This window comes from Schistocerca serialis, chromosome 2, assembly GCF_023864345.2.
Source record: "Schistocerca serialis cubense isolate TAMUIC-IGC-003099 chromosome 2, iqSchSeri2.2, whole genome shotgun sequence".
Classification (NCBI taxonomy): domain Eukaryota; kingdom Metazoa; phylum Arthropoda; class Insecta; order Orthoptera; family Acrididae; genus Schistocerca; species Schistocerca serialis.
In genome coordinates, this window is record NC_064639.1 from 736,090,802 (window position 1) to 736,162,890 (window position 72,089).

The window sequence follows — 72,089 nt, forward strand, 5'->3', positions numbered from 1 at the left end:
ACACGTCCAGAATTGCTACAGAGTGGCTCCAGGAACACTCTTCTGAGTTTAAACTCATCCGCTGGCCACGAGACGCACCAGACATGAACATTATTGAGCATATCTGAGTAGCCTTGCAACGTGCTATTCATCCCCTCTTACTCTTACGGATTCATGGACAGTTCTGCAGGATTCATGGTGTTATTTTCCCCCAGCACAACCTCAGACATTAGTCGAGACCATGCCACGTCTTGTTACGGTAGTTTGGCGTGCTCGCGGAGGCTCTGAATGATATGAGGCAGGTGTGTTTGTTTCTTTGGCTCTTCAGGGTATAACTCGTGACTATAGTGGCTCACCGGAAACGAGTTAATGTATATCACTAGTTCGAACAACAAACAACCTAAAATTCAGCTGACTGACTTGGGAGGAATGAAAAAGTATTCTGGTAAGGTATAGGATTGGTAAGCAGGGCACATGGGCTACTGGGCTGGAATGCTGACCCCATTTGAGGATACAAAAGTTTATTTTCGCCACTTCAATCGGAACACAGCACTGGTAAAAACACAGTGATTGACTAGTATTTGAAAATTGTGGTGATCTACATCGATTATTCAATTGTGTAAAATTAATGAGAATAATTGAAAAAGTTTAAAAGGATAACAGCATTATAGTCCCAACGTTAAATTAATGAAAATTGCTTTACATAAATTCAACCTTAACATAACTACGGATCTGAGCACACTAGGCTATTATCAGTACCTGCGAATGAGAAAAATAACAATTTGTGTGAGGTATTAGGTTAAAAAACACTCAAATAGCAAGATCCCATAAATAAGTGAATTACTAACATGGAAAACATTCTGCCATATGGTGTTATAATAGCCTGAAAGATCTACACAGCAGTCAGCACGCTCTCGACGTTTGGCGTTCACATCGGCCGCAAGTCAGAAATTCTCTGCTCGAAAGCACAGGTGACAACAACAAGCAGGAAGGCCTGCGCACACCAATAACGGCTTGTAGAACACACAAACCCAGTATTGATACAAAGTTCACGAAAACACTAAAACCAACAGCCAAGCACCGGGTAGCGCCAAATACATGAAGAGATGTTAAACGCTATAGTGTGACAAGCACAGTTACTATTAAAGTAATAGTTTATTACACAATCACCAATGACGTGAAATTTCACTTGATAGATTTATAAACCATAACTATTTCAAGGTGATAATGACCAGACAATTTACACACAGCCTTAAATACCAAAGGACCGTCTGACGGCGCAAAATTGTTACTATTATAGTTGCTAACAGAAAGGTAGTTGACATTCCAATTTAAATTGGTGGATGAAGTTTTATACAGAGAATAAGCTTTGACTCATAAAACTGACCACTTAACATATGTTCTGTATTGGTGCAACGTGCCACAAGAGTGCAACAGCGACCGGACGCTCGCTGCAGGTAAGGATTTTTCTGCCTACCCGTCCACACAATGCACGGACGAACTGGCTGGGACAAGGGGAGAGGGGCCGTGACCGCCAAGCAGCGCGCACGCTTCTGTAACTGTGTTTCTCAATGTAGTCTACAAATACAGTCCACTTTTACCAATCATGTATTTACTTTAATTTCAACCGCCCCTCCTTTGCAATGAGTGATATGCACTCTTTTGGACTGTGGAAAGTGCGAGGCAGTACAGAATTTACCGCGCGTTTTGCACGCTGCCTACAACATATTAAAACAGTAACAAAAAAAGAATGGCCGAATATCGGCCCCGTTTGTAATGCAGCAGAACCAGAGCACAGCACATTTACATGGACTTGCAAATACAAAGTATCCTTTGTCCACCTCCAAGTGGTTTAAGGAATGACAGCGAAAATCAAAGCGGCTACAGGGAGCAATGACATTCAAAAGTTTCACCACAAAATGGCTCACCATTTAAAGTTAGTCCAGGAGCTTGCCGTTAACATGCACGCCACGGTAAACTCCCGCGCTCTCCTCATGATTCGACATAGACAGAGCCTATGATGACTGGTGATTGCTTCCGCAGTCCAGCTCCGCTCGATACCAGACCCAGGCGCCGCAATGTCAACACCGTGCGTCAACACCAAGCGCCGAGTGACTACTCGCAATGTTCCGTGCGCTGTCTTGCCTGTGTCACTGCCGCCAACCGCGCTTCCCTCACTGCCCCGACCGAGTCTCCTTAACCTCGCTAGCCGCGGCCGTCCTAAATAGAGGGCACCAGCCAACCAGGACGCTCCAAGGCACGTAACTTCGACAGAGAAACTATCCTGCCAAGAGCATCGCAGAAATAGAAAAGCAACTGAAATCACTCAACAGAGGAAAGTCCACTGGACCTGATCGGATACCAATTCGATTCTACACAGAGTATGCGAAAGAACTTGCCCCCTTTCTAACAGCCGTGTAGCGCAAGTCTCTAAAGGAACGGAAGGTTCCAAATGATAGGAAAAGAGCACAGGTAGTTCCAGTTTTCAAGAAGGGTCGTCGAGCAGATGCGCAAAACTATAGCCCTATATCTCTGACATCGATCAGTTGTAGAATTTTAGGACATGTTTTTTGCCAGCGTATCATGTCATTTCTGGAAACCCAGAATCTACTCTCTAGGAATCAACATGGATTCCGGAAACAGCGATCGTGTGAGACACAACTCGCTTTATTTGCTCATGAGACCCAGAAAATATTAGATACAGGCTACCAGGTAGATGCCATTTTCCTTGACTTCCGGAAGGCGTTCGGTACAGTTCCACACTGTCGCCTGATAAGCAAAGTAAGAGCCTACGGAATATCAGACGAGCTGTGTGGCTGGATTGAAGAGATTTTAGCAAACAGAACCCAGCATGTTGTTCTCAATGAAGAGACATCTGCAGACGTTAAAGTAACGTCTGGCGTGCCACAGGGGAGTGTTATGGGACCATTGCTTTTCACAATATATATATAAATGACCTAGTAGATAGTGTCGGAAGTTCCATACGGCTTTTCGCGGATGATGCTGTAGTATACAGAGAAGTTGCAGCATTAAAAAATTGCAACGAAATGCAGGAGGACCTGCATCGGATAGGCACTTGGTGCAGGGAGTGGCTACTGACCGACAAATGTAATGTACTGCGAATACAAAGAGAGAAGGATCCTTTATTGTATGATTATATGGTAGCAGAACAGACAGTGGTAGCAGTTACTTCTGTAAAACATCTGGGAGTATGGGTACGGAACGATTTGAAGTGGAATGATAATATAAAATTAATTGTTGGTAAGGCGGGTGCCAGGTTGAGATTCATTGGGAGAGTCCTTAGAAAATGTAGTCCATCAACAAAGGAGGTGGCTTACAAAACACTCGTTCGACCTATACTTGAGTATTGCTCTTCAGTGTGGGATCTGTACTAGGTCGGGTTGACAGAGGAGGTAGAGAAGATCCAAAGAAGAGCACAGGGTTATTTGGTAAGCGTGATAGCGTTACGGAGATGTTTACCAAACTCAAGTGGCAGAATCTGCAAGAAAGGCGCTCGGCATCGCGGTGTAGCTTGCTGTGTAGATTTAGAGAGGGTGCATTTCTGGATGAGGTATCGAATATATTGCTTGCCCTACTTTTACCTCCCGAGGAGATCACGAATGTAAAATTAGAGAGATTCGAGCGCGCACGAAGGTTTTTCGGCAGTCGTTCTTCCAGCGAACCATACGCGACTGGAACAGGAAAGGGAGGTGATGACAGTGGCACGTAAAGTGCCCTCCACGACACACTGTTCAGTGGCTTGCAGAGTATAAATGTAGATGTAGATGTAGAAATCGCGGCTCATATTCTACAACTGGTTCGCCAAAACGTGTAAATGTGCAGCTTAAAGTCAGTCAGTGCACCGCATACCAACGCAGTTGCGCACAGTGAGGTACGCTGGCGTGCATGTTTCCATCCAGTTGGGCTCCCATGTGAGACTCCACCGCCCCTATGTCAAGGCAAAGACAACACCACAGTCTGTACTGCTAAGTTTCCTCACACAGCAGTGCTGCAGGAAGTTCAAGTTGAACGCTATCTTCGCCTTCACGGCATAAATTAAACGGAGCCTTGCCAATCACGACAAAATGACTTACTTGTCTGTTAATTCTTCAAAAAATGACTTTTAAAGGTTTTGTATAAAGTTATTGCGCAAAGTGAACAAGTGAGAGAAATATTGCAATTCTTCCAAAATGGTTGATTTCACCATCCTAAATCTGAAGCTTCTAAAACACAAATATATTGAAGTAAAAAAATAATTGCTGAAAGATAACAATGTATCAATAGCACTCATTTCAGGAAAATAGAAGTAATTTATTGGAACAAAAGAAATTGATGAACACTTAGTGTTTTACAGAGTTTCACACCAACAATGGAAGCACACATCTTCTGAGACCGGAGAGAACGAAAAGAATGAACATTTCAATGAATAACTGGAGTGGTCCACTGATAAAATTTATAGGTAGTGTATCGCGTATTAAACGAGTGACTACGTGTATATACCTGAGTGGTGTTTGCTCTGTCGCACATGTCCGATGGAATGGACATCACCCATGATGAAGCGGGTGATACGTACAAGTAAACATGAAACGTAGGAGTAGGAAGGAAAGGAAAGGATGGGTGGGAAATTGTGACGGCTAGCCGCATAGGGCACTGTGGTGATGCAAAGGCGGAAGTCGGAAATATGTGCCGGATCGGGACTCGAACCAGCATATAGCGGACATGGCATCCCCAGGATTTCTGAGCTGGGGGTGGATAAGAGCATCCAGTCTTCTGTCGTCATAGGCTCTGAGTGTGCTTCAGCGACTACTGTGCAACGCATTAGTGAAGCTTGAGGCCTTGACAACCTGGATCGTTCTTAAGGTGTGCTGCGCGCCAATGAGATGCGTGGCTGTTGAGGCGGAACAGTCGCTAGTGTGCAAATTCTAGGGAACCTCCTGCGCCTCGGTTGTATAAGGCCTACTCAGGCAAGTGGGGCTCTGTCTGGGTCGAATGTTTGTTTCCCAAGCTGCTCGTGAGATCACTATGGCATCCACGACTTTTCATGGGCTGACTACCGACGGATTATGGTACCGTTGGTTAGTACTCACACCTATCTCACACCCATAATTCAAATCAACCAACGGAGGAAAGCCCTCATGAGGAATATTTCTCTGAAGTTCAGGGGTATCGTAAAAGGGCGCACCCATCATGTCAAAATGTGTTTCTTATGACCAGGAAAGAAGATGGTGCATTTGAGAATGTATCGGCCTTCTATATCCAGAAAGGTCTCGATGGTTTGACTGGCACTCTCGAGTCTGTTAAACGGTTGCATAATGGCATGCTGCTGTTTGACACAGCGACACCACAGCAAGTTAACAATCTTTGGATATGTATCCAGCTGCAGTTGTACAGCAGCGTACCCTTAATTACATTGAAGCAGTGGTCACATGGAATGATATCCTTCACCTTGATACTTCAGATCTACAGGAGGAATGGGCAGATTATATTAAAGCTGGATTTTTAAGACTGAAAATCAGACCATACTTTCCAAACCCCATGAGATGTTTCAAGTGCCAGAAATTCGGCACACCACTCTCTGGTGTAATGGGCAAGCTACGTGTGGTAAGTGTGGTATGACCTCCCACCATGATGGAACTACGCGTACTTCGCCAGACCTTTGTGTCAAATTTTCAGGTATACATCTCTGAGTACAGAATGTATGGTGTACCAGGAACGAAAGAAAATCCAGGAGTTCATGGTGACTATGTGCGTATCTTACGCCGAAGTGAAGAAGATCAAATCCCTTCAGTCTCCAACGTCTTCCACCTCATTTGCTGCAGTACTCGAGAAGAAAGCCACGACTGTGAGTGTTGCCACCCAATAAACACCTATGGACCTTGATACCAATAAACGCTCTTGCAAGTGCACCTATAGCAGCGACAGTTCAAATGACACTGTTGCTGCCTCCACGCAGACTCCTGCGGTGACCACTGCTTCCACTCCCACCGTTGCTGTCTCCACGCTGGCTCCAACGGTGACCATTGATTCCTCTCCTGCTACTGATGCTACAGTACTTCGACAGGGCAAGTGCTGTACACTGAGTTGACACAGCCTACGTCGGCGTCGTCGAATATGAAAGAGAAGACTAAACTCAAGTTTACTTTCAAGAACGCAGAATCGAAACAAGTAACGCGTCAGCTCGAGAAACACTCAGATGATGACGACTAAGCCATGAACATAGAAGTCTGCCTCGATGTGCCTTCCAGTTTACTCAGTTCTCCTCCTTCTGAAGTGGATTCTCCTATATGCAGAGAGGCAAGGGGGAAACATAAATCTGTCTGATAAATGGCTCACGGGTTTCAATGGAACATTAACGGGTACAAAGCAGGTGAAGGAACCGAAGCCGTTGCCACAGGAGAGACCTCCGTGCCTTTGTCTATAGGAAACACATTTTAAAGGTAGTGATATCCCCGTGCTCAAGGGATACAGCCCTCATCGGGAATATGACCCTAGTGAGGGAGGACTAAAGATGGATTGAGTATCTTAGTGAACGACACGTACCAATCCACTTCTGCCTCCCTCCAAACAGCTATTCAGGCAGTTGCTTTCAGGGTGCATATTACATTTGCTGTTACCATGTGTATCTGTCGTCCAGCAAAAGTTTGGATAGAGCGGGTCTTTCTGACCTGATTTCACAACGTCCCACCCCCGCTAGAGAAATTTTAATGCACACAATGTGCTATGGTGTGATCCATCAACGTGCCTTAGGGGTCGGGATGTTGAAAGCCTTACTGTGTCAAAGGAGCTATGTCTTCTTATAGCTGGTGGTAAGACCTACTTTAGCACTGCCATGGGGTCATTCTCGGCCACACACGTTGGTCTCTGTTCTCCTGCCCTTGTCGACGCTGCTCACTGGGACGTGGTTGCTGGCTTGCATTCCAGTGACCACTTCCCTATCTGGATTCATCTTTCAGATAGAGCTGTCCCTGAAAGGAAACGGAAATGCTCGATGTTAAGCAGAGTGAAGTGGACACTGTACAGTCAATTAGCTGTTTTTGAACTTTAAGATAATGTCCACGACTGGATCGATCACACCACGAAACGTGATCCAAATTCTTCAGGCCGAGCTCGGAAGCGACATGTCTCGTGGTGGAACGATGAGTGTCACTTCGCTATCAGGGAGAGACGCTCGGCCTTGCGACGGTTTAAATGCCAACCGTCTGCCATGAACCTCGCAGTCTTCCGGATCGCGATGACAAATACACTACAGCCTATCAGTGACAACAAGAATACATCATCGCAAGTGTTTCTGAATTCGACCACTCCTGTTCCTTATTTATATAAATGATATGCCCTCTAGTATTACGGGTAACTTTAAAATATTTCTGTTTGCTGATGACACTAGCTTGGTAGTAAAGAATGTTGCGTGCTACATTGGCTCGGTTTCAAATATTGCAGTTCAGGACATAACTTCATGGCTTGTAGAAAATAAACTAACGCTAAATCACAGTAAGACTCAGCTCTACAATTTCTATCACACAATTCAACAAAACCTTACGTTTAAATTTCCCAGAATGGGCATATGATAAGTGAAACTGAACAGTTCAAATATCTAGGTGTTTATATAGATAGTAAACTGTCGTGGAAAGCCCACGTTCAGGATCTTGTTCAAAGACTTAATGCTGCCATTTTTACTATTCGAAAGGTATCTGAGGTGAGTGATCGTTCGACACGAAAATTAGTCTACTTTCCTTATTTAGATTCGCTTATATCGTATGGTATTATATTTTGAGGTAACTCTTCCCGTTCTAAAAGGATATTTTTGGCTCAGAAACGGGCGGTTCGGGCAGTAAGTAGTGTAAGTTGACCAACCTCTTGTCAATCCCTGTTTACGAGTCTGGGTATTTTGACATTGACCTCACAATATGTATATTCCTTACTGTCATTTATTGTTAACAATATTAGCTTATTACAAAGAATAAGCAACTTTCACTAAGTTAATACTTCGGCAGATATCAAACCTTCATTTGGATCGGACTTCCACAACTCTTGGGCAGAAATGTGTGTAATATACTGCTGCATCCATTTTCAGTAAGTTACCAATCGAATTCAAAAATCTTAGCACTAATCCACGCGCATTCAAATCGAAACTGAAGAGTTTCCCGATGGATCACTCTTTCTATTCTGTCGAGGAGTTCCTTGAAAAATTTAGGTGAATCTTGTTGCATTGTTGATTGCGTTTACTTAACCTTATGGATTGCCTTTTTTAGGGTTTATGAACATTTTATTTTTATCTGTTATCCTTTTATGTTGTAATTTCATGTAGTGGCGCGGTCCATGACCTAGGAGATTTGCTCCTCAATTTGGTCCTACGGAACTTGACGGGAAAATATATAAAAAAAAAAAAAAAAAAAAAAATAGATGGTTGGGATTTCAATTCTACCAACACCGAGGACTACAACTACCCATTTTCCATGCGAGACTTTGATTGTGCCTTGTCTTCGGTCAAGGAGACTGCCCTCGGTTCTCGTGGTCGTGCGGTAGCGTTCTCGCTTCCCACGCCCGGGTTCCCGGGTTCGATTCCCAGCGGGGTCAGGGATTTTCTCTGCCTCGTGATGGCTGGGTGTTGTGTACTGTCCTTAGGTTTGTTAGGTTTAAGTAGTTGTAAGTTCTAGGGGACTGATGACCATAGATGTTAAGTCCCATAGTGCTCAGAGCCATTTGAACCATTTTTTTGAACTGCCCCCGGTAATGATAGAATCCCATACAGGATGTTACGGTACCTTCACCAGGATGCAAACGAAATATTCTTGTCCCTTTTTAATGCAATTTGACTTACTGGGGACTTCCCCGACTCCTGAAGCGAGGCATTTAGTATCCCTTCTGAAATTAGAGAATGACTGCTGTTCCCTAGTAGTTACCGTAGCGTGGACCTCACTAGCTTCACAGGGAAGAAAACTGAAGGCACGGCCAACTGCAGTCTGATATGCGTCCTAGAATCGCGTGACGTACTTAGTCGCTCCCAGTGTTTTCGGAGGTATCGTTCAACTCTTGACAACCTCACCCAGCTGGAGACGGAAATCCAATAATTTCTTCTACGCAGACAGCACCTCGTATGTGTCTTCTTCGATCTTGAGATGGCCTATGATACTACTTGAGGCAACACATCCTGGGACAGTTACACCAATGGGGCATCAGAGCACGATTACCAATTTTCATGCATTCCCTCATTTCCAGATGATTTTTTCGGTATCGAGTTGGTGATTTTCCAGGAAATTCGAGCCGAAAATGTAGTCCCTCAAGGATCTGATTTAAGTGTAACTCTGTTCGCTATTGCCATGAGTGGTATTACGTCCATAGTTAAGCCTCCTGTTCGATGTTTATTGTTTGTGGGCGACTTTGCCGTCTTCTGCTCCTCTTCCAACCTTGCAAAGTGCATTTTCAGATTGGAGGACGGCAGATAGTAAAGGTTGGAAATATTCCTCAGAAAAATATGTTTGTGTTCATTTTAACCGTTCTTCTCACCCTTTTAACCTGTCTCATCTTACAGTGAGAGACGCTGTTCTTCATTTTAAACTTTCTGCGAAACTTCTGGGTCTCACTTTCGAAGAACGCTTCACGGGGTTACCATGTCTAAAGACTATTAAGGCAACATGTTTAAAGACGTTGAATATTTTAAAATGCCTTAGCTACAGGTCACGGGTAGCAGACCGAACGTATCTGCTGCGCATTTACAATCTGTGTGCGATTACCCGCCTTGACTATGGCTGCACAGTTTGCGGCTCAGTACGACCATTTTTCCTTAAGGTAATTGATGCTTTTCGTCATGAGGCTATTCGGTTGGCGACAAGAGCGTAAAGGATGAACTGAACTCCTGGCCTCTGTGTTGAGGCTGGTGACATACACTTCTCATCCTGCGGCGGGTCTTCATCATGCATCATGTATGCAGCCTACTCTCCACGCCACTATTACTGGCATTCCATACTGTTGCACGCCCTCAACTGCACTGATTGTTCAGATATAGGTCAGGAGCAACGAAGCCATTCGGCAATGGCGTGAGGCAGGACTTACGGGATCTTGGTGCAGACGGTATTTCTGTACTTAATCGTGTTTGGCTTCGTCCGTCACCCTGGGTAATACGGGGGCTCGGGATTATTTTTGATCTGTCAGCGTGAAAGACGATTTTTACTCCTGCCTCTGTTTTAAAACCGATGTTTTACAGAATTTTAGCTGAGCAGTGTGAGTGTATGGACTTTTAAACTGGTGGATGTAAACAGGATAATTCCGTCGGCTGTACTGTGTTATTTCCAGACTGTATCGTCTAGATTCACTTACCTGGTTCATTCACAGTGTATGATGCTGAATTATGTGTGATTTTGAGGGCACTGGAAAAGATACGTTGCCTTCTTGGTACCAAATTCCTCATCTAGACTTACTCCCTAGGTGCCCTACAGGCAATCTCTTAGATGTTATCATCCGAAAAGTATCTGTAGCTAATTCAGATACCATTCTCCATCAAGAGAGGTAGGGAAAGAAATTGTCATCCCGCTGGGTACTGCGGCACGTGACGTCCAGGGTAATGAAGCTGCAGATGCAGCAGCTAAGGACGCCTGTTTGGATATTACAATTTCTGAATGTGCTGCCACTGTCCATCCTGTTACCTCGCCATTGAGACATAATATCAGACGCCTGTGGTAGGAGGACTGGTAGGGCTGGAGAACAACAAGCTGAGGCCCTTTGAAACGTCCCCTTGCAAAAATTAATGAATTACTTTGCTGGTAAACCACTTACGTTATTTTATTTTCAAACAGCTGAGCAAAACTGAACGTACTCAGACATTTCTCTCTTTACTTATTCTGATCATCACTAAACTGACACACAATATTTTTAGCGCAACGCAATCTGACTTTCAAAAATCCCTCCAAGAAGAATGGCCCTGACCAACAACAACCTATACCTTCCACGAATCACTTACCTCACAAAAATCTTCGTTACTCAAACTACTGCAATACAGCGTGCGCCAATACTGCCAGCTGAATGAAAGATTCTAACTACAGAAGGCACTAACTACTGATAGGCATAGTTAGCAAATGAAAGATTTTGATAGAGAACAAACAATGTATTTACCTTAATAGTGTTCAAAAGTCATAATATATATATATATATATCAGTTCATGACATCCAGTCTTACAAATTTACTCTCTCTGATGGACACACGTCCAGATCATACGCTCTCAAAACTCTGCCATCTCTCTCCCCACATCCACCACTGCTGGCGGCTCACCTCCAACTGCGCAACGCTACGCGCTGTTAACATCCAACTGCCAAACACTACAATAGCAAATTCCAACAATGCCAACCCAGCCACAGACTGCACACAGCACAGTTAGTGATTTTCATACAGAGCGCTACGTGGCGTTACCAATATAAAAACCTTAACAGCCTACTTACACCGTGAAACCAGCGACACGACGGTGTCGTTCTTCCTTCCGAGCACCATGACGGGAGCAAGTACTTTCAACGCGCCTCCGGATAGGAAACTATCCTCTGACACAAGGGTTCCTCCTTCAGCAGAATGACCCAACACGGTGCAATACTTTTTGTGTATACGTTTATACACGCCACATTTTAACTGTATCCGTTTCACACCAAGCCATGAGAGCCAAAACCCACTTACCAGTTGACCTGCCCTCTGTTTAAGAGATGAATCGAATTTGGTTCGTGTTTTAAGATGCTGTGCATATTTGACCTTCTCAATAGTGTGTTAAGTAGAAGGTTTTAATGTGTTTCTAGGGCGGTTCCTTCATCGTTTATTTTCCATCTGATCGTGTGGGCACAGCTCCTTGTTCCACTAATTTAGATGTTGTGTGATCACATTTCCGTGAGGCATCCGTCTTTCACTGTTCTGTGTGATATTGTGAGTGAGAGAGTCGCAGGATAGCCGTAGATCCCATTTCTTGCATGCTTACAACAGCTCATAACCACACTGGTACTCTTTTGGCTGAATATGGGCGCTGTTGACCTCGCTGTTGAGCGCCCTATACATATCACCACCACCACCACCGCCGCCATGGTCAAAACTCGTACGTGAATCAGGATTTGCGAGTAATGAGTGCAATTGACGAAGGACGCTGCATTGCAGCGGGTGCTAAGTTAGAAATATGAGTTGATCAGAGACCATGTCCCATTGGACGAAGCGGTTAAGGCAACCGCTCATTACAAGCTATAAATCCGAGTTCGAGTGTCGGCCTGGCAAATTTTTTCGACTTTCGCCAACTGTATAACAAAATGTCCTGTGCTCCTAACCGTCACTATTCCCATCCATCCTGTCCGTTTTCTTCTCACTCCTACATTTCATTTTTACATGAAAGAACGAGTAATACAGTAACAGTTGTAGTAGTTGAATAACTCACTGAGAATCATAGCAATAATAACGAAAATGTGCTTAAACACTTTGCTTGCATCAGTCCTTTAAAAAAAATTGTAAACTCTTTCATCACAATAAGAGACTATGGAAATACATAGTGTGCACGTAACAAAGGAGCCGTAATAGATTATATGGCACCAAACTATGACAACTAAGTTCAGATGACACTGACCACTAGATCAAGTGAACAAATTTAATTACTTCAGTGAAAATGAACGCAGTACGGAAAATGACCGATGTACTATCTGTTAAAACAGCTGCTGAATTTTATTTAATCGCTGAGTCACACACTGCTAAATCTGGAATGTAAAGTCACATCTTTGAGAATAAGATCAAAGTAGAAGCAGAATTGATTTGAAATGAGGAAACCGAAAATTCTGTAAAGTGTATACATGTTACACTGCAATAAAAGGTATCAACAAAAAGGCAGGCATGCTACAATAACATTTAGAGACATATAGTAAACAGATTGATATAAATTCATAAGTAGAATAGAAAAAGAGCCTTATCAAAACGTGAAGCTGACGTGACCTAATGAAAGTCCTACCTTTACAGTAGCATAACTTGAAAAAATCTTCTAAAATGGAATTAGAAAAGCCACTGGTACATTGAATGAAAAAAAAAGAATTAGAATACAAGGATTTGCACTAAACAGGAGTTTAAAATGAACTATTCAACGATACAGAATGGTACGAGAAACGCTTGATGCTTAGGAAACAGAAGTAGTATCATTGCTTAACAAAGATAAGCAAACTAATACTCGTACTCTAAATTACAGACATTTATTTCTCAAAAACTCAATATAAAAGAGCTAAAGTAATTTTATTTATTTTTTTAAACAGACATATAACAGACTGGAAGTGTTCTGTTATCAATCTGAAGGTTTATTTTAACAACATAGTGGTTTACTATAAATATGGCGATTTGACTTTGTCTGCCTCCAACATTTGAGCTAATGTACAAAGCCAATTTAGTTTAATATGGTCTCCGAACCACGGTACGATGTAGCGTTATTCCCATTAACGAGACGATCCCAGAAGTGAAACAAGGGATAAGTGACAGAAAAAACCCTTGTGTCCACAGGGAATCAAGCGTCTGGCCGTCGAAGCACCAAACTGCACAAGACACACGCATGCCATAAATAGTCATCAGTGGCCATTTGGCATCAATTTCTATATAAAAACTTGCCTCACAATTTTCTTTAAAGAAGAGTCTACAGTTGTACGCATCCATGTTGCTGTCCCATATTCAATTATGCAATACACCCATTTTCTGTTAGGCCATAGCCTTCTTGCCTCTCAGATTTCGAGAGACGACTTGCGTAACCCACCCGTTCTACTAGCTTCCTGTCCTTTTCGTTTTAGTTTCGTTATGACCATAATTACGCTCACTGAACATTATTTTTTCGGTCTCACCCGATAAACAACCCACGTCTCGTTGGAGGTCTTCTGAGGGGACTTGCCCAATCGTCGCTTGTTGAGTGCCTAAGGGATGCTGTACAACAATTAAAGCAAATAACATTAGTAGTTTTATTTCAATAAAGCAGATTCACAATACTTGTCGTTGAATTTACAGTGGTGTCGCAAGCGATGGGCGACATGCAAACAATCAGAGTACTTTTGCTGTATACAAGGTTCGTGTAAGCAGTTGGTATGGATCACAGGTCACTGTTATCATAGTGCTCTCATAGTAATGTCCGAATACTGTCCGGCCGAGGCCGGCTGGGGCGGCGCTTATATTCTCTTCGCCTAGAGGGCGCTCCTGTCGTGGTGCGGTCCTAGTCAGAGGACTATTGGCTGACGTCGTCTTACAGCCTTCTTTGCTCTTGCGATCTTCACCTTCGTGCCGGCGCTTATCGATAAGCCGAAACATCTTCATTATTTAGATTGTTTTGCACATGGAAATCTCATGTCGTATTTCCATTGTCGAAACTGGTACTAAGCTGTAAGCCTTCTGTTTCACGTGCCTAGGAAGCTTTCCGAAAGAGTAATTAGTTTAGAAGAAACATTCTATAACTTATTTACTTTCTATGTTATTTCTTTTACTATCAGTGCATTAATTCTCATCAACTACACAACATACAAAAATTTCTCTATTATTTCTAAGTCTTCAGTTAATTTATAACGTATTATTTTACATGTAATCATAGAGCGTTATCCTTATAACATTATGACAGTGTCGTTGCTTTACTAACAAGAACCATGTGTTCTACAATTTACGACGATATCAGTACTTCAGTCCGTATCCATGATGTTTCTCCTGACGACTCCACAAAAACAGTATGCACTTCACTGCATCAGTTGAGGTTTTGATGCAATATCATACACTCTAACTTTAAAAGAACGTTCGTCTCCATTAAAATCAAGCTTCTTTCTCCTATATATAAGCAAGGGATAGTGGAGTATTGCACTGATCAGTGTGGGAACATACAGTAGCGTAGCTACTGTCACTGAGGCAAATAATAAACTGCATAGTGAAAGTGTGGAAATTTAGTAATACCCCCTGGTGATTTAAGTGCATATATAAAACGATCTGCAAAATGTCTTGAGTTACATGGAAACGTTAATACATATTAATCAGTAAGGAAAACAATAGAATAGACAGTGGACTTAGCCAGAGTTCAGCAACATCGCTACTATGTTTCACTAGGTGTCAAGTACTTGGGCATAATACTGATAAAATTTACGAGTCGAATCAGAAAGTGGATATACTGCCAATATGAACGTTTCGTATTGAGTGTAATATCGTGACGAATTCATCTCTTAACGTCAGATTAATTCATGCTATGTGCGGTTGTTTTTCCTACAGTGAGTCCTGGTTATTAAAACTCGGAGGTCCGAGCAAACTAATAAACCTCTCAGTGACAGTTTAGACATTAGACCATGTCGACTTCAATGCGAAATCTAGTCGAATTTCGCGATGAGGTAAGTTTAGTCCGTCTTTATTTGAAGCAGCATCGTATGTATATATTGTGAATACAGCTCACATAGCCATCACAAGGAAGGATCCACAGGACTGAAGGCTCACAATGACGTACTCGATATAATATCTTCAGTCCAATATTACGAGCGTATCATTAGTAAGGAATGCTTTCGCATAATCGTTTTGCTTCATCCACATTGAATAACAACGAGCGATGTCTCAACAACTCCACGCAGCTTGCTACATTTGAAGGGGTATTTACACCTTCGAGGGCTCCTGCAGAAACAGTAACATCGCACGTTACATGCAATTCATTAACCTTCTGTTTGAAGAAATAAGGTACGAACTAAACGGCGCTGAATTCGACGTCATCAGAAACGTTGGAATCACATCGACTCAGCTCCCTTACATACAACTGTCCGCACTCGCATTGGGCGACGTATCAGCACAAGAGTATCTGAACATGAAAAACACATCCGGCTAAGTCAACAAGTCAGCAGTGGCAGAAAACATGGATGAGGGCGGCAAGCAGATACAATTTCGAGAAGCTCGCATACCGGCCAAACAGTCCTTTACCTTCAGGAGAAAGAGAGGCGATAGAAATAACTAAGTGACCTCCATCACCCGCACCCCCACCGCACCTTAACATGAATGGAGAGGTCGGGTACAGACTTTTGGCTACTTGGCTGCCAGTAATAACAGAGCCACGGAACGGCAGCTCACGCGGAGCAATACGCACATGCACGCCGCAGGCCACAGCGGCTGCAGGTATATCGAGTACGGGCACCCCTCAGCCGGCACTAGGCAACAATTAAACAGCGCTACGTAAGAACTGCCATCCATTTCCCATTCGCCTATTTCCTCGAGTGACAGTCAGTAAAGCAAACAACGAGCAGGAACGTGTTTCCAACAACGATTAGAAACGATGAAAACATCAATGAAGGACGTCTAACACACCTCCTCCTCATTATCAGTAGCCCGTTAGATATCGATAACAACCTCCTGCACTAGTATGAGAGAACCGAACTTTGTCATTCAGCAGTCAGGAAACATAGTCATATATTATTCTTCATATAGTGAGGAAGTTGACTTCTCTCTAAATTATGAGTAAGGTTATGGAAGTATGTGTGTGTAATTTTCAAAACATGAATTTTCCAGAAAATGTTTAGTTAAAATCTGTTTTAGTTAACCTCTGTTTAAACACTGGATTGGAGTCTATTTTGCTATTCAGATTGCTGACCCTGCCTGTAACATAATGTTTACCTAATTATTTCAAATTGAATTTTGTTTGAACTGACCCTCTGTCTAAACTTCGTACCGAAGTCTGTTCTGATATCCAGATTGCTGATCATGCCTGTAAAATCTTTTTGCTTAATTGTTTCAAGTTAAATTGTGATTTAAATAATACCCTGTTTAAACAATGGATTTGAAAAATTTAGATTGCTGAACTTTCCTGTAACGCAAAATTTTGCTTAAATGTTTCAAGTTAAGTCTTTTCCTTAATATTATTTTTTATGAATCTCGATTGACCTATTCAGATTGCTGAGATTGTCTGTAAAATCATGAGTTGCGTAACTGTTATATGCATGTTACCGGTGTATTATAAACTAGCAAATCAAAGAACAAAAAATATATTTTTACTATATCCTCGAACTGGGATTGGTCCTTCCACTCCATCAGTCCTTGTCCTGCTATCCTGCCATATCATTTTCCCCGCTAGATGTCCATGAAAGTTTGGAAGCTAGTGAAATTTAGACACGTGTTTAAAGGTCAGTATATCTGAAACAGAATCGCTAGGCAACATATGAGAAGCTATTACAATGATTTATTGAAATAACGTACACCAAAATATCCTCTACTTTGGCTTACAGAGAAGACAATGCACTGATTTAGGGTTCTGCACCTCAGCTAATCTAGCACAGAAGATGATTAATAATTAACCTAATGAACTTTGGATGGACTACATCGTAGACAGTTTAAGCTCACTCTCTTAATAAGTAAACACTTTGGCTGTCCCTTTGAAGTATGTTAGACACTAGGCGTAAATATTCTGACGACTCAACTGGTCGTTACTGTAGGTAACTTGTTGGTTGGTGTAGAGCCGAAATACTGGAACTGGGCTCTAACTGCGGAACTGGAAATGACTGTTTTCCTACGTCCATTCTTGTGATCTACAATCTGTGGGATTCAGTTGTTCCCTTACGTAATAAAACGAAACAGCTGCAGCCATCGTTTTGATGTTATTTTATTATATTGTAACCAGTGGTGACTCAATACACGATTTTCAGGCCTTGGCTGTCGCTGAAGGGGTAAACTCCGATAGTATACCCAATGTAATCGGTGACAAGCATCTATGAACTGGCTTACGTAGAACTACGCGAAGCGTTGCTGTCTCTGCATGAATACGAATTGAGTTCTCCCACTCAGCGTCAGCTAAGGCAGGAAGATGGTGCATTGAGTCTCCGAAATTGGTTTCAATGTAATAAAATAACATCCAAACGACGGCTGCACGTGTTTCATTTTATTGAATCGTAATAAAAGGGGCGATAACTGGCCGAGCGTCAGCGTGCGGACGCTTGTATCACTCATCCAGCATATGAACGTCATCCTGTGAGCTACTTAGTGGATGCATCAAACAGTTCCGGTTTTTAGCACTCTCTGTGGTGACAGACCTAACTACTGCCGACAAACGGCCAAACTGAATGTCTCGTGCGAAAGCACAAAGTAGTTCCTGATGCGAGTGTCATCTAGGAGGCGGCAAACCATAGTACTTGTGTCGTAGAGCTGACACTGGCTATTATCTGGCGTTCTCTCATACGGCTGCTGTGCACCTTGGCTGGCGTAGACACAGCGTCCATCACAGAGTCCTCGAGGCACGTGTTCGGAGACAAGCGTTTCTTGAGGATGATGATCATGATGATGTTTGGTTTGTACGGCACCCAACTGCGTGGTCATCAGCGCCCGTACAAATTCCCAACATTTGCTCAGTCCAATCTCGCCACTTTCATGAATGATAATGAAATGATGAGGGCAACACAAACAGCCAGTCATCTCGAGGCAGGTGAAAATCCATGACCCCGCCGGGAATCGAACCCGGGACCCCGTGCTCGAGAAGCGAGGCGTTTCTTGGGGAATACCCACGGGAAGTGTCATAGGACTGCTCTTGTTCTCTGTATTGATAAATAATCTGATGGGAAGGTTGAGCAGCAACCTGCGTCTGTTTGGTGGGAATGCTGTAGCATACGGCACAGTGTAACGTTAAGTGACTCTGGAAGATTGCAGGATGACTTGGAGACAATTTTTATTTGCTGTGATGAAAAGGATAAACAATCCTGTAGCTTTAGAACACAATATTAGTGGTGTGCTGCTTGACAAAGTCAGGTTGATTGAATATCTAATCTGGCAAAGTGATATTAAATGGAAAGAGCACGTGAGGACGGTAGTAGGGATGGCGATTGGTGGACTCCAGTTTATAGAGAGAACTGAAGGAAAGTTTAGCTCATGTATGAAGAAGACGGCGTACAGAACCCTACAACGTAGCGATCTTAAGTACTGCTCGAGTGTTTCACATCTTTTGGATCTTTTCGTGAAACACTATCGAGAATGATACTTCCTGGCAGACTGTGCCGGACCAAGACTCGAACTCGAGACCTTTGCCTTTCGTGGGCAAGTGCTCTACCAACTGAGCTACCCAAGCACGACTCACGACTCGTCCTCAAAGCTTCAATTCTGCCAGTACCTCGTCTCCTACCTTCCGGCACACAGTTTTAATCAGCCAGGAAGTTTCATAACAGCGCACACTCCGCTGCAGAGTGAAAATCTCATTCTGGACTATCGAGAATGTTTAGAGGACTGGAATTTGAGAGCTGACTGTAGGACGATTCTATTACCGACAACATAACTATCACGTAAGAACCGGGAAGACAAGACGGAAATTAGGGTTCGTATGCGGACATATAAACGGCCGCTTTTTTGCGTCGGAACAGGAAAGAGGATAAATTGCAGTGACTCAAGGCACCCTCTGCCATGTATCTGTATCTAAGTAAATGTAGATATCACGTTTCGTTCACGTAAATTGTAGGATTCACTTATAACTGCTTGTTTCAAATGTTCCCCGTGTATTTTATCCAGTTTCCCCAGAGATCACAGATTGCGATACGATTAAACAGTGAAGCATTTAGGAATCTACACGTATTCTTTACAGTACGAGAAGTGGCAACAGATTTCCAGAATAGCCCTACGATGCTAACAAGTGTACCTAATTGGTTCTCAAAGACCTGCCAGTTGATCGGTGAAGTACATCCTATTGTCAATAAATGGCAGTTTGATTTATAGAGGGAACGATAATCTTAAGACATGTAGTAACGAAGAATGACTACTTCGTTTTGATGGAGGGGAAAGTAATTGGGAAGAGTTGAAAAAATCCTTGATAACCATTTAGTTGTTGTAAGCATGGAAAAATCTTACAAAAGTAGTCATAGACAGAACTAGTTTGAATATTGTTGGACAGTATAGCTCAGATAGAGGCAGAGAGGTATGGTATGCCGTATAGGATTAAATTTGCTACAGATAATGAAATTGTTGGGATAGGAATGGTGATTCTCATTCAAAAAGGTGATGTTTGTTACTAATGTTGTTTAACGTTGGAGACAAAGAAAATTCGATGATACTTCAAAATTTGTTTACAACAGGAATAAAAGAGCCAATACAAAGACACCAGAGCCAAGCAGTTTTGTTAAAATAGTGTTATTATTAAAAAAAGGAACGACTATTCGTACAAAAGCTTGATTAAGTGATGAGCTAAATCTTTCGGTGCTCTGTCAAATTGTGAGGAGGAGGTAAAGCGTACAACTATTACTAAAATTCAAGGCAGAATACAGTTCAAGCCGCAAAAGAGCATTTTTAGATACAAAATAAAAACTAATATTTAATAACCAAACGTATATAAAATATGCAGTTATCCCAGAAGCGGTAAATGGTTTTTATCGGGCACCGAATGACACTGCACTTGTCGGCCGGGGGATGGTTATTCTTATGAAATATCTATATTTATTTTTGCCGCTTTAGACCAATGGGGGGGGGGGGGGTGTTTCTTCTGAAAAGGACACGGGTGGAATTCTTCCCCATTCTTTCCCAACCCCACCCTGCTCTCCATCGTTAAACGCCTCGTCGTCTTCTCACTGGATGGATGCGGCTCGCCACGAATTTCTGACCTGTGCCAACCTCTTCATATCCAAGCAGCAGTTGCAACCTAATCCTCAGTTACTTGATGGATGTATTCCAGTCTCTAAAATTTATTCGGCCGGCTGCTGTGGCCGAGCGGTTCTAGGCGCTTCAGTCACGAACCGCGCGATCGCTACGGTCGCAGTTTCGAATCCTGCCTCCGGCATGGATGTGTGTGATGTCCTTATGTCAGTTATGTTTTAGTTCTAAGTTTTAGGGGACTGATGACCTCAGATGTTAAGTTCCAGAATGCTCACAGCCATCTGAACCCATTGAAATTTATTCCTTCTTCAGTTCCCACTAATGCCATGGAAGTTATTCCCTGATGTCTTTACAGATGTCCTATCACCCGCCCCTTCTTCTTGTCTGTGTTCTCCATATAGTCCTTTCCTCGCATATTCTCTGGAGAACCTCCTCATTTCTTACCTCACCAGTTCACCTAATTTTCAACATTCGTTTGTAACACCATATGTCCAAACTTCGATTCTCTTCTGTTCCCTTTTTCACACAACGTACAGTGCTGTGCTACGAACGTACATTCTCAGAAATTTTTTCCGCAAATTAAGGCCTATGTTTGACACCAGTGTATTTCTCTTGGACAGGAATGCAATTTTGGAAATGTTAGTCTGCTTTTAATGTCCCCCTTGTTCAGTCCGTCATACGTTATTTTGCTGCATAGGTAAAAGAATTCCTTAATTTCATTTGCTTCGCCAACATCAGTCCAGATCTTAAGTTTCTTGCTGTTATCGTTTCTGCTACATCTGATTACTTTCGTCATGCTTCGATTTACTCTCAATCCATACTCTGTATTCATTACCGTGTTCATTCCATTCAGCAGATCCTATACTTATTTTTCATTTTCACTGAGGATAGCAATGTCGTCAGCGAATCTTATCATTGATATCCTTTCATCTTGAATTTTAGTACCACTCTTGAAACTTTCTTTTATTTCCGTCATTGCTTCTTCGGTAAATCGATTGAACATTAAGGGATAACGCCAACATCCCTGACTTATTATTCCGTCTCGTCTCTTGTACTTGTTGTATATACCCGCCCTCCCCACAACTAATCCATATTTTACTCATATTAGACACTGTCGAACGCTTTTTCCTGATGGACAAATCCTATAAAGATGTCTTGATTTTTCTTCTGTCTTGCTTCCATTACCAGCCGTATCGTCAGAACTGCCCCTCTGGTGCCCTTACCTTCCTTGAAGCCAAACTGATCGTCATCTAACACGTTAACAATTTTCTTTCCCATTCTTCTGTACACTATTCTAGACAGCAGCTTGGATGCATGAGCTGTTATGCTGACTGTGAGATAATCCTCGCACTTGTCAGCTCTTGCAGTCTTCCGAATTGTGTGTATATATTTCCGAAAAACATGCATGAGACTAATCGCCAGTCTCATGCATTCTACACACCAACGTGAAGAGTAGTTTTGTTGCCACTTCACCTAGTGATGTTAGAAATTCTGATGTAAATTTATCTGTCCCTTCTGTCTTGTTCGATCTTAAGTCTTCCGAAGCTCTTTTAAATTCTAATTGTAATACTGGATCCCCTACCTCGCCTACGTCCATTCCTGATTTCCTGTTCCTTATTCTGCCATCAGACAAGTTTTTCCCCTCACAGAGGCCTATAATGTACTCTTTCCACCTATCCGCTCTCTCCTTTGCATGTAACGGTTGAATTCACATAGCTCTCTGAATGTTACCTCTTTTGGTTTAACTTCCCCGAATGTTGCTGAGTCAGTCCTTCCGACAATCATTCCTGTTTTGATTTCTTCATATTTTCCATGCAGCCATTTCGGCTTAGCTTCTCTGCTTTATTCCTAAGCGACTTGCATTTCTATATTTCTGAACTTCCCAGCAAATATTTGTACTTCCTTCTTTCATCGATCAACCGAAGAATTTTTTCCGCTACCCATGGTTCCTTCGCAGGTACGTTTTTTGTACCTATGCTTTTATTTCCAAATCCTGTGATGGCCTTGTTTAGCGATGTCCATTCCTCTTCAAGTGAACTGCCTACTGAGCTATTCCTTATCGCAATATTTATCACGTCAGACAACTTCAAGCGTATCTCTTCAATTTGGTAGACTTCCGTATACCTCTTCTTGACGTACGGATTCTTCATGACTGGTATCTTACACTCCAGCCTGCTCTTCATCACAATTAAGTTGTGAACTGATTCTATATCAGATTCTTGGTATGCTTTATAATCCTGTATCTGATTTCGGAATCTCTGCCTGGCCATGATGTAATGTAATTGATATCTTCCCATGTCTTCCAGTCTTTTCCAAGTATACATCCTCCTTCTTTAACAGTGTATTTGCTATTACTAGCTGAAATTTATTGCAGAATTGGTCTTTCACCAAGCAAGTATTCTCTAGTAACCTTTTTTTCTACTCCTTCCCCTATAACAACATTCTAGCACCCATCACTATTAGATTTTCATTCCCCTTTACGTACAGAGTACCCGTTCAGTATCCATGTATAATTTCTCTGTCTCTTCACCTTCGCGTGCGACGTGGGCATATACACCTGAACTACCAGTGTCGGTGTTCATTTGTAGGCGATTCAGACGAGGACAACGCTATCACTTAAGTTTTCACAGTAATTCACTCTCTGTCCTTTCTTCCTATTCGTAACTAATCCTACACACATTGCACTGTTTTCTGCTGCTGTTAATATTATCCTATATTCACCTGACTGAAAGCCTTATCTTCTTTCCATTTTACTTCACTGACACCACTATATCTAGATTGTGCCCCAACGTTTCAATTTTGAGAATTTCTAGTTTCTCTACCAAGGTCAAATTTCTGATATACCGTGCCCAGACACTTAGAACGTTATTCTTTCGTTGCTTATTTAATATTTTTCTCATTGTCTGCAGCTCGTGGTCGCGCGGTAGCGTTCTCGCTTCCCGCTCGCGGGTTCCCGGTTTCGATTCCCGGCGGGGTCAGGGATTTTCTCTGCCTCGTGATGAGTGGGTGTTGTGTGCTGTCCATAGGTTATTTAGGTTTAAGTAGTTCTAAGTTCTAGGGGACTGATGACCATAGATGTTAAGTCCCATAGTGCTCAAAGCCATTTGAACCATTTTTTTTCTCATTGTCACCTAGCTCTTGGCAGTCCCATCCTGGAGAATCGAATGGCAGACTATGCTGGAATCTTTTGCCAATGGACAGATCGTCATGACGCTTGTCCGTTACAAGCCACAAGTTCTGTGGATACACATTATGTGTCTTTAATGCAGATGTTTCCGTTGTCTTCTGCATTCTGATGCCCTTGACGATTGGTGATTCTTCTATCCTGAGGGGCAATTTCCCAAAGAGAGGGAAAGAGAGTGTCTTGTGCCTCTGTGCGCTCCTCCTTCCTTTTGGCCAGGCCGTTGTCAGAACGAGGATCACTTCCTATGCCGGAAGTCTGCTAAGAGACATCAAAGCCTAATCATTTCTTCGTTTTCCCTTGACGCAAGAAGGACAAACATTCTATAAGACATCCACGCATAACGTTAATGGAAGATGAATGATGTGCTACTTGGGTCTGTGTGACGTGGAAAATCTGGCTCATGTGTCTAATTATATCTGTCGTTGTTATAGTGTGGAAATTAATTTTCACGCATCCTGGATACCTCACAATTTTTAATTCGTTGCCAAAAATCTGTTTCTCCAGCCCATCTGATTTAAGCTTTTAGTATCGGTAGATACGGCCTGTAATTAGTGTCTTCTGCTGGTGGTGAAAGTTGTTCAGTTCACCGCATTAAGCAACCCACTCACAGGATCTGTACGTTTCCACAACTGTCGTTATCCCCGAGTACGAAACACATCGCGTCATTTACAGGAGATTTAACTAATGCGTCTTACTTCGACCAGCTACCCATCAATAATGTATGACGTGCGAACAATGTGCACAAGGGATTAAAATTTGAGTCACATCTGCAGGGCCTCCAATAATCAATTGTGTGAAACGATGCAATTACCCAGGTTGAAAAATAATGGCCGGGGCTTTCAGAAGAGCAGAGACAATTTATCTCACAAAATCGCATTAAGCTAAAGGATATACACGCTTAGCAGAATGAATCGAAATTATCCTGTTATTAATAGCGTTGCTCAATGTTGCCGCAAATTAAATTCCACCAGTACTTACAGTCCGACCTAGTGATTATATATGAGTGACGAAAACTCATTACTCTCACAAATGAAAGTGGTGTTTAACGAGACTGGAGGGTTTGGGGAAGGAATGCAAGTATTTGTTACCAATTGCTTTTTCTTTCGAAACACTCTATCTTCGTCTGTGACGTTATTGCCAGGTGTTTAATTAACATAACAAGAAACACATAAAGGAACAATACGTTATCTATAAAGGCCACGGAAAAGACCCGATAATGTTTAAAATTGGCACTGATTCAGAGGATGTGAGAGGTTGAAATAAATGAATACTCTTCACTTCAATGGGCATGTTGCATCCAACCAGACAGCATAAACTTTACATACACATTTTAAGTATTAATATATGGGGCGATTATAATAACTATATTAGTTATATTGTATCGAATTATAATGACAATCACATTTATATTAGAAAACACCAAAACTAACGACTGGAAGGAAAGCTGAGAAAGAGCACGAGTAGAAAGAAAAGGAAATAAGAAGAAAGAAGTGGAAGCAAAATATTAAAACGTGTGAAAGGCTCTGGATAGCAATACAGCCGGAACCGTCTAAGGCGTCACCGGAATGTAGATGGAGAGCTGCACTCCTTCCAACACGCTGCATCGCATTTTTGATTACTTTTCAACATGTCGTGGGACAGATTGTCCACTAACCGAAAACACGGATGTGTCTGGCGTTTCTTTTTTGGTCATCAGTCTACTGACTGGTTTGATGCGGCCCGCCACGAATTCCTTTCTTGTGCTAGCCTCTTCATCTCAGAGCACCACTTGCAGCCTACGTCCTCAATTATTTGCTTGACGTATTCCAATCTCTGTCTTCCTCTACAGTTTTTACCCTCTACAGCTCCCTCTAGTACCATGGAAGTCATTCCCTCATGTCTTAGCAGATGTCCTATCATCCTGTCCCTTCTCCTTATCAGTGTTTTCCACATATTCCTTTCCTCTCCGATTCTGCGTAGAACCCCCTCATTCCTTACCTTATCAGTCCATCCAATTTACAACATTCGTCTATAGCATCACATCTCAAATGCTTCGATTCTCTTCTGTTCCGGTTTTCCCACAGTCCATTTTCACTACCATACAATGCTGTACTCCAGACGTACATCCTCAGAAATTTCTTCCTCAGATTAAGGCCGGTATTTGATATTAGTAGACTTCTCTTGAACAGAAATGCCTTTTTTGCCATAGCGAGTCTGCTTTTGATGTCCTCCTGGCTCCGTCCGTCATTGGTTATTTTACTGCCTAGGTAGCAGAATTCCTTAACTTTATTGACTTCGTGACCATCAAACCTGATGTTAAGTTTCTCGCTGTTCTCATTTCTACTACTTCTCATTACCTTCGTCTTTCTCCGATTTACTCTCAAACCATACTGTGTACTCAATAGACTGTTTATTCCGTTCAGCAGATCATTTAATTCTTCTTCACTTTCACTCAGGATAGCAATGTCATCAGCGAATCGTATCATTGATATCCTTTCACCTTGTACATTAATTCCACTCCTGAACCTTTCTTTTGTTTCCATCATTGCTTCCTCCATGTACAGATTGAAGAGTAGGGGCGAAAGGCTACAGCCTTGTTTTACACCTTTCTTAATACGAGCACTTCGTTCTTGATCGTCCACTCTTATTATTCCCCCTTGGTTGTTGTACATATTGTACATGACCCGTCTCTCCCTATAGCTTACCCCTACTTTTTTCAGAATCTCGAACAGCTTGCACCAATTTATATTGTCGAACGCTTTTTCCAGGTCGACAAATCCTATGAAAGTGTCTTGATTTTTCTTTAGCCTTGCTTCCATTATTAGCCATAACGTGAGAATTGCCTCTCTCGTCCCTTTACTTTTCCTAAAGCCAAACTGATCGTCACCTAGCGCATTCTCAATTTTCTTTTCCATTCTTCTGTATATTATTCTTGTAAGCAGCTTCGATGCATGAGCTGTTAAGCTGATTGTGCGATAATTCTCGCACTTGTCAGCTCTTGCCGTCTTCGGAATTGTGTGGATGATGCTTTTCCGAAAGTCAGATGGAATGTCGCTAGACTCATATATTCTACACACCAACGTGAATAGTCGTTTTGTTGCCACTTCCCCCAATGATTTTAGAAATTCTGATGGAATGTTATCGATCCCTTCTGCCTTATTTGACCGTAAGTCCTCCAAAGCTCTTTTAAATTCCGATTCTAATACTGGATCCCCTATCGCTTCTAAATCGACTCCTGTTTCTTCTTCTATCACATCAGACAAATCTTCACCCTCATAGAGACTTTCAATGTATTCTTTCCACCTATCTGATCTCTCCTCTGCATTTAACAGTGGAATTCCCGTTGCACTCTTAATGTTACCACCGTTGCTTTTAATGTCACCAAAGGTTGTTTTGACTTTCCTGTATGCTGAGTCTGTCCTTCCGACAATCATATCTCTTTCGATGTCTTCACATTTTTCCTGTAGCCATTTCGTCTTAGCTTCCCTGCACTTCCTATTTATTTCATTCCTCAGCGACTTGTATTTCTGTATTCCTGATTTTCCTGGAACATGTTTGTACTTCCTCCTTTCATCAATCAACTGAAGTATTTCTTCTGTTACCCATGGTTTCTTCACAGCTCCCTTCTTTGTACCTATGTTTTCCTTCCCAACTTCTGTGATGGCCCTTTTTGGAGATGTCTATTCCTCTTCAACTGTACTGTCTACTGCGCTATTCCTTATTGCTGTATCTACAGCGTTAGAGAACTTCAAACGTATCTCGTCATTCCTTAGTACTTCCGTATCCCACTTCTTTGCGTATTGATTCTTCCTGACTAGTGTCTTGAACTTCAGCCTACTCTTCATCACTACTATATTCTGATCTGAGTCTGTATCTGCTCCTGGGTACGCCTTACAATCCAGTATCTGATTTCGGAATCTCTGTCTGACCATGATGTAATCTAATTGAAATCTTCCCGTATCTCCCGGCCTTTTCCAAGTATACCTCCTCCTCTTGTGATTCTTGAACAGGGTAATCGCTATTACTAGCTGAAACTTGTTACAGAACTCAATTAGTATTTCTCCTCTTTCATTCTTAGTCCCAAGCCCATATTCTCCTGTCTGGCGTAATAGCTTGTAAAATGAGGAGGACGGAAAATAATCCACAAGAAAGCATTCTGACGTCAAGGCAGCGTGAGTGGATACTTTTAGGACTCAGTTGAAGATGTCACAATAATAAAATCTGGACAAAATTTACAGTTAAACCAGTTCTCGGAAGGAAAGCTTTCTGTGTTCTTGGTAAATATGAAGCGATTTGTGCAACTTCCTTCAGCTATGGTGTTAACACGTTGAACCAGGGATCGATAAGAGATTGGTGCACTGCGTCAAGGATTCTCCGAGAGGTGGACTAGTGAGCGGCACATTAACTTTGAAGATCGCTACGGAAGTAGTCCTGTTTGGTAGACACTATCATAACGGACTTCGGGATCTTAGTTAAGTGTTCTTATACTATAAGTTACTTGGTCCGTCTCTCACATTCAGTGGAATATTATCTGTACAGAGATTATAATAGTAGTTCGAGAATGTGGACGATATAACTCTTTGTTATGCCTCAACATTGTGTTTCTTCCATTCTCTTCGCTAATGCAGCAAAGCATTTCTAAGTCATTAAAGGAACCCTCAAGATTCTAAATTTTTATAATTAGAATATCTGAATGCTTAGATCAAGATATAAGCCTAGTATTGATTCTGGTTCCAAGCCATCTATTCCTTTGAGAAGGGCAGTTTTAATTAGGGCCCAGAGACTTACGTATATCCACGAATTCCATAAATATGCGAAAACTTTTAAGGCAGTTTACATAAAATAAATTCACTCAGTTGAGCTGTGTACGCCTATTTAAACCCGTGGTCTTTTAATAGAAATCACAACGTCTGGCTCCCACGTTCGTACCCACACACTGCTTAAATTATGAACAAAATTCATCTTCAATGGCGGCTGCAGACTTTCGATATAAGGAGTTATCCTTGTCCTACCAACGGTCTCGGCAAAGTTGGAGGAGCTGACGGACGTTCGGTGTATTCTTTTTGCCTTGGAGAGGATAACTGGCTCTAGAAAGCGGAAGAATCAGCTAAGATCAACGGCATAACGATACAGCACGTAATAAAACTCACTGCTTTAAAAACGCACGATGTATATCCACAGAACATGAGGTCTGTAATTGAAATAGTCTGTGTGAGTTATGACTTCTTCGTTGGCAAAAGATTCTAGATTAGTACATGGTGGACTTCCATGAAGATATACTCTTGAGGAAAAGACTACATAATCAAAGAAAGGGTAACACTCTTCGTGTTGGAGCATGAAGAGTCAGAAATTTGAACGTGATAGGGAAGCTGGTCAGCCTGGAAAGGAAAATGCCAAGGTTTATTCTACATATTAGGGGAGGAACAGTGAAATGAAACGGAAAGAAAAGGATTTCTGCCAGACAAATATACGGTAATAGTAATAAAATCAGAAAATTGTGTAACGGGAATAGGTATAGTTATCAATACGGAGATCAGCCAGAAAATGAAAAGGCCAGGAGACGTGGAATGTTTCCAGCTGGATTATAACATGGTTCGACAGAGATTATAAGACGTACTCCGGAGCAGATAGAGACTCGGATCCCAATTTAGCTATGCCAAAGTGTAGACTGAGGCTTAAGAAAATCTTCCGAAAGAATCACTCTTTAAAGAAGTGGGATACAGAAATTATGAGCAAGGATGAGATGAATATAGGGAATAGATACTGTGGTAAAGTATCGCAAAGTTGGGATTTCAGTTGAAGAAAATGAACGTTTCTTGAAGAACACTCACAGAAGCTAAAGAGATACACATAGATACAAGAAACGGAACGAAAAGATACCTTTGGTAACAGAAGAAATATTTTAAATTAATCGATAGAAGAAGAAAGCATAAAAATTTTCCGCGAGAGACAGGAATACAGCAGTATACAATCCAAGCTAAAATGGTTAAATGAACAATGTGAGGTAAATGGAAAAAATTGTAGTCGTGAGTAGTAAGTGCACTTAGTGAAGTGCCAACCACACGACCAGCTGGTGTGTACAGTCTATGGGACTGAAGATATACCATCAGAATTCAGCATCAGAGGTTATCCTCACGGTCAAGAAGTTAACAAGGACACCTCCATTCAAGAACTAGCGCAAAATCAGAACAGCTCAGTGCACCTTTGTTGCTGACCAGAATAATATACACAGACGGAAAAAAATCGCAACACGAAGAAAGAGGTTGTGCGACAGAAACGAATGTTGGTAGACGTGTCTCCACATCTAAAAGATGATGTCTATTCAGACGTCAACCCAGTCGCCTAAGAGCAATGCTAGTAGCGCCACTATGAAGCTGAAACTCAGATTTGGTATAAATAACGCTGTAACGGTCTTGAGCGTTAGTTACCTTTTATATTGGATGTTGTGTATTGATGTTAGTCTCGAATGCTTTTAAGGCGACAAAGACGCCATTATCAATATGTCACTGAGTTTGAAAGAAGTCATTTAATAGTGCTACTAGAATCTGGATGATCCTTCTGCGATATTGCAGAAACAATTAGCAGGAATGTAGCTACTGTACATGACTGCTAGCAGCGGTGGTCAAGGAAATGTACTGTCACAAGATGACAGGACTTCTAACGGCCACGTGGTACTACCAGGAGGGAACACCGTCTGGTTTGGCATATGAATGTGGTACACCGTACTGCGTCTGCAGGAGAAGCTTGAGCAGCAGTTAGCAGCACAATGACACTACGGACTATTGAAAATCGGTTACTTCACGGACAAGGACAGCCCGAGTAATACGCCTGGTGGCGTGCATTCCACCGATCCCAAACCCCCTCCATTTGCGACTTCAGTGGCGTCAAGCGAGAGCTTATTGAAGGGCAAAGTGGAAGTGTTGTGTTTTCTGAAGCAAGACGGTTGTGCCTTGGTGCCAGTGAAGGCTTTGTGTTGATTAGAAGGAGTGCCTGCAACCAACCTGTCTGCATACTAGATACATTGGACTTACGCCTGGTGTTAAAGTCTGCAGTGCGATTTCGTTTGAGAGCAGGAGTACTCTCGTGGTTATCCCAAGCACGCCGAGCCGGCCGGAGTGGGCGAGCGGTTCTAGGCGCTACAGTCTTGAACCGCGCGACCGCTACGGTCGCAGGTTCGAATCCTGCCATGGATGTGTGTGATGTCCTTAGGTTAGTTAGGTTTAAGTAGTTCTAAGTACTAGGGGACTGATGACCTCAGACGTTGAGTCCCATAGTGCTCAGAGCCATTTGACCAAGCACGCCGACTGCTAATTTGTACGTCAATCGGGTGATTTGATCTGATATGCTGCCGTTCATGAACAGCTCTCCAGAGGCTGTTTCCCAGCAGGATAACGCTTGCCCACATACACCTGTTGTATCCCAACATTCTCTTAGTCGACATGTTGTCGTGGTCCCCTCATCACCACATCTGTCTCTAATCGAGCACATATGGGACATCATAGGACGACAACTCTAGCGTCTTACACAACCAGCATTAACCACCGTTGAATTGAACGATCAAGTGCAACAGGCGTGGAACTCCATCCCACAAACTGACATCCATCACCAGTACAACACAATGCATGTATGTTCACATGCTTGTATTTCACATTCTGGCGGTTACACTGGTCGTTAGTGTACCAGCATTTGACATTAGCAACGGCTTATCTCACAGTTGCATTAACCTGTGATCTTGCAATGTTAATCATTTAGAAATGTTACCTAGACGAATTAAAGCTAAAGCAATTACAGCCATCGGTCGCAAAAATTAAGTCTTCTGACCTGGTTCCGACACTTCTATCAGCGCCTTCATCATAAATAAAATATTCATTTATATAAAAGTCTAAGTACTGACTAACAGAACAAGAAAGAAGTAGTACTTAATGTCACGTATAAAATAAAGATCAAGCCATATCGTGACTAGATATTCTGTTACAATATCGCTTGATATTTATTTTATACGTGACATGTAAGTACTGTTTCTTTTTTGTACTGTTAATCAGTTTTCAGTCTTCAAACTGTACTTCTAAGCTTTTACATAAACAAAAAGTTACCATGCCTGCTGCTGTCAAATGAAACATTGCTTGTTTGTTCATGTACTAAACAATGTTCATCTTAACATTCGTCTGTCTATATTTTAAATGTTAAGTAGCCTACTTATATTTACGGCTACTAGATGGCACGCTTGGTCTAAAGTTAACCTGCCCGCAGTTGCTAACGCGGGCGCCTCAGTCTGTTGCTACCTGTGGCTTGATATGTATGAGCAGCCCATAGTGACTGGCCTTCCATACATTCTTTTTTAAATTTTTGTCACTTAAGCTTTATCGCTTAGTATTTATCTTATACGTGACACGTAAGTACAGTTTCTTTCTTGTACTGTTAGTCAGTACTTACACTTTTATATAAAAAAAATTCCAAAAATTTTGTACTTACATTATAGGTCAATTTGAATCTTTAATTTATGATGAAGGCACTCACAGAAGTGTCGGAACCAGGTCATAAAACTTAATTTTAGCGACCGAGGGCTGTAATTGCTTTAACTTTAATTTGTAAACGGTCGATGACTACGCAGTCATGTTTAGAACCTAGACGAATGTATTCCCAAAATTTCATTACTCTTCATTAATTATTGGTGTTGCGATTTTTTTACCCGTCAGTGTATTAAGATGAATGGAATCAAAAAACTGTTTGTCAGATTACTATCACTTTGGCTTCAGGAAATTTTAAAGACAGCAGAGAGGCTGTTCTGATGCACTTGATAATGAAAGGAAAACATAAGAAAAATCAAAGTAAGTCGGAATTTTCTGACCTAAATAAAGCGCTCGGCAATATAAAATGTTACAAAATAGGGATACGCTATAGCTTAAGAATGGTACAAGAACTATTAGAGAAGAATGGTAGGAATGGTACAAGAACTATTAGAGAAGACCGAAAACCAAGTGTTCGGCTTATAAGAGTGTAAGACAGAGATGCAGTATTTTGCCCCTACTAATCGATCCTCGAAGAAGCAATGGCAAGAGGGAAGTTTCAAGACTTTCGGGATGAAGGGATATCAATAATAAAAATAGCTGATAATATTATATCCTCAATGAAAGTGAAAGGAACTATTGTGGTGCCAGGATCGTTTGATACGTGTGGGTGGACATTGTTATGTCAGAATGATGTCTCAGGATGGTGAGATGGACTGTAGGTGCAAAGAACCAGTATCTCGGCGCCCATGGAAGCAGAAATGTAGCTGTATATATTGTTTCACCTTTTAGCGAGGGACGAATCTAACAGCAGTGCGTCACAGACAACAGTTTTTTTCTAATGGAACGATGTTCCAAGCGCTGTCCAAGGTCAATTTTAGCATGATGCTTCCCCACAGGAGATGTAGTTCACGCACGGACAGCGTATTAACCATCACCTTATACAACGCAAATCTTCCATATTTTCGCAAAAATGACTTGTTCCCATCTGAAAACTTAGTATTGGTGAACCCAGTATATGCACTTCGTTACCAATAACTCCATGTAACTTATACTAAATGCCTGTTACTCATCTTTCACAGAGATTTAAGTACCTATGTCTAACAGAAACGTACGTTCCCCGCAATTCACTACGTCAGTCACGAAAGATTTTACTTCTGTAGACGTTTGAGTAGTGTTAAAACCCACTGAGAATGAAACCAACGGCGCTGGTGCTCATTCTGCTGTTTAACGGTAGGTTATGTCCATTAAAGTATGGCATAGGAGTAGCGTCCTCGATTATTAATCGAGAGAACGGAGGGCAGATAGAGGTTTAGGGGACTCTCCTGCTCTTGGGGTGGTAAACTGCCCCTAAGGGCAGAAAAAACACCAGCCATCAACGGAATGAGAATACAGCCGGCAATGGAAAGCACTGCATTAAAGACACATAATGATCATCCATATGACATGTGGCCTGTAGTTGAGGAACTCACATGTTGATATTAGCAAAAGATTCAGGACTAGTCCCACATTCAGATCAGCGGGAGGGAACTGTCAAGGTGGAGATGACAATGAGAAAAATATTGAATAACAAACTGAAGAATAACGTTCTACGAGTAGTGGTGTGGAATGTCAGCACTTTGAACGTGGCAGGGTAGCTAGAAAATCTCAAAAGCGAAATGCTAGGGCTCATTCTAGTTTTATTGGGGGGAAACTGAAGTGAAATGGAAAGAACACAAGGATATCTGGTCAGATGAGTATAGGATAATATCAACAGCAGCAGAAAATGGTGTAATCGGAGTAGGACTCGTTATGAATAGGAAGGTATGGCAGACAGTGTGTTACTGTTCACACGTAGGAGATAGGGTTGTTCTTATCAGAATCGACAGCAAACAAACACCGACAACTATAGTTCAGGTATACATGCTGATGTCGCAAGCTGAAAATGAAGAGATAAAGAAGTATATGAGGACATTGAAAGGGTAACACAGTACGTAAAGGGAGATCAAAATATAATAGTCGTGAGAGACTGCTATACGGTTGTAGAGGAAGGAGTAGAAGAAAGGGTTACGGGAGAATATGGACTTGGTAGTAGGAATGGGGCAGGAGAAAGACTAATTGAGGTCTGCAATAAGTTTCAACTAGTAACAGCCAATATGCTGTTAAAGAAGAAAGAGGAAGACCTGGATAAGGTCATGGGACACGGGAAGATTGAGTTAGATTGCATCACGGTCAGACAGAGATTGCGAAATCAGATACTGCAATATAAAGCCTCCACAGTATCTGATAGAAATTCAGAATTTAATGGTGATGAAGAGTAGGCTGAAGTCAGGGCAAATAAGTGTGGTACGAAGTACTAAGGAGAGGAGCGATACGCTCAAAGTTCTCTGTCTCTCTAAAAACTGAGGTAAGTAATATCTCAGTAGGCAGTTCAGTTGAAGAGAAATGGACCTCTCTAAAAAGGGCTATCACAGAAGTTGGATATAAAAATAAAACTATGAAGAACGTGACTGCGTAGAAACTATCGATAACAGAATAAAAACTTCAGCTGATCGAAGAAAGACGGAAGTACAGGAATGCGCAGGGAAGTACAAGTCAGTTAGGAAAGAGATAAATAAGTGGTGCAGGAAAGCTAAGGATTAGTGGGTGCGTGAGAAATGTGAAGAAATCGAAAAATAATGAGTGGCGTAAGGACTGACTCAGCACATGGAAAAGTCAAAACAACCTTCGGTTAAATTAAAACAAGGGTGGTAACATTCAGAGTGCTATGGAATTTCACTGTCAAATGCACAGGAGTGAGTGGATAGGTGGAAACAGTACAATGAAAGCCAGTTGTAGTAGGATGACTTGTTTGATGTCGTAGAAGGGAAACAGGAGTCGATACAGAAGGAGATCCCGAATTAGAGAAATAATTGGAAAGAGGTTTGGACGACTTAAGATAGGACAATGCAGAAGGCGTAGATAACATTCCATCACAATTTATAAAATAACTGGGAGAAGGGGCAACAAAAGGACTAGAACGCATGTGACTGGTGATATACCATGTGTGTTTCGGAAAAATATTATCCACACAATTCCCATGACTAAAAGAGCCAACAAATGGGAGAATTATCTCAAATTCAGTTTAACTAGTCATGCGTGTCAGGAATAATAAAGAGAGGCCTGGAAAAGACGACTGAGGATATGGTAGATGTTGATCAGTTTGGCTATAGGAAAGGTAAAGGTACCAGAGAGCCGATTATGACGTTTCGGTTTCTGACGTTGTTTTTGATAATAAAAAAAGAAAGACTAAAAAGTTCAAGACACGTTCATAGGATTTGTTAAACAGGAAAAAGCTTTCGAACAATGTCATACATTCAAAGGTCTTCGAGGTACTGAGAAACATAAGGGTAAGCTATAGTGAAAGACCAGTTATATACAGTATATACGGGGGGGGGGGGGGGGGACAATAAGAGTGGGAGAGCGAAACTCAAGTGTTTGGATGAAAAAGGGTGTAAGACGGGGAGTAGTCTTTCGTCCCTACTATCTAAGTTATACAAGCAAGAAGCAATGACGGAAATAAAATAAAAGTTCAAGAGCGGGATTAAAATTGTACGTGAAACGGTCTCAGTGATAAGATACGCTGATGATAATATTTCTATACTCGGTGATAGGGTACAAGAATTACAGCGTCTCCTGAACGAGATGAACAGCATAATGAAAATAGAATAGGGATTGAGATTATACTGAAGAAAGACCAGAGTAATGAGAAGAGGCAAAAATGACAACAGCGAGAAACTTAACGTCAAGATTGATGGTCACGATGTAAATCAAGTTACAAAAATCTGCTACCTAGGCAGCGGAATAATTCATTACGGATGGACTGAGGAAAGGAGGACATCAAAAGCGGACTAGCACTGGCAGTATGGGCATTCCTGGTCGAGTTAAGGCTTCTAGTATCAAACATAGGCCTTAATTTGAAGAAGAAATTTCTGAGAATTTACCTTTGAGACATAGCATTGTATGGTAGTGAAACACTGACCTTGGGAAAATCGGACAAAAAGAGGTTCGATTCATATGAGAAGTGATGCTACAGAAGAAGGTTGAAAATTAACTGAACTGATAAGGAACGGAATGAGGAAGTTCTCCGCAGAGCTGGCGAGGAATAGTACAAATGGAAATCACTGACAACAGAGACAGGATGACAGGAGATCTGTTAAGACATCGCAGAGTAACTTCGGTGGTATGAGGGCAGCCGTAAAGGGTAAAAACTGTAGAGGAAAACAGAGACTGAAATACATCCAGCAAATATCTGAGGACCTAGGCTGGACGTGCTAATCTGAGATGAAGGGATTGGCACAGGAGAGGAATTCTTGACGAGCCCCATCAAATCGCTCAGAAGACTGATGACTCAAAAAGAAAAAAAAAGGAAGAAACTCTCCATTCCGTCCCTTCTCGTTGTGCCCTCTAATTTGGTTCCAAACCTGCTCTCGATGTCCAACCTGGAAGACAGCAACCTCGCCGTACGTGGACATGGCCCGAACATCCACAACGGAAATATGTGCAGTCAGTGTAAAAAATATTTGTTCTGCCAGCATCTGTCACCAACAGTCCTTACATGCCTTCCAGGACATTAAAACACTTAGAATGTGCACAACAAAACATATGAAACAAGTGAATAACAGAGCTTAGCCATAATACAAGGAGGACGTTCGAGATCCTAAATAAGAGTTTATAAATCAATATTAAATAAAAGTACAACAAACTTCATAGCATTGAATTTGGAAAAGTATAGTCACAAAAGGGACTACATTAAATTAAGCCCCGTAGAACTTGCAGCTATAGTGGTAATGCTGGAACCAAAACCACAATAAGAATAGTGTGCACCCTACTTGCATGTATACGGGTTCATACATATAGATGTATCTCTTCGTCATGTTGCCTTAGCATTTTGCAGCCCACACATCAGACTTACACAGGGAACAGGCTGGCTTGTCCGTCCACGAATTATGAAATCCGCTAGGACGGTTTCTGGTGCTACAGAACAATCTAATGAGTGCAGAGTAAATTAAAGAAAAATGAAAGCATTGAGTACTGGCAGATACGAGGTTAGAAATAAACTTTATATCAGAACAGGGAACCACAACGTACACATTGTCAAGCAACTGTGTTATCATGGAAGCAAACCAAAACACAAACGAAGCAAGGAGAAGATAAAAAACAGAGTAGCGCAGGCAAAGAAGATGTTCCTGGTCAGTTTAAGTATAGTGGTATCGAGCATCAGCCTTAATATCAGGAAGGATTTTTGAGAATACATTTTTTGAACAAAGCATTGCATGGAAGTGAATTACGCACTATCGGAAAGCCAGGAAAGAAGAGAATCGAAGTGTTTTAAAGATGGTGTTACATAAGGATTTTTAAAACTGGATGGGCTGTTGTGACAAGTACTGAGGAGATTACCGGAGAATTGGTGAAGATGGAGAGAAGGGGGTAAAACTGCCAGCAAGAGGGGCAGGATAATGGGACACGCGTAAAGACAGCGGGGAATAACTTCAGTTCTACTGGAGGGAGCAGTGCAGTATAAAATATTTAGGGAAAGGCAGATTGAAATTCATCCAACAAAGAATTGACTTCATAGGTCCCTGAGACTCTGAGACGGATAGGTTGGCGGAATACGAAAATCGGTCAGATGACTGAGGTATCTCAAAATTAAAGTACTTAAAATCGATAATTTCCTGATTAACGGCTCTTTCGCTGTTCTGTAGGACCTCCACCTTACGTTACCTGTATTCTTACTTTAATTTTCATCAATAGATTAAGCCACGATTGATAGTAATTTGGGTGGAATATCATGTGGATGTTTGATGTACTTTCGAAGAAGTGCACATCGTAAATTCGTGAAAGGTGAAGGAGAACATTATCCTAACAGTATTTGTAAAACACATCCTAAGGCTGTGTGTGTAAACATTAAGAATCTGGAAGATTATTGAAAGTAAAAACTTTTCTGTACTATGCGCGTGTAAAATTTTGTACCAGGCTTCCACATTCATTTATACAGAATAGTGAAATCACATGAATATTTTCGAATCGACCTACATTTTAAATAACCATAAATAAATTGAAATACTGGTATTCTCCTGATTTACATTAGATCATTTTTTCTTTTCAGGGTTTCTAGCTTTCCTATCATGTCATTAGTAAAAAAACAAAAATGTTCAAATGTGTGTGAAATCTTACGGGACTTAACTGCTAAGGTCATCAGTCCCTAAGCCTACACACTACTTAGCCTAAATTATCCTAAGGAGAAACACACACACACTCATGCCCATGCCCGAGGGAGGACTCTAACCTCCGGGGGACCAGACATACAGTCCATGACTGCAGCGCCCTAGACCGCTCGGCCAATCCCGCGCGGCTGTCATTAGTTGCCCAGAATCGTGTATTGTTACCAGGCCCCCACAACCGCACGAGTGGTCGACTGTGAAGAGCGGACAAATTGAATAGCTGGGTGGCGGCCATTAGAGTGGTAAACTGGCGCGCGGAGTTCGAATGTTTATACATCGCTTTTGGTTATTAAATGCCTTCCCTTGAGTTAGGCCGCAAACATAATGCCTCATTTAAATGCTTTACTACAATATACTTTTTAATTTATGAACAAACGGCAACTAGTCACTGTTTATGAATTTATCTTACGTACTACATGGAATCTGCCGTAGCTAAAAGTTATGTACTGGACCCCTAGCATTTTTCGTAGTTCATTTACGATAGATGTACGCAAAATGCATCAAAATACTCAAAGATTTGCCCACTATATTAATAGATATTTTCTGACGCTACCTTGCTTTAGATTTTATGACGAGAAGTGCGTTACATATGGCATAGTGCTTTGGCAACACACGACCAAATTATCAAGTTTCAACCTAACCAAGACCATGAAAACACTACCGATCAGCCAACTTTCTTCAAAATGATCAGAACATATAAAATGGTATTCTGTCGGTCGGAAATCTTGCCTCCTGACAGCGTGTAATCATTTTTGTAACAGCTGTGGTTTTGAGAAAGGAAACCTGCAAATAGATGCACAGACGTTATGCTAATACCGTGTTACAAAAACATTTATTAAGCAAGTGCACTGACATACGAAACAACTTAAAATATTCACATACCTGTTAAATGTATAATTCGTTCCTTTCTCGAATTTATTTGTACAATTAATCGCTGCGTAACTCTTCACCATTGTACTTCTTTTGATTGGAATGTACAGACAGTAGACTTATGAGTAACAAATACTGTATGTACGCCCCAACAAATATACAATGTTGAATCAGGATCTTCATAAACAACAATACTACACAACACATCAGACTACAACCACTATAATGGCGTCTAGCCGAAGGTTCAAATTGTCCCGCGACTGCAGCGCCACCAGTGAGTCTAGTTATTTTTTACAAGGTCTTTGATTGTTACCCTTCTGTAACTTTTTTTTTTTTTTAATCCTTAGTCTTCAGTCTTCTGACTGCTCAGCTGCGGCCCGCCATGAACTCCGTTCCTGTGTCAACCTCTCACCTCAGTGCAGAGCTTGCAACCTACTCCCTTATTTATTTGCTGGATGTGTTCCAATCTCTGTTTTCCTCTGCATTGTTTACCCTCTACAGCTCAGTTCACTTAATTTTCAAAATTCTTCTGTGGCACCACATCTCAAATGCATCGATTGTCGTACATTCTCAGAAATTTCTACCTGAATTTAAGGCCTTTATTGCCTGTGTATAAAACTGCTAGACTTCTCCTGGCCAGGAATGTCCTCATTGCCTCTGATAAACTGCTTTATATGTCCTCCGTACTCCGTCTGTCATGCGATATTTCCTGACTAGGTAGCAAAATTACTTAACTTCATCTACTTCGTGAACATCAATCCGCTGTTATGATTCTCGCTGTTCTCATTTCCGCTGTTTCCCATTACTTTCGCCTTTCTTCATTTACTTTCAATCCATATGCAGCACTCATAAGATTTTTCATTCCAGTCAGCGAATCCTGTAACTGTTCTTCACTTTCTCTAAGGACAACAACGTCATCAGCGAATCTTATTAATGGTATCCTTTTACCATGAATTTTAATTCCGTTCTTTAACATTCTTTTTATTCCGTCGTTGCTTCTTCGATGTACAGACTGAACTGCAGGGGAGAAAGACTTCATCTCTGTCTTACACCCATTTTAATCTGAGCACTTTATTCTTGGTCTTCCACTCTTGTTATTCCCTATTTACTCTTGTACATATTGTATATTACCCGTCTTTCCCCGCAGTTTACCCGTATTTTTATCAGAATTTCGATTATGTTACGGCATTTGGCATTGTCGAAAACTTTGTCCAGAGCGAGAAACTGTATGAACGTATCTTGATTATTCTTCAGTCTTGCTTCTGTCATCAAACGTAACGTCAGAACTGCCTCTCTGGTGCCCTTACCTTTCCTAAAGCAAAATTTATTGTTGTCAAACACATCCTCAGTAGTCTTTTCCATTCTTCTGTAAATTATTCTTGTCAGCTGTTTGGATGCACAAGCTGTTAAGCTGATGGTGCAATAAATCTCGCACTTGGAAGCTCTTGCAGTCTTCTGAATAATGTGAATAATGTTTCTCGGAAAGCCAGATGGTATGTCGCCAGACTCATATGTTCTACACACTAATTTGAATAATCGCTTGACTGCCACTTCCCCTAATGATTTTACAAATACTGCTCTATCTTTCCTGCCTCATTCGATCTTCAGTCTTCCAATTTTGTTTTAAATTATGAAATTAACACTGGGTCATCTATCTCTTCTACATCGACTAATGTTTTTTCTTCTATCGCGTCATCAGACACGTCTTTCCCCTCATAGAGGCCTTCAGCGTACTCTTTTCACATCACTGCTCTCTCCTTTGCATTTAACAGTGGAATACCCATTTCAATCTTAATACCACTCTTACTTTTAGTTGTACAGAAGGCTGTTTTGACATTTCTGTATAATGAGTCACTCCTTCCGACAATCATTACCATTTAGATTTCTCTACATATATCAAACAGTTATTTCACCTTAGCTTAACAGCACTTTCTGTTTATTTCAGTCTTAAGTGACTTGTATTTCCGTATTTCTGAACTTCACTGAAAATTTTTGTACTTTTATATTTTCATGGATCAAATGTATTTCTTCTGCTCCACGTGTTTTCTCCGTAGTTACCTTCTTTGTACCTACGTTTTTCTTCCCAACTTCTGTGATGGCCATTTTTAGAAACGTCCATTTTCTTCAACAGAACTACCTACTGAGATATCCCTTATCGCATTACCTACAGCCTCAGAGAACTTCAAGCGTCTATATTCATTCCTTAGTACTTCGCTACCCCACTTCTTTGCGCATTGTTACTTCCCGTCTCTTAAACTTCAGCCACACTTTATCTCCACAAAATTGTGATATGAGTCTGTATCTGCTCCTGAGTATGCCTTACAGTCCAGTATCTGATTTCAGAATTTCTATCTGAGGATGATGTAATCTAACTGATATCTTCTCGTATCTCCAAGCCTTTTCCAAGTATACCTCTTGCTCTTGTGGTCCTTGAACAGAGTATTCGCTATTACTAGCTGAAATTTATGTGCAGCACTCATTCTGCGCTTTTCTCATTCCTAATACCAAGTCCATATTCTCCTTAACCCTTTCTTCTACTCCTTCAACTACAACCGCATTCTAATTCCCCATGACTATCAGTTTTTCTTATCCCTTTACTTACAGAATTACCAGTTCAATATCCTCATTTACTTCTCTGCCTCCTCATCTTCATTTTGCGACTTCGTCATGTATACCATTGTCCGTGTTGATCTGCTGTCGATTCTGATCAGAACAACCCTATCGCTGAACTGTTCACAGTAACTCACTCTCTCCTCTGCCTTCATATTAATAACGAATCCTACAGCGTTACAGCACTTTCTGCCGCTGCAGACGTTTCCCTACACTTATCTGACCACAAATCCTTGTCTTCTTTCATTTCACTTGGCTGACTCCGACTATGTCTTGATTGAGCCTTAGCGTCTCCCTTTTCAGATTTTCTATCTTCCGTATTACGTTCAACTTTCTGAAATTCCACATCCAAACTCGTAGGACGTAATCCTATCGCTGATTATTCTGTCTTTTCCTCGTGGTACCTCCCCCTTGACAGGTCTCTCCCGCAGATGCGAAGGGGACACTATTCCAGTATCTTTTACCAGTGGAGAGATCATCATGACACTTTCTGTATTGCAGGCAACATGTCCTGTGCATATACACTACCTGTCCTTAACGTAGTAGTTTCCATTGCCTTCTGCATTCTCCAACGTTGATCATTGCTCATGCTTCCACCGTTTCACAGCCCAAGAGCAAGAGAGTGCACTAGAACTCTGCCTGCTCCTCAGCCATCTTTGACAAGGCCGTTGGCTGACTGAAGATGACGTCTTATGCCGGAAATCTTTGGTAGCGGTTACTGATGGTTTTTATTTAAAATTTAAGCATTTGCGACGTTCGAACCTAGGGAGATATGATTACTTGTCGAAGACGATACCCTAGACCACGGGTAAGTAGTAAGACTCAGTTAACTGAAATGAAAAGAAGACAACATGATGTGCTCAAACGTATATATGATAATATCCCTAGTAGCACAAAATCGTATACCGTATGTAGGATCTGCTATGCATAGGAGGATAGGGCGGAGAGTGAGCTACTGTTAACAGTTCAGGGAAAGTAATACAATAATATAAATCACATACGAATGAAATAAATAGGAAATACAGGGAAGCCAAGGTAGAATGGCTGCAGGAAAAATATAAAGAAACGGAAAAATAAATGAACGTCTGAAGGTCTGTCTCAGGATATACAAACGTCAGAACAACATTTCGTGAAATTAAAAGCAATGAGGGTAACACTAAGAGTGCTATAGGAATTGCACCGTTAAATACAGTGGAGACAGTGGATAGGTAAAAGGAGTGCGTCGAGGAGGAGGAATTTCCTGATGACGTGATGAGAGGAGGAGTTGGATTGTTGCAAATGGCTCTGAGCACTATGGGGCTTAACATCTGACGTCATCAGTCCCCTAGAACTTAGAACTACTTAAACCTAACTAACCTAAGGACATCACACACATCCATGCCCGAGGCAGGATTCGAACCTGCGACCGTAGCGGTCGCGCAGTTCCAGACTGTAGCTCTTAGAACCGCTCAGTCATCCCAGCCGGCCCTAGTGTTCACGATAGGAAGCGTCTGATCACACTCCGTACAGCCCGGAGTTTGCTCCCTCTGATTTTCATCTCTACTGACATGAACTGCTGGCTATGAAGTCTACATTTTGGCACAGACAACGAACTGCAGATCAGCGTAGAGAATCGGAGAAAAGTGCAAGCGACAGCCTTCTATGACGAGGGCTTTTGAAAGTTGGTAGAACTCTACGACAAATGTCTCAGACGGAGCGGCGAATATGTAGAGACGTTGCTGGAAGGTGTGGCTAACTATTACAAATAAAACAATTTTGATTTTCACTATGGTTACCATACTTTCTGAATACGCCTCGTAATTTGGTGTGTAAAATGTATGAGACTTTACCGAATGTCGGGAAAATATCAACGACGGGATTACGAAAATAGTAAGAGCAGGTAAATACGAGAACTAGCGCATAATCAGCTTAACTGCTCGTGCATCCGAGTTAGCGATAAGAGTAATGGTAGGGTGTATGATGCAGATATTCGGGGAGTGGTAAACGAGTGAGCTCACTCTCAATCAAGATTTCACAATATTATTTAACACAAACAATTTACATAAGGCACACACTGGTAGAATGAGCACATTTAATTATTCATTTAACCAAATGCAAATTACTGTCAAACTGGCTAACATATCTCAAACGCTATAAACATGAAGAAGGCGCTAGTAAAATATTGATAGTATGACACGCAAACCTATGTTTAACGCTCCACTGATTAAAGCATCAACTTAACGTAAATGGTGATTTTAAAGTGACAAAAGAATTATGTGGCAAAACGCAGCGGTCCATTAGTTGCGGGTAACCTCAGATCCCTCAAAACAGACACTACCCCCCGCTGAAATTCCCTTAGAAGTTTCAATGAAACATTAAAAAATAAAATAAACAGAATGAATGTAGCTCCCGCTTTGGTTCGAATAATTTATTATGCAATGAACCATTAACTTCCGCTGTATCAAGGTGATAGCTGTGACACAGCCTTGCAGTAGATAAAGCTTGACGAAGTACTTTCGTGGCGTAATTAAAGCCTGGTTCCGTCACAGCGAATGTTCCACAAAAACTATGGAAATGGCCGAAAGAAGCGTAGACTTGTAATGTGGCTACCCACCACGCAGCCGTCTGGCAACAGGACAACCTGCCGGCTTTCAAACTCGACACTCTCCACTGTCCTGTATAGCTGGATTCTATCAAAATTGTCCCTCAACACTGCCTAAGTCCTTCTTTCTTCCTCCTGACCGACCGCCATCAACAGCGCTCTCTTGCGGCGTGCCAAATTGAAGATCCTCCGGCAGCTTACTCAAAATACATCGATACGAATGTATCAAATAATAACTGAAAACTGAGAATCTTCTAGATGATGATCAATTTGAGTTTAGGAAAAGTAAAGTCACTAGAGAGGCACTTCTGACGTTTCGCTTGATAACGGAAGCAAGACTGAAACAAGTCAAGACATGTTCACAGGATTGTCCGGTATGGAAAAAGCGTTCAAAATAGTGCAATATGTTTGGAATTCTGAGAAAATTATAGCAAGCTGTATGGAAAGACAAGTAATATACAATATGTAAGAGAACGAACAGGAAATATTAAGACTGGAAAACCAAGAAGAAAGTGCTCGGATTAAAAAGGGTGTAAGACAGGGCCTTAGTCTTTCGCCTTTATTGTTCAATCTACACATCTAAGAAGCAATGACAGAAATAAAAGAAGTGTTCAAGAATGGGATTAAAATTCAGTGTGAAGTGAGATCAATAAAATGACTCGCTGTTGACATTGCTATCCTCAGTGAGGCCGAAGAAGAATTGCAGAATCTCTTGAGTGGAATGAACATTCTAATGAGTACAGAATATAGATCGAAGGCTAACCAAAGAAAGACGAAATTAACGAGGAGTGACAGAAATGAGAACAGTGAGTAGCTTAACATCAAAATTGGCGATGACGAAGAGGACAGAGTTAATTAATTCTGCTGATTTGGAAGGCAAACAAACCATGGCAGACGAAATAAAACAGAGTTGGACAAGCAATGAGCTCATTCCTAGCCTGAAGAAGTCTGCTAGAAGCAAACGTAGGCGTTAATTTGACGAAGAAATTTCTGAGAGTTAACGCTTGGAGAGCAGCATTGCGTGTTAGTGAATTATGGACTGTGCGAAAACGAGAGCAGAAGAGAATCGAAGCATTTGAAATGTGGTGCTACGGAAGAATATTAATAATTAGATAGACTGAGAAGGTGCAGAATGGCTAGAGTCTCCCCAGAATTCACGATAACACTGACAAGAAGAAAGGGACAAGATGACAGGACATGTATTAAGACATCAGGGAATAACTTGCTTGGTACTAGAGAGAGCTGTGGAATGTAAAAGCAGTAGAGGATGCCAGAGATTGGAATACATCCAACAAATAACTGCGGACGTATGGAGCAAACGCTTCTCTGAGGTGAACAGGTTATCACTGGAGAGGAATTCACTGCGGGTTATATCAAACCAGACTGATGACTCAACAGAAAGATATTCTCCTTTCAGTAGCTTTTGTCTGCCAGCATCTCTACATATTTGTACTTTCCGTCACCGTTCAGGCTGTAATCGTCTACTGCGTAGTTGAAACGGTTTATGGTCTACGCTGGATTACCCTTTTAACACCAATGAACAGGTTAAGTGTTAGATCCGTGCACTTATTTTCTGGGGTTTCATGTTAGGTACTCTTCCAACAAATATTGTTGCTTATATCGCTGAGAAAAGTTATATTCTACAGCAATACCATTAGGCAAAAATTCGTAGACTTATCCTACATCATAAATGACTGCAGTGACCAGGTTAAAGTGGAATTAGGCCCTGCGTAATTATGCGCTAGGTACTGAAAGAAATAAAGTACGCAGAACATTGCGATCCAAATGTAATGATCATCTTTTCAGAACAGCTTCTATTTCGCATCTTGACGTTAATGTTTTCTTAGATGTAAACGATTCAATTCTTGATTGCGATTGTCTATAAACTTTTTCTTGTTTCACATATGTTTCCTCTCTGGTTTTTAATGCGGTAATGTCATCCTTGTTTTATTGTTTTAACTTAGGCGTCAAGTGTCAGATTTAACATGATGATCCTAATGGCAGGGTCCACGGATGAAAGTGGAGATATGGAAGACTCAGTCATTTAAAACATAGGCGTGAATTTTCAGTTGTAATAGGGTAATCGTAGCTGGAAAACCAGGCTTAGGGAGGAAATTAACTTCATCAAACAGATATAATTAACTATTGTGCTAGAGAAATTGGCAAAAGGGAAATACCTCACGATACCAGTTCCAAATGGATACCGCTCTCCAGCGATAGAAGAGAGCGAAATGTAGGATCCAGAATTGGAGTAGCTTGTGCACCCTTCTTTAACGACGGTCTTACACCCCGTTCTCGTTGAAATGACAGGTTTTACAGGTGAACATCTGGTAGAATAAAATGTAAGGGGGGCGCATATCTAATTAAATAATACGAATGTACAGTGAAATGAAGATGTGACAGGTGGATGAAAAATAAGTGAAGTAGACCACATATTGCCAAGGTTGTTTTGAGTATAGTGCAGCAAATTCGCTGAGAAGCCCTTCACATCCTGCATACAGTACTGGTTTTTCCTCAGTCGATTTCCATATATTTGGAGATCCGATAAAAGACATTCGTGGCCGTACATTTGCTTAGGACGAAGAGGGGCACGCCTGGGTACAGTTATGGTTCCCGTAACCAACCGCAAACATTTTCCCACGAAGGCAATGACCATCGTGTCTCACAAAGAGATAAATATATTAACAGTTGTGCCGACTAATTTTCAAATAGTAAACAGTTTACTTACCTTTTAACTCTTTCTCATTTCCTTTGACTGTACCTCATATGAATAGGAACAGGATCCAGGATTATCAATGACTGTAGTCAGAATTAGTTCATGGAAAAAATTAAAAACAGATACTTATTCATTGATAGCTATAAAGCCTGTGAATCGTGACCTGATGATCCTTTAAGTATTGGATACTACCGCAAATATTCCTAAAGTACCTGCATAAGTGATAATAAATTGTTTAAGAAATTTGACGGGCAGCACTCTCAAATTTTTCACTGAATTTGTCTACAAGAAATGATAGTTGCTAGATGATTTTAAGGAGAGGCTGAACGTCGTGCACATTTTTTCTACTTGCTGTACCTACTGGCAGCTTTCTAACAAACAGACAGGAGCAAGGTAATATCTATAAACAGGACAAATACCTCAATAGAATCATTTTACATGAGTGGAAGAAAAGTTTTACAGCTTCTCACATAGTTGTATACCAGCTAATACTATGAACCAATACGAAACTGAATGATCACGTAAATCAGCTGTGTGAAATTCGAAAGTCAGTGGCTTTATGGTAAAGTTCACTAGATACGTAAAACATGCTATCGATAGGAACTGAGAAATTAGAAACAACAACAGCAGAAATATATTCACTGATGTGTTACAGTAACTGTTGCGTATTTCACACAGTTGAGCGTCTATCAGACTAGTAGCTCAAAAAATGGCTCTGAGCACTATGGGACTTAACATCTGAGGTCATCAGTCCCCTATAACTTAGAATTACTTAAACATAACTAACCTAAGGACACCATACACATCCATGCCCGAGGCCGGATTCGAACCTGCTACCGTAGCAGTCGCGCGGTTCCGGGCTGAAGCGCCTAGAACTGCTCGGCCACCACGGCCGGCAGACTAGTAGCGCCTAGTAAGTTTCCCCCCTACACACGATGTTTAATTGGCATCGTAGCTAGTTGCCAAACGTTCAGTCCAATGTCTGATCTTTTAACAAGTTGTACCTGTTACAACATTGTTTACTATTTCCACAGCCGCGCGGAGGCGCCATGTCACTGATTGCGCGGCCCGTCGCGCCAGAGGTCCGAGTCCTCCCTCGGGCATGGGTGTGTGTGTGTTTTTCTCAGCATAAGTTAGTTTAAGTAGTGTGTAAGTCTAGGAGCCGTAGACGTCAGGAGTTTGGTCCCATAGAAATTCACACACATTTGAACATATGAACTGTTTCCATGGAGGACTTTGTTTTATTTGGCTGTTTGACTTGAGCTCCTTAACTCATCATCAATGTTTACAATTTTAATGTCGTGTAATTTATGAAAGTACTAGTTTTATTCCACGTTCTCCTTTTCAGTGCTGTCAAGTATTACGTATTCTAGACATTTATTTTATAGTATTTTTGAACATTATAAGTAACTTCCTTATGAAGAAGAGACCCTTCGCGGTATCGGATGCTCCTCAAGTTTTTTAAATTAAACTTTTGCTACCGGTTGGCTGTACACACTACATACTAAAAAATCTACTTCCACTAATATTGCATTAACATATTTTTTTGACATCCCTACACTCTCTGAAGTGCAGTAATCAATGTCTTAGTTCGTTATACCTCTCCTAGACGCCAAGAGCTTACAAAAAAATTGACAGCTGTGTGCGGTGCTATTGTTGCAAGGAACGAAACACTGTAGCATTAGTTGGAGAAAATGGCACTGATTGGTGATATTTCTGCGGACGTGAGTGAAATAAAAATTATCCATAAGTGATACTGGTTCAGGTAAATGCAGTGAAAAGGTAGAAAAGGTGATGAAATTTGGAAACCTTTAAAGAGAGAAAAAAAAAAAACCCAAGCCCTAGTGCTTGGATAAGAAATATCGCGAAATGTAACAGAAACCGCAGGAAAGTTAAGTATCTCTTACAGCTGTAAATGAAATGTAAAAGAAGAGATTCCAGAAAGCTGATAAATGTTTCAGATAAAAGTAAAATAGCTTACATATTTTATTAGCTTCCAGTTGTAATATTAAGCGTTAAATTAAATATTATGTACTCTTATGTTACTTGAACTGGTAGTGTGGTAAATATATACTTTTCAACTGTTATCAGACTACGGACCGTGATGAAAAAAATAACAGCTGCACATTGTTTAGGGATATAGGGGAAGATTATTGTAGGATGCAGTGTCATTCGGATGATAAAGTTTTCCAGAAGACAGAAAGAAGGAAAGAGAAGGACCAGTTGCGGGGTTATGGCATAAAGGTGGAAAATGACGACGTCTTATTATTAGCCTTCACTTAACAAATTTCGAAAATGAGGCTGAGAACTGTGCAGAATTCTTTAAAAAGAGGATAGTCGTCTTATTATTATTATTGTTACTATTACTATTACTATTACTATAATTATTATTTAAACATTTAATTATGTATTTTTAGTTCCAAAGCACACTGGAATTAACATTTACTAAGCTATGAAAGTATCAGAATAGAATATTGTAACACAGGATTTTAAGAACAAATCAAGGAACAATTTTGACTCTGGATTAATTTTTTTAGTGGACATCTGAAACACTCAACTTTTTCGGGTGGTGTTCCGGAAGAGCGTAGGGCGAAACACTGTAACCACCCCAGCAAAGTGACTTAAGATCTGTGGCAGTTTGTAGAAGTCCACTGCAAGCAGATTCCTCATAAAAAAGGTCATTACAGAAAGTCAGAGACGGAAATAATATATTTTCAAAATCCTGAGCTAAATGTAGTGAAGTTGTGTAGCACTTTGAAGCAGTATTTTTATGATAACGCAGGAAAGCTACTGAACATGAGTTACAGAACATATCAGTATTTCAGAGAATAGCAAAGAACAGACATTTGTGAGTATTGTGTTGGATGCCAAAGCCCCCTCAAAGTAAATGCAGACAGCGATTGCAAAGTTGTATATCTTCTTCATAAATGGAGGTGAAAGCTACAAAAAGCATAAAATCAAAAATTCGGGAGTTGTAAGTAAGAATGATTCTAGCCTCCTCACATTAGAAATTGATTATGTTCAAAGCTTCCCAGTCCCTCGTCTAAATGTAGCTGCTCAGTTCTACAGATGGTTGCTCTGGCTCTACTGTTTCACCGTGACGATGGTAGTATTACTTTCTATTGCTTTTCAGATTCTGGAACGAAAAGGATCTAAATTCAATATAACTTTTTCTTTACAATTTTGTTATATCTAAATTTGAAACGTACCACATAGAAATAATATACTTATATTTTCAGATTCCTGTGGTCGGCAAAACAAGGATTCTGTAGTGTTAAATTTCTGTGCTTGGTTGTCGAAACTATTAAATGTAGATGTGGAATATAATACAATCTGTGTGGAGAAGCTTGGGTAAACACTACACGCACTTAAAACAAATAGAGAACATAGAAACAGGCGACGAGTATATTAACATTATTCATTTCATACCTGTATGTCGAAGGCTGAGCACCAGTACTAATTCCAATGTTTTAGATGTGCCTATCCCCAAAGGATACAAATTTTCTATTCAGAAAAATGCAAAATGTTTGTATAAAAATGGTTATACGTTGGATTCTGAGTCTTATTTTTCCTGCTAAATACCATTTACGTTCTTCATTAGAAAGTCTCAATTTATTAAGTACACAGAGGGGAAATTAAGTTACATAAGAAAACCAGGTGTAAGACCACAAAATTTAAATACGTGAAACCCGAAAATTTTGAGTGGTATGAAAGTATTAGCTCATTCCAGCATGGTTGAAATTTCTAATTTGAATCGGCTATAAATATTGCTAGGCAAAAATAATGAGGAGATAAAGTAAGTAAAACTTGATGAAAATGTAATGGATAACTATTTGCAAATATAATCCTAACCCTTAACCTGCATTGTAGCACAACTGAATTGTCTTCATCTAAATTGACTTATTACAGTGTAGCAGTAGCAAACACAGAATACGTCTACATTCTCTGCAACAACAGCGGATGTAAGATAATTTTAATTTGGTACTTACTTGCAATTATGGAATGTATTTGAGACTTATTTTAAATAAAATGTCAGCATTAGGAAGGAGTGTGAATTGCATTTAGCCTTGTTTTACTCTTTATTGATCAGTTACTAAAACTGTAAACTTTCCCCGCTGTTTCTTCGAAAAACCTAACTCTGCTTACGCTTTCATTATAACTAAATCCTCAGTTATACTGTTCCGTGTTGTAGTCCATACTAGACAACTTTAATAGAAAACTTCACAGGATTTCAGAGCCTCGCTGCTATGATCGTAACGCAAAGATATATTCTGAACTTACCTAGAATCTAGTCGCTCAGGGACATAGAATGGGTAATTCTCTATAAAAAAACGCAACTCTGTTGCGTTATTTAGAGGATCTGCGTTTGTGGTACATAGCGCACCTTTGTTTCTGCTTCCATGGTTTGCAGTGCATGTACATGGCGATAATGAAAATAAAAGAGATTTAGTCACGTACAGTGTCTCAGAGATATTTCCCTTTCTTTTGCTGCGAAAGGGATAGGAAGTGGATGATAATGGTGATACATATCTTTAGTCAACACTGACTGCTGAGTAAACAGTGATACATGGAATTACACAAATATAACGTCGATTAAAATATATAATCTATTGCAGATGTTCGTAAGGCCAGAAGGAATAGTTATTTACTGCAGTTGACTGCTACAAGAGAAATAATTCCCTAAACAGTATCAGCTATGTTAAGATTTCTAGATGTTATGTACAATAAAACAGACGTAATTGACACGCACAGAGGAGGGACGGGGAGGGAGGGAGAGAGAGAGAGAGAGAGAAAGAGAGAGAGAGAGAAAGAGAGAGGGAGAGAGAGAACCTCAGCTGCACAGAAACGGAGGCGGATACGTTTGTGAATGGACTTATCTCCGGAATGAATTATAAACAAGCGAGCTTCTTCCGGTAATCAAACAACTACAGAACATCCGTCATGTTACGCTATATTCGATGTCTTCCGCTCCACGTATTTGAGCGTTAAATCAAAGATATCGTAATAACAGGATGTGGGATGAAACGAAATTTTCAAACGAGCTCATGGTCTGTAAGAGAAAGTTGCAATAAAATAGGGAAGAATAAGTAAATCTCGAAACTTAATTCCACTCCCAACCTTCCTAAATTTTACCATAATAACCATTCACTACAACCTCACACGTTCGACGGCTATGGAAATAAACTTACATTTATGAGAAAATACTATGTAATTTGGAGGTCTTATGAGTAATCATCTACAACTTCTATAATAATATATCAAAGAATAACTGAATCTGATTCGTAATACATGTATCTTTACAACATGTGTAGAATGTTGAAATCCGGGTGAATGATGAATCATTTTCTTCTGTGAGTTCTTAAAGTGTCATATCGCTTGATATGGGCACGCAGTCCTTGTAATAGAATCTCTACCACAGAAGCGACTGCACATGCCGACGTAGTTTATACGACATGGTTTATTTGAAACAACTGTTGCATATTACTGCTCTACATCTCAATTACACATCTGGTGGACATCGGAAGTGCTTCATTAGTTCAAATTTTGCCCTCCACATCCACCTGGTGGTATGTGGTTGAGAGTTTTATGGGTACCATTGATATAACTATGGTAAATAACCATCTTTATTTCTTCGATCTTACCATCACGATTATTTCACAATATATGTTCTTGTGCGCTCCCTGAATTTTAATAACCATACCATGGCAAACAGCGCTTTTCTTACTACCTCGTGAGGCATCTAAATTACCCACAAGCTTCAAGAAACAGTCGAACAAAGGTTAAATATTAAAATCAGTAGATTGACGAGTAAAACAGGATGTAAACTGTAGATTGACAAAAGCTTTTCTGAAAGAAAAATTTGTTGAGAACTAATATAAGCTAAAAATTTAGGATACGAAATCTTGATATACAGTATCGCTCTTCTTTGTAGTTTTTCTACCTCCTGTATTAACCATACAAGTGAGGCATTTAGGTCATCCAACAGTATCCAAGGAACAACCGAATAAGGATGACATTATGAAATAGGATACTAAAATTAGTGTGACCTGCCAAGAAAACAGTGACTGTCGTAACTGAGGTTCGGAACAGAGCCACAGATCGCATATCATTTGTTTATTGTGATTTTACGTTACCGATATTGTCCGACGGTGTTCTTGATGAGTAACGTGTAGCCGCGAGAATAATGAATATCTGAAGATTCCTGCGTCTCACGAAAGGCAGTCAAAATAAATTAAATAATACGGTATTAGACATACACAGTAAATACCCAAAACCTCATGCAAATAAAGCAGAACACAGGGTATAACACAGAGGAAGGGGCATGATGCAAGTTCGGAAAATGGCTGTGAACCACAGTTCAGCGTCAGTGAATTGTTAAACGTAATTACAGAAACTGTTATTTTATGCTGTCAGTTGGGCAGCTAAATGGATACGAATAGTATTAGGTAAAAAGTTAGTATATTTTAAGATCAAAATGAATGACTACATTGCGTAGAGAATAATTAGGTTCAGGTAAACGAAATCAACTGTAGATTTGATTCACAAACTGGGGAATTACAGTCCTTATCGAATCGAAAATGAAATCAAAATTAAATGAAAAGTTATCTATGAAAGCAGAAAGGATAATCCATGACTGACTGACAATTATATTGGACATAGTAGTCAACGCAGAAGTTCTGAATAAAAGAGGGAATTGAAGGTGGGTGGCATCTGATGGATTTCATGAAAAACTGCGATGAATACTTTCTGATTATTGACTGACACGGAGAAGATTTACGCTGCAATAGACACTCTTTTGGGAGATATAAAGTGATGTCGTTTTAATTCAGAGACTGGAAACATGACACTTAAAAATTAATTCAGTTATTAGGCCCAGTGGACTGCACATTGTCGACCACCGCCGAGTCATTCTAGGTCAGACGGTGAATGTAAACAGCGGCTTCATTTATTGTGATTGTTTCTTAGCTTTGGTTACTGATAGTAACTTGATTCCAGTGCCTATGAGTTTAATTTGTACACCACAGCACTGAAGACGATCACTATGTGATTGTAAATACATTTTGCTATCAATAAACCATCAATATTATGGCCAACGCTGACCTTCCTTCTAATTTCATATGGTGCCATTCGAGTGCTGTCTAGATGTGTATTTTTAGTTTTCCAGATCTTGGAGCCACGAGCATTTGTCTTAACCAAAACCTACGAAAATAGAGGAGCTAATTCTATGATATGTTTTTTCAAATTTTTTCCGTGAGTTAGAGTATCTCAATGGAAATTGATTCTAATCAGAGATTGTATCTGAAATGTCTTAGAAGTTTACGGACTTTCCCGAGAGATACATCGGAAGCAATCACAAAATATTTGTTATATTGCTGGAATAGGTTTAAGTATTTCCTTGTACGCGAGTGTCCAGCCCCGGTAGCCGAGTGGTCAGCGCGACAGAATGTCAATCCTAAGGGTTCGATCGCCGACTGGATCGGAGATTTTCTCCGCTCAGGGACTGCGTGTTGTGTTGTCCTAATCATCATCATTTCATGCCCATCGACACGTAAGTCGCTGAAGTGGCGTCAAATCACAAGGCTTGCACATGGCGAACTGTCTACCCGATGGGAGGCTCTAGTCAGACGACATTTACATTTTATTTCTATACGAGTGCTTCAATATTGGTCCATTTGCTATTTTACCTGATCATTTTCATCATTTAATATGCATGTATTTCCTATTTTAGCTACTTCAGCAGAATGTAATTAATGAAACAGGTTTCTGTGCATTTTGCCTACAAATTTTTGTCATTCTTGCTCACTTGTACAATTGTTCCACATTTTCTTCGGCATTACTTTTCAGTGATTGTATTAATGAGACTGTAATTATAAATTACCTCCAGGATTACTGATGTAGCTCTGTAGCTCTGTTACTTTCTTCAGTCATTTGCAATTACTATTATGTGACATAACTTTAGGCACTTTCAAAATAATTTTCTATATACTTGTATAATTGTTCCACATTTTCTTCGGCATTACTTTTCAGTGATTGTATTAATGAGACTGTAATTATAAATTACCTCCAGGATGTAGCATAAATAACTAACTGTTTTGGTTTGGCCGGCCTGGGTGGCCGAGCAGTTCTAGGCGCTATAGACTGGAACCGCGCGACCGCTAAGGTCGCAGGTTCGATACCTTCCTCAGCCATGGATGTGTGTGATGTCCTTAGGTTAGTTAGGTTTAAGTAGTTCTAAGCTCTAGGGGACTGATGACCTCAGAAGTTAAGTCCCATAGTGCTCAGAGCCCATTGAACCATTTTTGTTAGCCGGCTGGAGTGGCCGAGCGGTTCTAGGCGCTATAGTCTGGAACCGTGCGACCGCTACGGTCGCAGGTTCGAATCCTGCCTCTGGCATGGATGTGTGTGATGTCCTTAGGTTAGTTAGGCTTAAGTAGTTCTAAGTTCTAGAGGACTGAGGACCTCAGAAGTTAAGTCCCATAGTGCTCAGAGCCATTTTGAACCATTTTTGTTATGGTTTGGCAAGTGCTAGTTTTGGTGCATATGTACAAAATTATAATCTTTACTCTTATCTAGACCGATATCGTCCGTATACATCATTTTCTTGTGGAGGCACTTGAGTCAATTTACATAAATTTTAAGCTCTGTTACTTTCTTCAGTCATTTGCAATTACTATTATGTGACATAACTTTAGGCACTTTCAAAATAGTTTACTGTATACTAAAATAGAATATATTAATGCTATACACGTCTACGTCAGTTTTAAAATGATATCATTAGAATTAAGAGACACTTACCGCAATGGGCTGCGTTTTTAGAAAGCTCTTCGCCTCAGAGTGTTACTTATCTATAAAGCAGAGGTAGCTCAAAATGTATACAGTTTTTGTTTCATTAGTCAAAGCATTTGTGAGGAAATCAGTTAGAAAGTTACTGCATTGTGATGTTGACAACCATATTTATAAAAGGCAAAAGAAAGCTGTTTAACCGAGGTGCCATTTTTTTTTGGTTCCACTGATTGTACACCTCAGGCTACAGACGGAGTTTAGAGAAGTATACTGTATTATACCCATAATTTCCTCTTCTGTTGTTGTTCTGCGAAAAACACACAAAATTTATATTAGTACAAGGAATAGTTTAAAAATTCAGATCAACGATCACACGCATCACCACAATTTAGAGTTTTCTGTTAATAGTTGGTAAGGGAGGTAGATAAGGTCATGTGTTCCAGTTTTGATTAATTTAGTTTCAGTATACACATAGGTATTTTATTCCGACAGACTGAAACAGATCTCATAATCTATAGAGCCTACACAAAGTGTTTTGTGGATGCCTCTTCTATCGCTGTATCACTATGTAGATCTGGTGCCTTCACGAGAAATGGTGCTATATGTTTTATAGTCTCTTTTATGTTTGCTGATTAAGTTTTGTTATTAATTATTATTTGGAAAAAATTAAAAAAATATTTGTTGGCGTTTATATTTGTTCCATGCTCGGCTCAGGGACTTGGCATAAGCAGATGGATCTTCTGTACGCAGTACAAAGTTTTCCCGAGTCGGTGGAGCGCATTGCGTTCCAGCGGACAGCCGTTTCGCGGTAGAGCTTGCTGGAGCTTTGGCAAGAAATCCACTATCCATTGTTAACTTTCGAAAAGAAAAAGATATTCATTTCAACTGTATATCAATTGTGATGTAGCTGCGCTTCCTCTCGCGTATGTGTTTTAACTTGACTTAAAGTTTCTTAATATGTAGTGTATATTGTATTCTGTGATGGAACCGTTGTAAGTGGTTTTGCAAAGATAAAAAAATATATTTGGTATTTGGAATTCTGAAATCAGATAGTTCTGTGAAACTATTTTCAACAGTACCGTCAGAATTATTCAAATGACGATTGCTGACTGTGAAAGAGGAAATAACTAGGAATAGTGAATTCTATAGCATGCGGAAACTATTAAAGTCTATAGTCTTGAAATACTACAATGGAGTGAAATTATTAGACAATATTTTAATATTTCCTGCGACAAAGGAAGCTATTAATTGTCCTCCATTGAAAAGTACGGAAGTTAATTATTAGCAAAGTGATCATAACAGGAGTCGCAGCACTTTAAGTGGAAACTGACAAGTGACATTCTGTGCTTTTGTGTAACTTCGTTAAACAACTTGTAGATGATCAATCGTGCTCTGCGAGCTTCAGAAGGTCTATTATTCTTTTCGTTCGTCTACATTCGTTCCAGATGATCTGTGAGGCTATTTGGAAAAATCTCATGTAACACTGACATAAGAATGGTGGGCATATATTTCATCACATCTCCACTGCTCCACTTCTTGTGGGTTAAAATAATTACAGCATTTTTGCAACTATCTGATAGCTTCCTCTTATACACAAATTAGCAGAATAACTAGGAAAGCTTTGATTTCACCACCTCTCCCTCTGATTGCACCATTTCTACTGTTATCCCATTACCAGTAAATTCCTTTGTCTTTATTAGCACCGAGGTGTTTTCGCAATTATTCTGGCGTTACTTACAGAATGCAATCATTTCTTTAGGGGCTGTGTACTCGTTTCCTTAGGTGTACAATATATATTTTTGAACCGATATTCAGAAACCTTCCGGTTCGTTGTAACACTGCCATCTGACTAAGTCACAAGCTATAGTTGCTCTGTATTGTCTGTGTTAAAGTCTTCACAGAATTTTTTGTGTCATCTTGTAACGTAATATGACAGATTAAACAAGACACTTCCTTGAGGCATGTGCGATAAGCACGATAGTATCCTACCTGGAAGTATGTAGAAAATCTGGATTCCTATTTGTAGCACGATCCCGACCGCCGTCAAGTTTAGCGGTAATTGGCATACCAGAGAGTTCCAAGATTTCCCGATATCCGTGGTCGACCACGGAGAGGAACTCCGCTGTCCGCACGGCTCAGGCAGCTGCCCAAAGTGTCATCGGAGAGACACTCATTAAGAAGTTCTGACGGAGCCACCCCACCTCACCTCACCTCGCCTCGCCACAGCACAGCCGACCACCTGACGGGCCGCCTGTTCTCTGAACTACAAGGCAAGGCGGTTACGTAGTAGACTCTCACTTTCACAGTTCTATTGCACTCATTTAGTTCCAGGCATACAGGGGAAGACCTGAGCTGTGCGTGGCTCGTGTTCGTGCCATATCTCATTTGACATCCTGTTTTTACTGTACTACCATCTCGCTATGTTAATTTCAATTACTGGTGTCACTGAGTTGCCGCCTTGCCTGCCCGTGAGCGGCAGCAGCGGCGCTTATCGATATAAGCCCTGACGTATTATCTTTGCTGTTTGCTATTACTTCCCGGTTGTCGTGTGTTCGGGGTTAGTTCGGATCTGCCAGTGAGTTGGGAGGCGCTAGCAGTGCAGTTCGGACCTGGCAGTGTTTGACGCGGCAGGAGTCTAGTCGGGACGCGGTTGCAGTGAGGTCCGGACAGCCATGACTTGCCCGACGGTTGCCGACACGTATCACTTGAGTGCGGATCACCTTGGTTGGTCGTCGGTGGGTCGTCTTGTCAGACGACGTGTATGTTGGCCCGCGATCGCTTATGGGTTGCATGCGTGTGCAGACTCGTGATTCGTCCTTGTTATCGCATAGTCGCTGCCGTCTGTTCACATTGTGCCTGGGTTGGTCTTCATGGTTGGGTGTTGGGGGTATTCCCGTGAGCAACAGCGAGTGTTCGAGTCAGCGAAAGTTTGGTCACCATCCGGTGGAGTTTAACTGTGTTTTGGTTATTTGAAGGCCAAATGCAACAGCGGAATTTTCTGCCTTGTGGCCGTTAGCGTTCCGGTTACCTGCCCTGGCCGCTGACATAAAATTCTGGCAGTGGCCTTTCCCCACCGTGTTGTCACTGTCCAACACGTGTGTGTAGTTTTGAGAGCTTATGCATACTTGGTTGTGGGCGGCTACGCCTATTACGTTTTGCCTTTGGAGTTCCCTGTGTACTGGTCGGGTGGAAAGCCGGGTGGGTCCGTTGACTGTCTCTTGGTAGGGTTGTCAGTGGATCGGATATAGTTGGGCCGACTACCTGTCTCTCCTGAACGAGTGTTAACATTTCAAGTGCAAACCGACCCCCGGAAACTTCTGAGCGCCACTGGCTGTACTGCCTTTTCTTATTGGTGTTTGAGTGTGTATTGTGATGGCTCATAGCCGATGGTTTGAATTTTTATGCTTTTAGTGGGGTTTTAAATAATGGGCCTTCAGCCGTTTTGAAATTGGAAGTTCCTTACTTGTCAAGTCTTCCATTGTTTGGGCCTTCAGCCTCATTTTAAATGTTTTTTCTATATAGCTTTGGGCCTTCTGCCTTTTGAAAATTTATTGTAGTAGTCTGTTTCAATCATGGGCCTTCAACCGTCTTAAAATTAAAGTTCCTTGCTTGCTAAGTCTTATACTTATTTGGGCCTTCAGGCTCATTAAAAAGCTTTGCGCTTTCTTCCTTGTAAAAATTTATTGTAGTTGTGTTTTGAATTATGGGCCTTCAGCCATTTTAAAGATAAATCCCTTATTGTTAAGGCTTAGATTGTCTGGGCCTTCAGGCTCCTTTTTTTAAAATTATTTAAGGATAAAGCTTTGGGCTTTCTGCCTGTTAAAATTTATTGTAGTACTGTTTTTAAATCATGGGACTTTACCCGTTTTAAAAATTAAAGAGGTTGTGCCCTTAAGCCATAAGCTTGTGTGACATATTCAGTCGATAGTTAAGGTTGAAAATTTGCGCTGTAATGTTTGGGCAACTAAATAAAGTTGTATGTGTTCCAGTGGAACTGACAGCCGTTCATTTTTAACCCCTTTCCAGAATTACAACTACTTGTTCTGTCCTGCGTATTTAAGCAGGGCGTTTCAAGACCCAATAAAGTGAGGCTATTAATATCTCACAAATCGCACATGTACGCATAGCTGAAAGGTTTGGTTCATTCGAACGTAACTGACACATCATCTGACGCTAACGCTCTCGTCTATAAGCGTTGTGCAATAGCCAAGTGCCGTATCTGACATCATTAATATCATTTTTATTACCAGTTATTATTCTTGAATTTGTAAAAAAATTATTTCCATTGGTGTGGTACGACATGTTTCCCCATCTGCTTGTGCACGTTATAATCATTTTATTTTTCGTAACATGTTAGTTAATTGGACTGCAGTATCCAAACTGCTTTGAGATGTATTCTTGTCTTTGATTCAGCTTTGCAGTTGTTTGTGACAGTATAATGGCACCAAATAAGTATTCTATTGGGAAGTTATTTGTAATAATAATAGTTTCGTGTGGCACAATGGCCTGGTGCAATTCTTTCTATGGGTCACCACTTCGGGGGCTTGCGTGTTATCCAACCAGAGAAAGGGGACCTATAGTTTAACGTGAAATCCGAACCACGTGTTGTTTCTGATGATCCTCACATCGTTGAGAGGTGAACGATAGAGTAAAACGACGACTGAAAAATTCTTGGCCCGACCAAGATACAATCTCACGATCAGTCGTGTTCCAGTCAAACGCTTTACCGCTGAACCGCCAGGCCACGCCCGACCTATGTGTACGTAGTTCAAGTTTTGTTGAACGAATCTGCGAGTGAAAAAATATGTGACGTAAATGGCGGTATCTTTTGAATTCATTGGCTTAGAACCTAAATTTTTCTCACCACCTAGGGATCGTAGACCTGAGTATATGTAGAAAGTGTGACAAATTTGACACCTCTGCCCGTTCTTGAGGAAAAGGCATCTCAACAGTCTCACGGACAGACACACAGACAGGCAGACGTACAACGAAATGGTCCAATAAGGTTGTGTTTTTATCGACTGAGGTACAGAACCCCACAAAACCAGTTCTTGTCTTCATTTTTCTCCTATTTATCTAGAGAGACGTATTGTCGACACTAAACGATTGTCATGGTTATTTCCCAATCGACTCAGTATACGGCTTTCGGTGCTCCAGCACACCATAATTTAGTTCCTGACAAAATATTCTCTAAGACACACAAGGAAAGCCACTCACTACGAAGGGATTATCCGAATGTGGAGGAAATCAGTAGATATGATGGAATGTACAGGCATACAAATGATTACATTTTCAGAAGTATTAGATGATTTATTCAATTGAAAGTGCGCTCCGATAGCTGACTGTTCAGCGTGACGGATTGCCGTCCTACGGGCCCGGGTTCGATTCCCGGCTGGGTCGAAGATTTTCTCCGCTCAGGGACTGGGTGTTGTGTTGTCTTAATCAGCATTTCATCCCCATCCGGCCCGCAGGTCGCCCAATGTGGCGTCGAATGTAATAACACCTGCACCAAGGCAGCTGGACCTGATCCGCAAGGGGCCTCCCGGCCAATGACGCCAAACGCTCATTTCCATTTCCATTTGATTGAAAGAGCTTCACAAATTGAGGAACTCAATAACGCGTTGGTCCACCTCTGACCCTTATGCAATCGGTTACTCGGCTTGGGATTGATAAGTAGGAGTGTTGCGCGTTCTCTTGACGAATACCGTGCCAAATTACGTAGGACTTCTTTTATCATCCGTTGTGCCGAGCCGGGTGTGGCTTGCGCCGCAGGACAGTTGGGCACGCTCGTCGTGAATGCAGCTCGCGAGCTGGATGTTCTTGAGCATGGTGGTGACGCGCTTGGCTCGGATAGCGCACAGGTCGGTGTGCTCGAAGAGGCCGATGAGACAGCCCTCGCTGGCTTCGTGCTTAGCCATGACGGCGGAGCTCTGGAAGTACGGGACGGTCTTGAAGTCCTGGGCGATCTCGTGCACTAGACGCTGAAAGGGCAGCTTGCGGACGAGCAGCTCTGTGCTCTTTTGGTAGCGGCGGGGTTTTTCGCAGATCAACTGTTCCCCGCTTCTTGACGACGCTGGTGGTGGGCACCGTTTTCCTTGCCGCCTTGGTGGGGAGGTGTTTGCGCGGCGCGGCGCCTTTCCGCCGGACGACTTTCGGTCCGTTTGTTTTTTGCGGGCCGTGATATCGGCGAGAGAGCAGTTGCGAGATGGAACGGAGCAGAATGAAGGTGCATGCGTGACGGGCTCTACGTTGTCCGAGGTCTCTTCAGACACGTCACCAGTCTGGAATCTCATTGACTAGAGTAGAATTGTATTCAGCGATGAGTGCTGGTTCGAACTGAACCACTATGGCCAGCGAAAACGTGTCTGGAGTCGCTCTAGACAGCGGTGGAATACCAGCCCGTCGCATACCATCAGTCCGACAGCCAGCAGTGATTACCTGAGATGCCATTTCATTTCATAGCATAGTCCGTCTGGTTATCATCTACGGCACTCTCACAACACGGGTACGTCGACAATATTCTGCGCCCCCTTTTGTTGTCCTTCGTGGCAAGCTATCCTCGATTTACATTTCAACAAGATAATGCCCGCCAGCACGCGTCAAGAGTTTCTACTGCTTGTCTTCGTGCTTGGCAAACCCTACGTCGGCCAGCAAGATTGCCGAATCTCTCCTTAACTGAGAGCGTTTGGAGCATTATGAGGAGGGCCCTCCAACCAGTTCGGCATTTCCACGATGTTGCGCACCAGCTGGACAGAATTAGGCAGGGTAGCTCTCAGGACTACATCCAACAACTCTATCAGTATGTCAAGCAGAATAGCTGGTATAAGTGCCAGAGGTGGACCAAAGCGTTATCGGTTGGTTGGTTGATTTGGGGGAGGGGACGAAACAGTGGGGTCATCGGTCACATCGGATTATGGAAGGAAGTCGGCCGAGCCCTTTCAAAGGAACCACGCTGGCATGTGTCTGAAGCGATTTAGGGAAATCACACCGATTTGTAAAGCTCTTGCTCTTGAAAAAATCATCCAGTTTTTCTGAAATTTTAATAATTTGTTTGTCTGTACATGTTCATCACATCTACCGATTTCTGTCCAATTCCGACATTTCCTTCGTGGTGTGTCGTTGATTTTTTCCTTTTTTTTTGTCTCAGGTTGTGTTTTATAGGTTATCCTTAGTACCTTCATTAAGAACAAATTATATGTGTGCTATATCGTTCAGAAAACAACTGCCTGGACTCCAATGTTTAGCATATCCATCAGAGAATTTCATTAATTTGATGATTTAATAGTATCACTCAATTTTCCATTAACTTAGTTGGGGCCTGTATACACCGATGAGCCAAAACATTATGCCCATCTGCTTAACAGCTTGTTTGTTCGTTTTTAGAGCTAAATACAGCACTAATTCTGCGTATCAGCGATCCGATATTTTGTTCGTAGAGTTTTGGAGGTATGTGGCATTGGATGGCTACGGACAGGTCATTTGATTCGTGTAAATAACGGGCCTCTGATTTCCGTGCGCGTTTATGGCACCTGGCAGCGAGCCAATGGATTCCACAGATTGTAGTTCAGGGGTATTTGTTTGCCGAGACGCCAACATGAGTACGCTATAACGCTCCTCACATCACTGTAGCACGCTGCTGTCTCCGAGAAACAGATAATTATTCTTCTATTACCAAATATGCAGCAACCAGTCGCAAAATCATGTTTTATTTATTCACTTTTCCAAATCGATTTCAACTGATTAACAGCCATCATCGGTGCTTACAACCAATACGTGCCCTGAGTAGTATTACTGTCTTAAACATAGGTCAAACATTAAGTCACTTTATGTTTGACCTCTGCTTAAGACAGTATTACTACTCAGGGCACGTATTGGTTGTAAGCACCGATCATGACTGTTAATTAGTTGAAATCGATTTACGAAAATGAATAAATAAAACAAGATGTGGCGACTGGTTGCGTCATATTTGGTAATTTTACCATTCATAAGTTACCCTTCTGAAAGATGACGTCGGCTTCGGGAAAGTCATCAAGTATCGAGGGATGTAATGGTTCACAGCTGACAGCATGTCTTCCAGTACTACCACGAGAATGTGTCCCATAGCATAATACTGTTCCCATCAGCCTACGAGCCTGCTGCACGTCTCCAGCCGCCGTTCGCCTCGATGACGGCGTTTCCGGTGACGACCATTGACCTAGTGTAGCAAAAATGCGATTCACCCGAAGAGCCGACATTTTTCCATTTATCTAAGGTTATGTTCCGATCGCCACTGCAGTTGTAATTGAGGATATCGTTGAGTCAGCATAACATGAGGTAGGTGTGGTCTGCTGCGGAGCTCCTTGCTGAACAATGTATAACAACACTTGTTCTTGCACCGGCATTACAGAGCAGAAACGCCTCCGAACCTCACATTCTGTGAATAGTCGTGGACGTCCAACAGTTTAGTTCCAAGTGGTACTTTCACTGGCCTTGCACCTCTTTCCGTAGATGCTCACGACATTAGCACGTGATCATCCCGCCAGCTTCGCCGTTTTCAAGTACTTGTTCACAGTCTCTCTGTAATAACTATCTGGCCTTTGTCAAAGTAGCTTATCTCAATGGATTTCCCAATTTGCAACCGTATCTTCGCTAGGGTGATTTCGCGTCCGTGTCTGCTCCGCATACATATTTTTGCTACCGCGTTACCTGCCCGCGACACCACCAGGAGATATCCAACGTCACGGTAGGCAGTGGTCATAATGTTTCGGTTTATCAGTGTAAATCAACCATTACCGCAGGGTTATTAAGTACATAAAATTTTTATACAGAAGATTACATACACGAAGAAACGAAAATTACATAATTCCAGCTGAAAGAATGCAGAGAATCGAAGTACGTGATTACAATTTGATGATCAGATGTTAAAATGAGCTTAAAGAAATGCAAAACTTTAAATGGCAACCTAGCGTGAGCGATTAACATGCTCGTCGCATGAAATAAGATGTTTAATTTCGTGAGAGTGTGACCTTATTTTCTGTTACATAATGTGAGACCCTCAGCTCAAGATAAAGAACCATCAGCTATATGAAACACTAAATGACAGGTCTAAAATTTCTTACAAGATCCCGATACACACACAAGCCGCTCAGATTCCTAAATAGCCGCTATTCTCGAAAAACGTTTCTTATGTGGACCACGATTTTGTAAGACTTTACAGGGAATTCATGCTTTAAAGATGTTGAGATAGAATCATTTTTCTGGGTGCGTGACGTGATTGCAATGTTAGTCTTCATAAAAGTCCCTCCTAAGGCTGCTAGTCTTCTTTACAGGGAGAAGAGTTGTACGAGTATGCACTGCTGAACACATCTTGAGATACGCTTGAAGCATCACCCTTGTGAAAGTATTTGATAATAAATTCAAATTGTTATTGATACTCTAGGCTTAATCAAACGCACTAAGAGCACATAGCCTACCCATAAACAGTGAATTAGATAGAATCCACATTGAGATAATGGACTTTTACTTTGAAATTTTTATCCTTTACTATTTGTTTCCACGTCAGTCATGATGCGTGAACGAAGATACCTGTCAGTTCGAGCTTATGCCCTATTCTGCATATGGAGAGACATTTTTTCGTGCTTATTATATTGTATAATGCACTTGCACTCTTACGTCCTGAGGCTTCAGCTTATCCTGAAAATGAAACTACAGACTCCGTAATGAGTTGTATGATACAATGAACTACGAATATTTGGCATGTAAATTTTATTGGAAGACGTGTATCTTCTTCCACATCGCATCCTCTATGATAAAATGTTTCAGTTTTTGCCCAGAGTGGTTGACTAACAGAGAAACATTTAGTACGTTCAATGGAAGAGTCGTGGAAATTAACAGCATGCCATCAGCATAATTTTAAAGAGCAGAAAGAAATTGAACCTTTCCACACTGTAGGAATTCGTATGTGCTTTAATACAGTAATCTCAGTTTTTCTAATATTCCATCGTCTTAAGTGCATGTATCTCGGACTGAATTATTTCCCGAAGCCACCTCTACGGTGAGGTGAGAGCAAAATTGACACAGTAGTGTGGAATACACTTGAGGTAACACTATTGGCAACGAGAGCGTCAGTCATAGATAAAACCTTATGCATTCACTCCACCTTATTGTGCCAACTAGTTTAAATTCTGCAAGCGATTCACATAGAAGGTGGCTTTAAGGTTAACAGGTGAAATAATGGAAATGGAAATAATATCGTCCCATACGATGGAACATTCTACTCTCTACGAAAACTTCAAGACCTAAGCTCTTTCTCTATTTGATGGGTTCAAATCAGTACACATAATGTCCTAAAACTATAGGGTTGAAGTCAGGCAGTAAGTTACCATAAATTGATTAATATGAGATAAAAGGGTTCAATGGTATGAACAGAATATCTGAAGAACAAGGAACTTTTGAATTATATGTACTTATATATCGTCTGATCAAGTGGAATTAGAGCCCGAAAACCCGATAGAACGAATATAGAAAAGTTTAACAAAAGCTTTCATATTAACTGCAAGAATTTTATTACTATCGATAATAACGTAGGAGAAAATGGATCGGTCAAGCCTCAGAAATGAGTCCATTGTTTCCGACTAAGAATTATCAGCACAGTAGAATTTGAGGAGATGATGTTGGAGAGTGTGGAAGAAAATTAATTAGTAAACACTCGTCAGTATTCCCGTGCACTGTACATTTCGAAGAATGCAGCTGCAGATGATTGATCTAGCAGAAATTACACTTTTACCATAAAAGACGTGTGGCAGTAATGGGGCTGATATATTTTAAACTCACAATTTAATTACATCTACAGAATATGTTGTAAGGGATGCACTGACGATCGACATACTGAACAGTCACTATGAGCTCATATTGTGGGTACGAGGTGGAAGTTGTTTACATAAAAAAACTGAAAAATCACTTCCGCTCATTACTATCTAATCTCAAAGTACTCATTTTAGACTCTATCATATGTAAAATTTTAACTCCCATGGCTTTGGGCAGCCTGCATAATTTGAGTGATTTGAATCTGGCTCTCTAAAGTTTCCATGACGAACCATTCTGTCCTGAAACAGCCACGGAATTGCTGAGTCAGTGACACGTAAGTAATAGGATAGTTTTGCAAAATAATACTCTAACCAAGAAAATACAGATAATGATTTTCAGATAGGTACTTCTTTTTACGTTACTTGATGTAGATAATGTTTGTTATTCCTCATTTGGATTGCAGTAAGTAATTGTGAAATACGAAGGAAATTAACACATACTTATAACTCTCTGTGTTATGCGAGGGTATGTTATCATTTTATACCAGTCTTGCACCCTTTTCCCCAAACCTTTTTTGTTCTGAATGCTGTGCATATTTGCTTGAAATATATTTGAGGTTCCATAGAAAGGAAATCCCCGTACCTTTTCGCTGACACGCTCCTTAATGTCTGCTGCCTGAAGTCTTTAAACCTCACTCTTCCACCATAGTACATATACGCTCGGTCTCCCAAGATGCAACTTTCTATTGCCTTACTTTTCTTTCCATCATTGCTGAGTGTTCAAAAATGTCACCCTTTTCATGTCAAGTATCTGGGAAACTTGGGAATTCTAGAATGAGAAATAGAATAACATGTAGCGATTTTATTTATTTTGCAGCCATTTCAAGAGTATTTTGCGAGAAAAAGAAAGAATAAGAACATGAGTAATTTTGTCTATTCATGTACGACTCCCTACGTATGCGAATACGCTAATTGAACAGAATGCACCAACAAATCAGTCATTTCATTGAGACGTGACTCGAAGAAGTGAATTATCAAACAAATCCGATATCTCCGTCCTTCTTATAACTGTAAAAAATTCGTTTACATTCGTTTGATGTATGAGAGACTAATGTAGTTTGACTGACGTGTGGCACATTGGAAATTGCTCTACCTGGCGTAAAAATGCAAAGTAAAGTGACGACAAGCGCATCCGAAGATGCGTAGAAGCTACAGTCATAAATAGTGTTATAACGTCGACAGTACAGCACGACATGGACTGAATCAAGAGAAATGGTGAACCCCAAAATTGATTAATTTACAAAATCTAACCGTCTAAAAAGGCACATGAATAGTGTAAAAGACCAACTGTTGTTAATTATAGGTACACAGCTCGGTGTATGAGAATACATAACTTTACATTTGCGTAGCATGTTTCTGTGTGCTACGTAAATGTAAATTTATTTTAGCTACAGCTATAAATTAAGATTACTGCTACGCGTAAGTAATAGTGACGATAATTCAGAAAAAATAAAATAAAAAAGCACACGTCTCAAGAGCAAACGTAATTTTGGAATGAATGCCTCACTCTTGGTGTTATTAGTTCACCAGACGTGCGAATGGTTTTGGGAGCAGTATAAACAATTCTCAACACATGGAAAATTCAATAAGGGACTTATCAGTTGAAAACACAACTACTATTCAGTTTGCACGTTCTGCCATCTAGAAGAGCGATTTGACCTAAGTATGTCAAGGTTTTCTGTATCAACGTCCTGAAGAAGCTAGTGTCCTTGGACCCAAACGTAGCATTTACTGTGGCAGAATATACAATAATCTCTGTTATTCAGTGTGATTCAGAACATAGTTTCAGGACCTCACAATATAAGTAAGTAACAGCTTTGAATCTGATGTAATTACGATATTTTTTATCTGTTAGTTTTTAGAGATAACGCGTCGGTAAACAAATCATAGCGAAGAGAAGGTTTAGTAAATTCATAGGAAGATATTTTTCCGCATAAATGACAATAGCACGACAAAAATTTTTCGGCACTCGAGTATTTAATCCTTTCTGCAGTTTGCAATGGATTAATATTTATGTCTGAATGTCTTCTACGATGTAGCAATAATATAGTTTTCCATAGCCCCGTCGAGAGCACCACTTGTCTGATTAACGTGGTTGCCCTGTAATGTGGTATGCAGAGCTAAGTTTCTCAGCAGTTGTTTTAGAAGCTATAGCAGACAGAGAGTTTGAACAGTGAACACACAGAATTGTTGAGTGTGGTTGACGTTCACTGTGGATGACGCTCCTATGTGTGGTGAACGTGTCACCTTATGGCGTGGCTTCACGGTTACGTTCATCATTGGCCCATTCTTTGTTGAAAAGGTTGGCGCTCAAGGACCAAAGACCTGCAGTGTGACTGGCCAGCGTTACTGCGAAATGCTTCGCCACATGTCATACGCGACCTACAGGAGAGAGACTAATTGAACTCAACAGTTTTCATGCAAGATGGAGCCCCACCGCACAGCGCTCGTGCCGGCCGAAGTGGCCGAGCGGTTCTAGGCGCGTCTGGAACCGCGCGACCGCTACGGTCGCAAGTTCGAATCCTGCCTCGGGCATGGATGTATGTGATGTCCTTAGGTTAGTTAGGTTTAAGTAGTTCTAAGTTCTAGGGGACTGATGACCTCAGATGTTAAGTCCCATAGTGCTCAGAGCCATTTTTGAACAGCGCTCGTGAAGTTCGCCTGCGAAGTTCGAAACGATCGAATTATCAGCCGATCGTTTCCAAACTCTTGACCGGCACGACCACCTGATCTGACTCCCTGTGATTTCTGGTTGTGGGCTACCTGAAGGACAGTGTTTACCAGGGAAACATACACACATGTGCTGATATGAAGTGCAGCATATCATGAGAGGTAACCAAAATACCTATGCACATGTTTTTTTTTCTGCTGTCCGGAGTACAATCCTGCGCTTTTCAATATGGACGCCATATTGAGCCCCTTTTTACCAGTAGTGGTACCGATATGTAATGGTAATATGTACCTTAGCAGCACATTAAAAGTGTTTGAATTTAATTGATTCTGCATTATTTCTCTTCTCCATGTCCTTGACATTAATGCTGCCAAGTTTGGTTTTCGTACGGCAATTAGTTTCCGTGTTATAACGTGTTCAATAGGGAAACTTTAATATAACTACCTGGTGTATGTAACTCTATGAGTTGTCGATATGCTTACAAACTTGTTTAAGATGAACTTTAGTGACAACAGGAAATTACATCGTAGAATCTAAGTGTTCTGATAATTTAAAGAAAGCTTTTGAATATTTGGACGTCTTCAGTTGCCTGCGTGACGTCAAGTGGCAACCCTTTATACACTCCTGGAAATTGAAATAAGAACACCGTGAATTCATTGTTCCAGGAAGGGGAAACTTTATTGACACATTCCTGGGGTCAGATACATCACATGATCACACTGACAGAACCACAGGCACATAGACACAGGCAACAGAGCATGCACAATGTCGGCACTAGTACAGTGTATATCCACCTTTCGCAGCAATGCAGGCTGCTATTCTCCCATGGAGACGATCGTAGAGATGCTGGATGTAGTCCTGTGGAACGGCTTGCCATGCCATTTCCACCTGGCGCCTCAGTTGGACCAGCGTTCGTGCTGGACGTGCAGACCGCGTGAGACGACGCTTCATCCAGTCCCAAACATGCTCAATGGGGGACAGATCCGGAGATCTTGCTGGCCAGGGTAGTTGACTTACACCTTCTAGAGCACGTTGGGTGGCACGGGATACATGCGGACGTGCATTGTCCTGTTGGAACAGCAAGTTCCCTTGCCGGTCTAGGAATGGTAGAACGATAGGTTCGATGACGGTTTGGATGTACCGTGCACTATTCAGTGTCCCCTCGACGATCACCAGTGGTGTACGGCCAGTGTAGGAGATCGCTCCCCACACCATGATGCCGGGTGTTGGCCCTGTGTGCCTCGGTCGTATGCAGTCCTGATTGTGGCGCTCACCTGAACGGCGCCAAACACGCATACGACCATCATTGGCACCAAGGCAGAAGCGACTCGCATCGCTGAAGACGACACGTCTCCATTCGTCCCTCCATTCACGCCTGTCGCGACACCACTGGAGGCGGGCTGCACGATGTTGGGGCGTGAGCGGAAGACGGCCTAACGGTGTGCGGGACCGTAGCCCAGCTTCATGGAGACGGTTGCGAATGGTCCTCGCCGATACCCCAGGAGCAACAGTGTCCCTAATTTGCTGGGAAGTGGCGGTGCGGTCCCCTACGGCACTGCGTAGGATCCTACGGTCTTGGCGTGCATCCGTGCGTCGCTGCGGTCCGGTCCCAGGTCGACGGGCACGTGCACCTTCCGCCGACCACTGGCGACAACATCGATGTACTGTGGAGACCTCACGCCCCACGTGTTGAGCAATTCGGCGGTACGTCCACCCGGCCTCCCGCATGCCCACTATACGCCCTCGCTCAAAGTCCGTCAACTGCACATACGGTTCACGTCCACGCTGTCGCGGCATGCTACCAGTGTTAAAGACTGCGATGGAGCTCCGTATGCCACGGCAAACTGGCTGACACTGACGGCGGCGGTGCGCAAATGCTGCGCAGCTAGCGCCATTCGACGGCCAACACCGCGGTTCCTGGTGTGTCCGCTGTGCCGTGTGTGTGATCATTGCTTGTACAGCCCTCTCGCAGTGTCCGGAGCAAGTATGGTGGGTCTGACACACCGGTGTCAATGTGTTCTTTTTTCCATTTCCAGGAGTGTAGATAGCGAGCGTCGGTTTCGGCTGAAGAGGGAACAGCGAATGCTAGAAATTAGAACTGTAAGAGAGCCACAAGTGGCGTATAATTTCACTGACATATTTCACTCGACAGACGCGAGCATCTACAGATATTCAGTAGCCAATGGACATGTGCTGAATGTGAGTGGCTGAATATAGCGTAGCCGTCATACATATAAATGTATATACGTCGGGGGTGATATAACCAGATGTATTTAAGAGTGCTCTTGACCGCTGGCTGCTTAATTCCTGTAGATGTTCGCATCTGTCAAGTGAAACACGCCAGTAAAACTACGTGCGACATGTGTCCCACCTACAATTTTAACTTGCTAAAGGCTTTTGGAGCAGATTATAAACCTTTTTTTCTGAACCATAGAGAGGGATCCTGTATGAACATTGTTATTAGCTACGGTGTTATGGCTGTGAATCTCACAATGTATCCGTAATTCAGGCTTCTGAATAACAGCATCGTAAGTAAATGTTATTAGCAAGTGAATAAAAGCATTCTCACGTCCATGATAGTGTTTCAGC